At 45.3% G+C, this 67,752-nt stretch overlaps 1 protein-coding gene across 2 annotated transcripts; it reads right to left on the bottom strand.

Moving 5' to 3' along the window:
- Positions 1–2,885: 2,885 nt before the first annotated feature.
- tmpoa (thymopoietin a) lies at positions 2,886–43,097 on the bottom strand. Of its 2 annotated transcripts, XM_068059674.1 has the most exons (7): positions 42,779–43,097; positions 27,168–27,294; positions 25,672–25,791; positions 23,922–24,004; positions 19,699–19,786; positions 19,465–19,543; positions 2,886–4,082 (listed from the first exon to the last, which is right to left on the bottom strand). In XM_068059674.1, exons 1-7 carry the CDS (start codon positions 42,995–42,997, stop codon positions 3,794–3,796), a joined length of 1,005 nt encoding a protein of 334 aa, XP_067915775.1. In that variant the 5' UTR covers positions 42,998–43,097; the 3' UTR covers positions 2,886–3,793. The 2 variants fall into 2 exon arrangements, with proteins under 2 accessions (XP_067915775.1, XP_067915777.1); XM_068059676.1 differs by lacking the exon at positions 19,699–19,786 and having other exon boundaries at positions 19,465–19,544.
- Positions 43,098–67,752: the final 24,655 nt, after the last annotated feature.

Genomic DNA, 67,752 nt, shown 5'->3' on the forward strand with positions numbered 1-67,752 from the left:
AACAAGAGGAGCAGATGCGTGGGATCACCTGCAGGTTCCCCTCCAAGTCTTACACCATGATAACTTAGAAATATATCACCATTCCTTCACTGTCAGAGTCAAAATCTAGGAAACTCCTTCCCTCACAGCACTGTGGGTGTACCTACACCATATGGGAGGGTTTTAGTTTCCTGGGACATTGGGACAGATTCTGGGGGAGGTGGGACCAGTACAAACTGGACAAGTTACACCTGAGCAGGAACGGGACTAATGTCCTAGGGGGAGTATTTACTAGAGTGGTTGGGGAGGGTTTAAACTAAAATGGCAGGAGAGTGGGAACCTTTTCAAGGAGTCAGAGAAAGGGGAATCAAAGACAGGAACAAAAGACAGTAAGGTGAATAAGGAAAGTGATAGGCAGAGAAATCAAGGGCCAGAATCAAACAGGGCCACAGTGAAAAATAGTGGGAAGGGGACAAGTAATGTTAAAAAGACAAGCCTTAAGGCTCTGTGCGTTAACAGGTGGAGCATTCACAATAAAGTGGATGAATTAAGGGCGGCACAGTGGCGCAGTGGTTAGCACTACAGTCTCACAGCTGCAGGGACCCGGGTTCGATTCTGGGTACTGCCTGTGTGGAGTTTGCAAGTTCTCCCTGTGTCTGCGTGGGTTTTCTCCGGGTGCTCCGGTTTCCTCCCACAAGCCAAAAGACTTGCAGGTTGGTAGGTAAATTGGCCATTATAAATTGTCACTAGTATAGGTAGGTGGTAGGGAAATATAGGGACAGGTGGGGATGTTTGGTAGGAATATGGGATTAGTGTAGGATTAGTATAAATGGGTGGTTGATGGTCGGCACAGACTCGGTGGGCCGAAGGGCCTGTTTCAGTGCTGTATCTCTAATCTAATCTAATCTAATTAATCTTTCAAATAGATGTAAACGGGTATGATAGATATAGTCGGGATTACGGAGAAATGGCTGCAAGGTGACCAGGGACGGGAAATGAACATCCAGGGGTATTCAGTATTTAGGAAGGACAGACAAAAAGCAAAAGGCGGTGGAGTTGCATTGCTGATTAAAGAGGAAATTAACGTAATAGTGAGGAAAGATATTAGCTCTGACGATGTGGAATCTGTATAAACAGAATATGCAGCGAGACCTGGGTGTTTTCGTACGCCAGTTGCTGAAGGTAAGCATGCAGGTCCAACAGGCGGTAAAAAAGGCAAATGGTATGTTGGCCTTCATAGCGAGAGGATTAGAGTACAGGAGCAGGGATGTCCTGCTGCAATTATACAGGGCCTTGGTGAGGCCACACCTGGAATATTGTGTGCAGGTTTGGTCTCCTTATCTGAGGAAGGATGTTCTGGCTATAGAAGGAGTGCAGCGAAGGTTTACCAGACTGATTCCTGGGAGGGCGGGACTGTCGTAAGGAGAGATTGAGTCGGTTCGGATTATATTCACTGGAGTTCAGAAGAGTGAGGGGGGATCTCATAGAAACCTATAAAATTCTAACAGGACTTGACAGGGTAGATGCAGGAAGGATGTTCCTGATGGTGGGGGAGTCCAGAACCAGGGGTCATAGTCCAAGGATACGGGGTAAACCTTTCAGGACTGAGTTGCGGAGAAATTTCTTCACCCAGAGAGTGGTGAGCCTGTGGAATTCGCTACCACAGATAGCAGTTGAGGCCAAAACATTCCATGTTTTCAAGAAGGAGTTAGTTATAGCTTGTGGGTCTAAACGGATGAAAGGGTATGGGGCAAAAGTGGGAACAGATTATTGAGTTGGATGATCAGCCATGATCATAATGAATGGCAGAGCAAGTTCGAAGGGCCAAATGGCCTACTCCTGCTCCTATTTTCTATGTTTCTGTTACTGCAGCTCACCACCACATTCTCAAGGGAAATTAGGGATGAGCAATAAATGTTAACTTTGCCAGCAACACCCACATCCCATGAACGGATAATAAAAAAACCCTCGAGTATCTCCCTGCAAGACAGTAGCAGTGCAGAACAAATTGGGGCAATGACCCTGCTGCTGATGCTTTAGATAGTGTTAGGACAAGAGACAACATTTAGGACATGACATTGTGTGCATGCTCAGCACACAGCACTCTCGAAGCTCTGAGTCCTATGGTGTGCAAAAGATAGCTTGGAAGGAAGATGTCGCAAAGTAACTACATCCCACCCCACTGCCTTTGGAAACTTCTCCAATGCAGCTGCTCTTTTGCACTTCCTTCACAATACTAGATATGTGGCTAAATTTACAGGTAAAGCTGCTCTGAGACTAGTTATTGAAATTCTCCCAGTTATATTCAGGGTTTTCAGTTGGGCTGTCATCCAGCTTTACATGTACCCCTTTCATAGGATTCATGGCAGTTTGATACAACTGAGTGGATTGCTTGGGCATTTAAGAGTCAACCACATTGCAGAAGGTCCTCAAACCATCGTACCACTCACATAATCCATATTAAGTACAGCTTTGTTTAGGAATGAAGACAGGAGTACTTAAATTGATAACTATCACAATATAATGCTCATATATATTGTGACAAATGTACAAAAACTGGCCAAATTTAGTGCAACAAAAAGTTCCAATGTAACAATATATACCAATGGTATCTGTTTCTAAACACATTACAAATAGGTTAAAGCAAAGACGAATGTCAAAGCATGCAGCTCAAAACAAAGACAACAGCCGACAAGAATTCCCTTGTGGGTTCTCCGGATTGGCCACTGTAACCTTGGCAGAAACAGAGTATCCACACAAACTGAGTTCCAGCGAAGATATGGCAGCCAATGAGGAGAATCCCCAAGGATTGCATTGGAATGCTGTGGCAGGTAATGTCCAGTTGGTCACTAGTTAGCAAGAAAGAAAAATGCTGTTAGCAAGACGTATTAAAGCTCAATAGTCATCATTATTTTAGTCATTTTATTTCAATATGAACATTTAATATTGCTAATAAATAGGTCTTCTAAAAAGACATGGTTCTAGACAATTAAAATACACAAGTCTATGTTATGACTGTAAGTACACTCCTGTAAATAACTATGATCTAACACTAAACAAGGAAACTGTCACAGTAAAAAGATATTAACGAACAGTGGAAAATATCTGATGCCGCAGAACGGTATATACCAAGGCTCACGATGCAATTTGTAGTTCTATCCAATTAATTTCTTTACTGAAAGACGCAATGCTTTTCAAACATATTCTGCTAGAAGTAGATGTAATTCTTGCTATAAGCAGTAATGCAAATAACTTTTATTCTATTTTAATCCTCATTTTACCAGTCCAACACAATTCAACTAACATTACCTGAATCACATTACTTTTAGAACACTGATCTTTAACCTTATGCTGAAAGAACATTCTAACCATGCCTCAAGAGGTATAAAAAAATTCAACATTCCTACTGACGTCATATGCAATCCTTATTGATCACTACTTAAAATGGTTACAAACACATATTGTAGCGTCTCACTGTACCTTTGTCAACCTTATTCTGCCAATTGTACTCTGATCAATTGTTTTTAAAAAGGTGAAGAAAATCTAAATTTAGAAAAATAGTTTACAAAAAAGTTTGAGGCTGCAATTTTTCAATGAATTGATCCTTATATGGCACAGAGACCTGATATAGTCCATCTCGAAAGCAGAAGTCAGATGTCCATTTTCCTTTTCTGCCATATTAAATGTTTCCACATGATCACTTTCCTCCCACCAATCCCCCCAACCCCAGTCTGTTCCGATACAAAAACAAAACTGTTCATTCAGATCTGAACTCGAGGATGTACCCGTGATTAAGCTTGCCACACTGCCCTGTTCACTGGTGACCGCCAGCCGCTGACTTGGCAGAACCTTCAGGGATGAGGGGGAATGGATTCCCTTTGTTTGTTTCCATGGCTTGATAAACCAAGAACAGGAAGAATGCCACGATGAGAAGCACCACTATCTGAATCCAGATGGACACAGAGCGCTGATTTCTATTCTTCTCCAGTTTGACCTGCGTCACTGGTTGGACTTTGGGTAAAGGCCTCCTTGGAAGTGCATCCTTGAATGTGAACTCAACTGGTCTCCCAGCGGCCCCTCTGATTGGTCTACGGCAAGTGGCACTATGAAGAATCAGGCAGAATGGAGCGAATAAAGCAACATTAGGATATTTCAAACTTACAACAGATCTTAAAACTTTAAGCTGCACTTTGGGTAGAAAATATTTAACAGCAATAGGCCCATGAAAAAAACCTCTACATAACTGTACATAACGTTGGTTAGGCCGCATTTGGAGTACTGTGTGCAGTTCTGGTCGCCGCACTACAGGAAAGATGTGATTAAGCTAGAGAGGGTGCAGAAAAGATTCACAAGGATGTTGCCTGGTTTGGAGGGCTTGAGTTATAAAGAGAGATTGTACAGAACTTTAGTTAGGCCACACTTAGAATATTCCATGCAATCCTGATCGCCACACTACCAGAAGGATGTGGAGGCTTTGGAGAGGGTACAGAAGAGATTTACCAGGATGTTGCCTGGTCTGGAGGGTATTAGCTATGAGGAGAGGTTGGATAAACTCGGATTGTTTTCACTGGAACGGGGGCGACATGATAGAGGTTTACAAAGTTATGAGTGGCATGGACAGAGTGGACAGTCAGAAGCTTTTTCCCAGGGTGGAAGAGTCAGTTACTAGGGGACATAGGTTTATGGTGCGAGGGGCAAAGTTTAGAGGGGATGTGCGAGGCAAGTTCTTTACACAGAGGGTGGTGAGTGCCTGGAACTTGCTGCCGGGGGAGATGGCGGAAGCAGGTATGATAGCGACGTTTAAGAGGCATCTTGACAAATACATGAATAGGATGGGAATAGAGGGATACGGTCCCCGGAAGTGCAGAGGGTTTTAGTTTAGGCAGGCATCAAGATTGGCACAGGCTTGGAGGGCCGAATGGCCTGTTTCTGTGCTGTACTGTTCTTTGTCCTTTGGATAGGCTGGGTCTGTTTTTCCTGGAGCGAAGGAGGCTGAGAGGGGACATGATAGAGGTATATAAAATTATGAGAGGCATAGATAGGGTAGATAGCCAGAGTCTGCTTCCCATGGTAGGGGTGACTAAAACTAGAGGGCATAGATTTAAGGTGAGAGGGAGGAGGTTTAAAGGGGATCAAAGGGGTAAATTTTTCACAGAAAGAATAATGGGTATCTGGAATGAGCTGCCAGAGGAGGTGGTGGAGGCAGGAACAGTAGTGACATTTAAGAGGCATCTGGACAGGTACTTGAATGAGCAAAGCATAGAGGGATATGGAATTAATGCAAGCAGGTGGGATTAGTATAGATAAGCATTATGGTCGGCATAGATGCAGTGGGCCGAAGGGCCTGTTTCTATGCTGTACGACTCTATAGTTGCTTCATCCGATGGCCCAATATTCCCAATGGGCAGCTATCCAACCCAGGAAGGCCCAGGTTCAATCCTTAGCACGTCCCTGAATTATGGAGGAGATTAGCAATCTGAGCTCTAGTTCTTGATCCCTATCCACAGACTCCTGCTGGAAACGTGTGTATGGATTTTGGACAAGGACAGAATTGGGCTTGGTTAGGATGATTCCCACAATAGAGGCTTACAGCCACTTCTGCAAGACACCAGAGGATGATGGGTGCCCATGGAACTGTAACTCAAGGAGCAAGGAAACCCACAGGCACCTGTTTTATGCATGTATTTCAATGTTAAGTTATTTATTTTTAAAAGGAGAACAGTCCCTGGAATCTTCGGAAAATGGAGTTGGATAAAAGTTATCATCCTAATCAATGAAGGTGACGAGGATTTTTTTTTTAATACAGACACCAACTGTTGTGATCTGGAATACATTGCCTGAAATGGTGGTGGAAGCAGATTCCATAGTAACTTTCAAGAGAATTGGATAAATACTTGAATGGAAACAAATTACAGGACTATGGAGAAGAGCAGGTGAATGGGACTAACTGGATAAGAGCTGGCACAGACACGATAATCCAACTGGCCTGCTTCTAAGCTGTAATATTTTATGAATGAATGTCATTCTGCAGTAAACATACCCATAACTACATGGCTGATTTGAAGGCAATAACTTCATACAAACATCAGTGCTACAGTCAAGACAATTAGTTCAATGATAATAAATGGAGAGAAGAGGAAAGGTTAAAAAAAAAGTCAAAAAGGACTCGTTGAGAAAGGTGAACCACCCATGGTTAACAAAGGCAGTCAAGAAGAGTATCCAACCAAAATTAAGGCATACAAAGCAGCGAAAACTAGTGGTAGGCCAGAGGATTGGGAATTGTTTTTTTTTTTTAGGAACCGGCAGCGGATGACAAAAAAGCTAATAAAGAGGGAGAAAATTGATTATGAAAGTAAATTGGCAAGAAATATAAAAAACAAGCAAGAGTTTCTACGGGTATATAAAAAGAGAGTAGCTAAAGTGAGCGTGGGACCCTTGGAGGATGCGACTGGAGAATTGATAATGGGAACAAGGAAATGGCAGATAATTTAAACCAATATTTTGCATTGGTCTTCACGCTGGATGACATTATAAACATCCCACAGATATCAGATAAGCATGGAGCTAATAGGAGGAAAGACCTTGTAACAGTCTCGATCATGACGGACAAAGTATTTGACAAACTAATGGGACTAAAGGCAGACAAGTCGCCAGGACCTGATGACCTGCATCCAAGGATTTTAAAGGAAGTGGCTGCAGAGATAGTGGAGGCATTGGTCGAAATATTCCAGAACTCACTGGATTCCGGAAGGGTCCCAGCGGATTGGAAAACTGCTAATGTGACTCCCCTGTTCAAGAAGGGAGGGAGACAAAAAGCAGGAAACTATAGGCCAGTCAGCCTAACATCGATTTTTGGGAAAATGCTAGAGCCCATTATTAAGGAAAAATAGCAGGGCATTTAGAAAAGCTTAACGCAATCAAACAGCGTTAACATGGTTTTGTGAAAGGGAAATAATGTTTGACAAATTTGCTAGAGTTCTTTGAGGATATAACAAGCAGAGTTGATAAAGGGGAACCGGTAGATGTGGTATATTTAGATTTCCAGGAGGTATTCGATAAGGTGCCACATGAAAGATTATTGCACAAGATAGGAGCTCACGGTATTGGGGGTAATGTATTAGTATAGATTTCCACAGATGCTGCCAGACCTGCTGAGTATTTCCAGCATCTGCAGTATTTTGCTTTAATTTAGCATAAATTGAGGATTGCTTAACTCACAGGAGAGAGAGAGTCGGGATTAATGAGTCTTGGTTTCAGGTTGGAAAGACGTAACTAGGGAGTGCCACAAGGATTAGTCCTAGGGCCTCAATTATTTACTATCTATACTGATGACTCGGAGGGGGGGCAGAATGCAATATATCTCAAATTTGATGACAATACAAAAATAGGTGGGAGAGCAGGTTGTGATGAGGACACAAGGAATCTGCAAGGGGATATAGATAAGTTGAGTGAGTGGGCAAAATCTTGGCAGATGGAGTTTAATATAGGAAAGTGTGAGATCATGCACTTTGGTAGGAAGAAGCAAAAAGCAGACTATTATTTAAATGGAGAGAGATTCCAAAAAGTGCAGCACAGAGGGATCTGGGTGCTCTTGTGCATGAAACACAAAAAGTTAGTATGCGGGTGCAGCAAGTAATTAAGAAGGCAAATGGAATTTTGGCCTTTATTGCTAGGGGGTTGGAGTTTAAAAAAGAGAAGTCTTGTTACAACCGTACAGGGTGTTGGTGAGGCTGCACCTGGAGTACAGTTTTGGTCCCCGTATTTAAGAAAGGATATACTGGCATTGGAGGCAGTTCAAAAGAGATTCACTAGGCTGATTCCTGGGATGAAGGGGATGACTTATCAAGAACAGATAAACAGGTAAGCCCTTTATTCATTCGAGTTTAGAAGAATGAGGGATGATTTTATTGAAACGTACAAGATTCTGAGGGAGCTTGACAGGGTAGATGTTGAGATGTTTCCACTAGTGGGGGGATCTCAAACTAGGGGACATAGTTACAGAATAAGGAGCCACTCAGAGGGTAGTGAATATCTGGAATTCTCTACCCCAGAGAGTTGTGGAGGCTAGATCACTGAAAGTATTTAAAGAGGTGGTAGATAAATTTTTGAAATATCGGCGTGTTGAGGGCTATGAGGAGCTGGCACAAAAGAAGAGTTGGGGTCTGGGACAGATCAGCCATGATCTTATTGAATGGCGGGGCAGGCTTAAGGGGCCGAACGGCCTACTCCTGCTCCTATTTCTTATGTTATGTTCTTGCGTAAGGAGTGGGCGCAAAAGGAGATGGGTGAGGGGGAAATGAGAGTGTACTTTGTATCACAGAAAAGGAAAGGCGCTGTACAAGTGAAAAACTTTATTTGAAAGGCTATTCCCACAGGCTGGTGTCAGTTGCTTGAATTACTTCAGTTGCACATGGCAATCAATGCATAGGCAAGAAGGGGAGGCTCCAAAAGGGAAGATGAAATCCCCGATCTGACACAAATTATAAAGTTGGAAGAACAGGGAAAGAGCGGAGAAAATGTACAGCAGCATGCCAAAACACAATTACAATTAATTTATTCTTAAAACACAAACTTTACACTAAAACATGAATGAAAATTTAACCAAAGAAGAAAAACTAGATGGCAGCACAAGGCCCTGAACTTTATTAGAGGGTCTGTGAATCTATTAAATCTGGGCAGAACATCAAGTGGCTGCACTATGTAATTACAGTGTGACAAGTTTAGAGGCAAAAGCCATAATAAATGTGGACACAAAAGAGTGACAACAGAAAGTGTGCGCAGACCTAAGATTTTTAAATGTATTAGAGCTATAGATGCAAGTAATTTAAAATATAGATGTTAAATGCAGTTACAAATGTGTCAGGGAACCATGACATGAGAATGTGGTGCCATCTGTACTGAAATGCAAGTTTAAAAAATGTTAGACAACGCGGAGCTTAGAATCATAGAAGTTTACAGTACAGAAGGAGGCTGACATGCCTGTGCTGGCTCTTTGAAAGAACAGTCATGCATAGTCCCACATTCCCACTTTTTGTGCGTAACCCTCAAGTACCTGTCCAACTCAATTATTTATGGAATCAGAGCGTTCTAGATTCCAACAAGTCAGTGAAAAAAATTTCTCCTCAACTCTCCTCTAGTCTTTTTGCCAAAGATTTTGAATCTATGACCTCTGCTTATTGACCCACTCGCCAGAAAGAATAATTTTTTTCTATTATCTGGAAAACCTCTATTAGGACACACCTCAAACTTATCTGTTCCAAGGAGAAGTAAATTTCAGTCTCCGAATACTGCTACTCTGTTTTTGTTACACACCGTTGAAATTTGCCCATCTATCTCATCATCAGAGTTTGGAGCTCCATAAAAAACTCTCAATGTAAAAGCTCACCCTCTGTTCCTAAACTCAAGCCAAAGGAACCCAAGAATACTAGAGAACCAAGGGACTAGAAAGAATGAGGAACTGAAAGAAATTAGTATTAGTAAAAAAGTGGTAGGGGAGACGTTAATGGGACTGAAAGTTGATAAATCCCCTAGACTTGATGACCAACATCCCAGAATGTTGAAAGAGATGACAGTAGTGATTGCGGATGTGTTGGCGGTTATCTTCCAAAATTCTATCGTTTCTGTTGCGGTTCCTGATGATTATTAAAGGTAGCAAATGTAACCCCACTCTAAGAAAGGAGGGAGTGAGAAAATGGGGAACTGCAGGCCTGTTAGCCAGACATCAGCAGTAGGGAAAATGCTAGAAACTATTTTAAAGGATGTGATAGCTGGACATTTAGAAAATAATGCTGGGATTGGGTAGAGTCAACATGGATTTATGAAAGGGAAATCATGTTTGACAAACCCGTTAGAGTTTAAAGGCTGCAACAAGCAGAATAGGTAAGGGGGAAACCAGTGGATGTGGTGTATTTGGGTTTTCAGAAGGCTTTCGATAAGGTACCCGTTACGACCAGTTGAGAAAGAGGTTTAGGGTTCCCTTTCAGCCTTCGCCTGGTCTTGCTTTAGCAGGGTTTAATTTTTAACACACCATGTTTTCAGCTCCCCCTTGGTGAATCCTCGTTCACCGCTTTCCAATTATAAGTCAATGAAACCAGCACAAACAGGCTTTCTTAGGTTTAAGGTAGAAAAGTTTAAATTTATTAAACTTAAACTCTAATTTGGTTAACGCCTATGGATACACAACTCGCCCACGCTAGCATGCATACGCGATACACACAGATAGGGACAGAAAAGAGAAGAAATAAAGTGGAAAAGTTTGAGGCAATATCTGAAGAGTTTTTGTTACGGATCTTCGAGCTCACTGTAGAGTCCTTGCTTGCAGGTAGATCTTGCTTTTCATTGGGGCCCAGTATTCTTCTTAAACCTTGTTCACTGCAGGAGACTTTTCTCTCTTGGGGTTCATGTGGCTTCAGTGGGTTTTGGAGTTCCATGAGAAAGTGATGGGAGTAAGTAGGTGAGGCTGTGGCGAGCCAACCAGGAGAGGTCTTTTCAATCCAGGAGTAAACAGCTTTCTTCAGGCTCTCAGTTCAAACAGCAACAGCCAGTTAGTCATGTGACTAACTGGTCTGACCATGTCTGTTTGTGGATTAAATTGGAGCAGGGAATAGCTCCTTTCTCTACAAGCACTGATGGTTAATATGTAAATATGTCTTTCTAGCCAGGGGCCTGGCAACCCCTTGTCACAGGCCTTCTCTTCTTCCCAGCAACAATTTGAAATTTAATGTCCATGTGGCAAAATTAATGCGCCTCATTCTTGGCAGGTGGGGGCCTGCATGACTGTCCCACACAGGAGGCTAGTAAGCAAAATTAGAGCACACGGGATTGGGGGTAATATACTAGCATGGATTGAGAATTGGTTAATCGGTTAAAGGACAGAAAACAGAGTAGGAATAAATGGGTCATTTTCAGGTTGGCAGGCTGTTACTGATGGGGTACCACAAGGATCAGTGCTTGGGCCCCAGCTACTCACAATGTAGATCAACGATTTGGATGTGGGGACCAAATGTAATATTTCCAAGTTTGCTGATGACACAAAACTAGGTGGAAATGTGAGTTATGAGGAGGATGCAGAGAGGCTTCAAGGGGATTTAGACAGGCTAGGTGAGTGGGCAAGGACATGGCAGATGGAAAAGAATGTGGAAAAATGCGACGTTATCCACTTTGGTAGGAAAAACAGAAATGCAGAGTATTTCTTAAATGGTGAGAGATTGGGAAGTGTTGATATACAAAGGGACCTGGGTGTCCTTGTTCACAAGTCACTGAAAAGTAACATGCAGGTGCAGCAAGCATTTAGGAAGGCAAATGGTAAGTTGGCCTTTATTGAAAGAGGATTTGAGTACAGCAGTAAAATCGTCTTGCTGCGATTGTATAGAGCCTTGGTGGGACTGCACCTGGAGTATTGTGAAACAAAAACAAGAAATGCTGGAATCACTCAGCAGGTCTGGCAGCATCTGTGGAAAGAGAAGCAGAGTTAACGTTTCGGGTCAGTGACCCTTCTTCGGAACTGACAAATATTAGAAAAGTCACAGATTATAAACAAGTGAGGTGGGGGTGGGGCAAGAGATAACGAAGGAGAAGGTGCAGATTGGACCAGGCCACATAGCTGACCAAAAGGTCACGGAGAAAAGGCAAACAATATGTTAATGGTGTGTTGAAAGACAAAGCATTAGTACAGATTAGGTGTGAATACACTGAATAGGTCAGCTATGTGGCCTGGTCCAATCTGCACCTTCTCCTTTGTTATCTCTTGCCCCACCCCCACCTCACTTGTTTATAATCTGTGACTTCTCTAATATTTGTCAGTTCCGAAGAACGGTCACTGACCCGAAACGTTAACTCTGCTTCTCTTTCCACAGATGCTGCCAGACCTGCTGAGTGATTCCAGCATTTCTTGTTTTTGTTTCAGATTTCCAGCATCCGCAGTATTTTGCTTTTATTTACCTGGAGTATTGTGTACAGTTTTGGTCTCCTTACCTAAGGAAGGGCATATTTACCATAAAGGGAGTGCAACCAGGTTCGCCAGACTGATCCCTGGGATGGCAGGGTTGGCCTGTGAGGAGCCTTCGTAATTCTATAGTGTTATGAAGAATGAGATGTGATCTCATTGAAGCATGCAAAATTCTTACAGGGCTCGACAGGGTAGATGCAGGAAGGATGTTTCCCTTAGTCGTCTAGAATCAGGGGACACAATCTCAAAATAAGAGGTAGGCCATTTTGGACCAAGATGAAGAGGAATTTCTTCACTCAGAGGGTGGTGAATCTTTGGAATTCTCTACCCGAGGACTGTGGAGGCTTAGTTATCAATATATTTCTAGAAATCAAGGGATATGGTTTGGTCACAGAAGACAGAGGGTAGCAGTGGAATGGTGCTTTTCTGAATGGAGAGCTGTGACTAGTGGTGTTCTGCTGGGATCTTTGCTGTTTGTAGTAAAAATAAATGATTTGGAGGAAAATGTAGCTGGTCTGATTAGTAAGTTTGCGGACGACACAAAGGTTGATGGAGTTGCGGATAGTGATGAGCATTGTCAGAGGATACAGCAGGATATGGATCTGTTGGAGACTCGGGTGGAGAAATGGCAGATGGAGTTTCATTTGGACAAATGTGAGGTAATGCATTTTGGAAGGTCTAATACAGTATACAGTAAATGGCAGAACCCTTAGGAGTATTGACAGGCAGAGAGATCTGGGCGCACACGTCCACAGGTCACTGAAAGTGGCAACACATGTGGATAAGGTAGTCAAGAAGGCATACGGCATGCTTGCCTTCATCGGTCGGGGCATAGAGTATAAAAATTGGCAAGTCATGCTGCGGCTGTACAGAACTTTAGTTAGGCCACACTTGGAATATTGCGTGCAATTCTGGTCGCCACACTACCAGAAGGATGTGGAGGCTTTGGAGAGGATACAGAGGAGGTTTACTAGGATGTTGCCTGGTCTGGAGGGTATTAGCTATGAGGAGAGGTTGGATAAACTCGGATTGTTTTCACTGGAACAACGGAGGTGGAGGGGCGACATGATAGAGGTTTACAAAGTTATGAGTGACATGGACAGAGTGGATAGTCAGAAGCTTTTTCCCAGGGTGTAAGAGTCAGTTACTAGGGGACATAGGTTTAAGGTGCGAGGGGCAAAGTTTAGAGGGGATGTGCGAGGCAAGTTTTTCTTTTTACACAGAGGGTGGTGAGTGCCTGGAACTTGCTGCCGGGTTAGGTGGTGGAAGCAGGTACAATAGCGACATTTAAGAGGCATCTTGACAAATACATGAATAGGATGGGAATAGAGGGACCCCAGAAGTGCAGAAGGTTTTAGTCTAGACAGACATCAAGATCGGCGCAGGTTTGGAGGGCCGAATGGCCTGTTCCTGTGCTGTACTCTTCTTTGTTCCATATGAATCACAAATAGTTAGTATGCAGGTTACAGCAAGTGATTAGGAAGGCAAACGGAATGCTGTCGTTTATTGCAAGTGGAATAGAATATAAAATTAGGGAAGTATTGCTACAGCTGTACAGGACCTTTGAGACCACACATCTGGAGTACTGTGTACAGTTTTAGTCCTTATTTAAGAAAGGATAAAATTGCATTAGAAGCAACTCAGAGAAGGTTCAGCAGCACAGTGGTTAGCACTGCAGCCTCACGGCTCCAGTGACCCAGGTTCAGTTCTGGGTACTGCCTGTGTGGAGTTTGCAAGTTCTCCCTGTGACCGCGTGGGTTTCCGCCAGGTGCTCAGGTTTCATCCCACAGCCAAAGACTTGCAGGTTGATAGGTAAATTGGCCATGGTAAATTGCCCCTAGTGTAGGTAGGTGGTAGGAGAATTGAGGGAAAGTGGGGATGTGGTAGGGAATATGGGATTAATGTAGGATTAGTATAAAATGGAATGGGTGGTTGTTGGTTGGCACAGACTCGGTGGGCCAAAGGGCCTGTTTCAGTGCTGTATTTCTCAATGACTATGACTTGACTGATTCTTGGGATGAAGGGGTTATCTTATGAAGAAAGGTTGCACAGATTGGGCCTATACCCATTGGAGTTTAGAAGAATGAGAGGTGATCTTAATGAAACACAAGATCCTGAGGGGACTGGACAGGGTGAATGCTGGGAGGATGCTTCCACTTATGGACGAGAATAGAACTCGGGGACACAGTTTAAAAATAAGGGGTGTCCCATTTAAGACAGATGAGGAGAAATCTTTTCTCTGACAGTTGCTAGTCTGTGGAATTTGCTTCCTCAGAGAGCAGTATAGGCTGGGTCACTGAATATATTCAAGGCTGAGTTAAATAGATTCTTGACCGACAAGGGAGTCAAGCGTAAAGGGGGGGGGGGGTCTGACATGAAAGTGGAGTTGAGCCCACATTCAGATCTTAGCAAATGGTGAAGCAGGTTTGAGGGGCCGAATAGCCTACTCCTAATTCATATGTTTGTAACTGTAGCTAAATGCAGATTCAAACATCCACTGGCATCATTTCAAATAAAAGTTGTTGACAGCAAATATATCTATATGACAGCAGTCATATTTGACCAAGGAATTTATCTCAATGAACCCATTAATCATATTAGAACAGCAACAGTCGTCACAAAGAAACCTAGTTGACAATATGTGTATTACATGAAAGCAATGTTCCACGAGATACTTTGGACACACTCTCCAAATTAAACATAGAATATTTGCATATGAAGCAGGAAAAAACAATCTTTTGTACTAAATTGAATATTTACAGTAGAATACGTAACTATAATTCAGTACTTGGATATGAAGGATTGCTTTAAAGAGTAATAAATAGGATTGGGAGTAGTCCAGTCATTCGATCCTATCCCCTTTCAATTATTATTTTTATTTTATTTAGAGATACAGCACTGAAACAGGCCCTTTGGCCCACCGAGTCTGTGCCGACCATTAACAGCCCATTTATACTAATCCTACATTAATCCCCTATTCCTACCACATCCCCACCTTCCCCCTATCACCTACCTATACTAGGGGCAATTTATAATGGCCAATTTACCTATCAAGCTGCAAGTCTTTGGCTGTGGGAGGAAACCAGAGCACCCGGCGAAAACCCACGCAGTCACGGAGAACTTGCAAACTCCGCACAGGCAGTACCCAGAATTGAACCCAGGTCGCTGGAGTTGTGAGGCTGCGGTGCTAACCACTGCGCTGCCCGACAGTTCTAGACTATCCAGCCAGGAATCCACATCTACTCGGTCAAGCCCTCTCAGAAGGTTATATATTTCAAGGAGATCGCTTCTCTTTCCTCTAAACTCTAGAGAATTATAGGCACATTCCACTCAATTTCTCCTCAGCCCAGGAATCAATTCAGTGAACCTTCATTGCAGCCGTAAGGGGTAAGGGATAAGGAGATCATAGCTGTACACAGTACTCCAAGTGTGGTCTCACTAAAGCCCTATATAAGTGCAGCAAGACTTGTTAACTCTCATACTACAACTCCTTTGCAATAAAGGCCAACATATCATTTGCCTCCAGAATTGATTGCTGTCCCTGCATGTTAATTTTCTGTACCAGGACAGCCAAATCCCTCTGAATCCCAGCATTTGTTAGTCTCTCACCTTTCAAAAAATAATCTGAACAAAGAACAGTACAGCACAGGGACAGGTCATTCGGCCTTCCAGGCCTGCGCTGATCTTGATGCCTATCTAAACTAAAACCTTCTGCACTTCTGGGGACCATATCCCTCTATTCCCATCCTATTCATGTATTTGTCAAGATGCCTCTTAAAGTTCCAGGCACTCACCATCCTCTGTGTAAAGAACTTGCCTTGCACATCCCATTCTTCCTACCTGAGTGGATAGCTTCACAACTCTCCACATTAAAATGCCATCTACTACTTGCTTCTTCAACCACTTAACCTATCGACATCTCTTTGTGGCGTCTCTGTGCTCCTCATACTTTAGTTTCCCACCTAGCTTTGTGTCGTCAGTAAATTGGATATTCTGTCCTTTCATCAGCAAATAGCTAAGGCCTAAGCACTCCACTAGTTACAACCTGCAATCCCAAACAAGACCCATTTTATTCCTACTGTCTGCTTTCTGTCTGTCAACAAATCCTCACTCCATGCTAATATAGTACCCCTAATCTCATGAGCCTAAATCTTGTGTAACAATCTCTTGTGTCACACCTCACTGGAAGCCCTCTGAAAATCAAAATATAGTACACTTATGAATTCCCCTTATCTACCCTGCTAGTTACACCTACACTGTTTGGGATCTCCTTCTCCCTGCTGCTCTCACATGCGTTCAAGTCTTCAGAAGAAGGAATTTTCCTCTGCACAAGATCAGGGGGCAGGTTGTTCAACCTTGCCCATCTAAGAGCAAAGACCAAAGTACGGAAAATCCTCATCAGGGAACTCCACTTTGCTGACTATGCTGCATTAACATCTCACACTGAAGAGTGTCTGCAGAGACTCATTGACAGGTTTGCGGCTGCCTACACCGAATTTGGCCTAACCATCAGCCTCAAGAAAACGAACATCATGGGACAGGACGTCAGAAATGCCCCATCCATAAATATTGGCAACTACACTCTGGAAGTGGTTCAAGAGTTCACCGACCTAGGCTCAACTATCACCAGTAACCTGTTTCTCGATGCAGAATTCAACAAGTGCATGGGAAAGGCTTCCTCTGCTATGTCCAGACTGGCCAAGAGAGTGTGGGAAAATGGCACACTGACACAGAACACAAAAGTCCAAGCGTATCAAGCCTGTGTCCTTAGTACCTTGCTCTACGGCAGTGAGGCCTGGACAACGTACGTCAGCCAAGAGCGACGTCTCAATTCATTCCATCTTCGCTGCCTCTGGAGAATCCTTGGCATCAGGTGGCAGGACCGTATCTCCAACACAGAAGTTCGAGGCGGCCAACATCCCCAGCATATACACCCTACTAAGCCAGCGGCGCCCGAGATGGCTTGGCCACGTGAGCCGCATGGAAGATGGCAGGATCCCCAAGGACACATTGTACGGTGAGCTCGTCACTGGTATCAGACCCACCAGCCGTCCTTGTCCCCGCTTTAAAGACGTCTGCAAACGCGACATGAAGTCCTGTGACATTGATCACAGGTCGTGGGAGTCAGTTGCCAGTGATCGCCAAAGCTGGCGGGCAACCATAAAGGCGGGGCTAAAGTGTGGCGAGTCGAAGAGACTTAGCAGTTGGCAGGAAAAAAGACAGAAGTGCAAGGAGAGAGCTAACTGTGTAACAGCCTCGACAACCAATTTTATCTGCAGCACCTGTGGAAGAGTCTGTCACTCTAGAATTGGCCTTTATAGCCACTCCAGGTGCTGCTTCACAAACCACTGACCACCTCCAGGCGCTTACCCATTGTCTGTCGAGACAAGGAGGCCAAAGATAAGATAAGATAAGCTACACCTTCAAAAAACTCTGTCAAATACAATTTTCCTTTCATAAAACCATGTTGACTCTACTTAGTGATTTTCTAAGTACCCTGTTACCATGTCCTTAATAGGAGATGACAGACTAATTGGTCTATAGTTCCCTGTTTTCTCTCTCCCTCTTTTCATGACGGCAGGGTTACATTTGCTACCTTCCAATCCACGGGATCTAGGGAACTCTGGAAGAACAAAACCAACTCATTCACTACCTCCGCATCTACCTCTTTCAAAAATGTATGGTATGGGCCATCAGGTGTAAGGCATTTGTCAGCTTTTAGTCCCATTAATTTCGTCAGTATGTTTTTGTTACTAATTACTTTAAGTTTCTCACCCTCATTAGACCCTTGGTTCCCCACAATTTCCACTATGTTCTGTTTGTCTTCTACTGTGAAGACAGACACAAAACATTTAATGTTCCTGCCACTTCCTTATTCCCTATAATAATTTCTGCTGTCTCTACCTCTAAGGGAGCCACTTTCACTAATCTCTTCCTTTTTAAACATTTGTAATAGTTCTTAAAATCAGTTTTTATTTCAACTCCTAGTTTTCTCATTCTATTTTCTCTTTTTATTACTTTCTTACTCATCCTTTAGTGATTTTTAAAACCCTCCCAATCTGCAGGTTTACTATTCTTTATGGCAGCATTGTAAGCTTCTTCTTTTAACCTAATACTAGCCTTAACTTCTCTAGGAGGCAATCGTACTACCACTTCTCTAGTGGAGATAGGGAATGTCTATTTGTTGAGAATTATGAAATGATTTCTTTAAATGTTTGCCATTGCCTATCTACGGTCATATCTTTAACCTAATTATCCAGTCTACCTTGGCCAATTCACCCCTCATACCTCAATAATTGGCTATGTTTAAATTTAAAATCTAGGTCCAGAGTTAGCATCACTCTCAAACTTCATATGAAATTCTATCATATCATGATCACTCTTCCCCAGAAAGTCCTTTGGTGTAAAATTACTAATTAACCCTGTATCAGCACATAACATTAGTGCTAAAATAACTTGTTCCCAAGTTGATTCTTCAATGTCTTGTTCTAGAAAACGGTCTTGAATGCATTCCATTAACTCGTCCTCCAAGCTAATTGTGTCAATTTGGCTTGCCCAGTCTATGAAGAGCAAAGTTCCTCAGGATTATTATATTACCCATGTTACCCTCTATTTCCTAACTTATACTCTGCCCAACACTATATTTAGGGGGTGTGGGGGGGGGCACATATAGACTACTCCACCAGTCGGTTTTGCTCTTGTATTTATTTCTTAGCTCCAGCCATACTGATATTCTATGTTAAGGTTCTTTCTCGCTACTGCCTTTATCTCAGCCTTTATTAACAGGGCAACCCCGTGTCCTTTTTCATTTTGTGTATCTTTTCTAAATGTCAAGTACCCTGAAATATTTAGTTCCCAACTTTGGTCATCCTACAACCATGTCTCAGCAATGGCTACTAGATCAAACCCATTTTTCTCTATTTGTGCAATTAATTCATCTATTTTGTTACAATTTCTTTGTGCATTCATACACGACACCTTTAATTTTAACTTTTTACTATTTTTTTCCCTGATGCACCCTTAGCCCAGTTCTGAAGGAGGGTCACTGACTTGAAACGTTAAGTCTGCTTCTCTGTCCACAGATGCTGCCAGATCTGCTGAGTATTTCCAGCATTTCGTGTCTTTTATTACCTTAGGTCACTAATGTTCTATTACCATTATTAAACTCTGTCCCTTCCTGACAAGCTGCTCGATTTTAACCAAATCGCTACTCTGCTCTACAAACGTGACTTTTCTCTTCAGATTTATAGATTTACCCTTACCTGAATCCTCCCTCCCTATTAGTTTAAAACCGTACCTAGCACCCAGGTTATTTGATTCGCCAGGACACTGGTTCCCAGCCCTGTTTAAGTACAGTTCGTCTCAATGGAACAGTTTTCTCTTTCCCCAGTACTGGTGCCAATGCCCCATGAATTGAAACCCCTGTAAAACATTCCATTTTGGGTAGAGTGGACTTTGAAATTTTTGTGATGTGACTGAGTACGCACCACACCAACAAGCTACTGAAGGATATAAAATGACAGTGGCTCCTAGCCTACCTGATCCCTGTAGGTGTCGGTGTCTGATTGGGGAACATTTCTTCCAGCAAACTGTCCTTCACTCTTTCTTTCTGTTCCACCTATGAAATGAAAAATCAATATAAAGCTTTTGCTGCAAATCTGGTTATAGCGAGTGACTTTAAAACAATAGAAACAAAAAGACCCACAACTCCACGGGGAGGTGCAATTAAAGAAGGAGAAAGTACACTCTGAGGTACAGGAGTTGGCAACTTCCCTGTTTTTCGCTCTGCATTCTCATTTGTTGGGATGGCTGGTATTGTGGTGTACAGCAATTCAGCAGCTCTTCTGCTCCTTGTTTCTCCTGTATAAAACATTTATTTAGATTTGCAGAAGTTACACCACTCGTGCATTCTGGTGCAAGGAAGAAAACAAAATTAAATCACTATTTCTAACAAGGCAGTGTTCAACAGCTGTCTGCTGACAAGTACAGTATTAATCATGGCAATTGCAAAAAAGATTGAAACTCTTCCATTTTTCTGCAGTGAAACATACACACACACACAAACACATATTTCAAAAAAATCTCCATGCAAACATCTTTTCAACACTTCTGAAAGATATCACATATCACAGAACCTTTAGTTAAGTGAGGTGATCACCAATGGTTTCCAAAGACCATACACTGCTTTCGCTAAATTCCAATGTACACTTACAGCATTCTATACTCAATAGGGTCTCAGTATCTTTTTCACCTCAGTAGTAGTGACTCTGTAATTATCTCCAATTCCAATGAAAGACTAAACAAATTTATACAGAATTGTATTCAAAATAAAAGGCAAACAACAAAACAGCACACACACCTGAGCAAGGTTAAAAAAAAATTAAAATAAGCCAATCCAAGCTTAAGAATGATGAAAGATAAAGGAAACAATGATTGCATGCAGTTAATTTTTCAACACCGAAATTAGAACTTTGAACAAAAAATTAAAGGGGTACTTATTAAAAAACAATTTCAAGGTTACAAAGTGATCCTGAAATTGGAATCTTTGACAGGTTTCCCTAAATGTTTTACCTGTCAATCGTAGTTAAGCATTTAAGTCCTCAAAGTTGAAAGTGTTTACTGAAAACTCTCAAACATCATAGCCTATTTTTCCCCCAAGTACAGCAAAAATAAACTGTGAAGCTGTTCACAAACAAATAATAAATGGTACAGGCTAGAAACAAACATTTCACCAACAACATCTTATACTTGAAAAACAAGGAGACAGGAGGGAAGAGAAAAGAAAGCATATCTAAAAAATTATATTTAAGGGGAAGTTAGGTCAATACACAAGGGAGAAAGGAATAGAAGGATATGCTAATAGAGTAAGATGAAGTAGGGTGGGAGGAGACTGATATTGAGCATCAAAACCGACAATGACCAGTTGGGCCAAATGATCCGTTTCTCTGCTGTACATTCGATGTAAAAGGCTCAGGTTACCACATCAGAATGCCATTGAACATTCATGATAATCCTCTCTTCTATTTTAGTAGAAGCTAACTCAACTAAAACAAATGAATGAACACCTGCAAATAGAAGGTCCACACAAGTGCATTCACTGCTTAACGTCACCTCAAGTCATTTCTAAATTCTGATGCCATATCACACCAGCAATATTTATATTTGTATGTTGTAGAAGTCAAATCCCAAGTGTTAAAAACTGCTCAACTCTGTGAAAGCATCCAGATACAATAACCAAACTATACCCTAGAGAATATACCTAGAGAAACTATACCCTAGAGAGTGGATTTTCACAAACTGCTGCAAGTAGTAAAATGAGAGCTTATTTCAGACTTTCAGACATATCACAAGATGTACACAAAATTTAAAAATAAACACACTATACATTCCTCTCAATTCAAATTATCTGAAAGAACCGTAGAAACATTACGGCACAAAAGGAGGCCATTCAGCCCCTCATGTCCATGCCAGCTGAATAAAAAAAACTAGTCGCCCAATCTAATCCCACCTTCCAGCACCTGGTCCATAGTCTTGTAGGTTACAGCACTTCAGGTGCAGGTCCAGGTACCTTTGAAAAGAAATGAGGGTTTCTGCCCCCAACATCATTCCTGGCAGTGAATTCCAGACACCCACCACCCTCTGGGTGAAAAAGCTTTGCCTCGTGTCCCCTCTAATCTTTCTACCAATCACCTTAAATCTGTGCCCCCTAGTAATTGACCTCTACACTGGGGAAACAGGTCCTTCCTGTCTACTCTACCTAGGCCCCTCATAATTTTGAACACCTCTAGTAAATCACCCCTCAGCCTCCTCTGTTTGAAGGAAAACAACCCTAGCCTATCCAACCTTTCCTCATAGCTGCAACTTGAGAGCCCTGGCAACATTCTTGTAAATCTCCTCTGTATTCTCTCCAGAGCAATTATGTCCTTTCTGTAATATGGTGACCAGAACTGTACACAATACTCCAGCTGTGGCCAAACCAGTGTTTTATACAGTTCCAGCATCACATCCCTGCTTTCGAATTCTATACCACGGCCAATAAAGGAAAGCATTCCATATGCCTTCTTCACCACTCTATCTACCTGTCCTGCCACCGTCAGGGACCAGTGGTCATGCACTTCAAGCTCTCTCACTCCTTCTACCCCTCTCAATATCCTCCTGTTTATTGCCTATTCCCTCGCTTTATTTGTCCTCCCTAAACGCATTACCTCCCACGTTTCTGGATTGAATTCCAAAAGCCACTTTTCCACCCACTCACCCAAACCATTGATATCATTCTGGAGTTTACGGCTATCCTTTTCACTATCAACTACATGGCCAATTTTTGTGTCATCAGCAAATTTCCCAATCATGCCTCCCACATTTAAGTCCAAATCATTAATATGCACCACAAACAGCAAGGGACCCAACACTGAACCTTGTGGAACACAACTGGAAACAGCTTTCCATTTGCAAAAACATCCGTCGACTACTACCCTTTGTTTTCTGTCCCTGAGCCAATTCTGGATCCAACCTGCCACATTCCCCTGCATCCCATGGGCTTTCATTTTACTGACCAGTCTGCCATGTGGGACCTTGTCAAATGTCTTACTAAAATGTAGACCACATCTACTGCACTACCCGCATAATCCTTGTTACTTCCTCAAAAAACTCAATTAAGTTAGTAAGACATGACCGTCCCTTAACAAATCCATGCTGACTAACCCTGATTAATCCTTGCCTTTCTAAGTGGTAGTTTATCCTGTCCCTCAGAACAGATTCTAACAATTTACCACCACCGAGGGCAGACTGACCGGCCTATAATTATTTGGTTCAACTCTCGCACCCTTTTTAAACAAGAGTACAACATTCCCATGCCTCCAATCGTCTGGTACCTCATCTGTATCTAGTGAGGATTTGAAGATGATCCTGAGTGCATCCACTATTTCCTCCCTGGCTTCCTTTAACAACCTGGGATGCAATGCATCCGGCCCTGGTGTTTATCCACCTTCAAGGATGTCAGACCCTCTAGTACTTCCTCTCTCATTATGCTTATCGTATCTAATATTTCACACTCCTCTTTAACTACAATGTCTACATCAAGCCTCTCCTTTGTGAAGACAGAAATAAAAAAAATTCATTAAGAACCCTGCCCACATCTTCTGCATCCACACACAAGTTCCCTTGTACATCTCTAACAGCCCTACCCTTTCCTTAGTTATCCTCTTGCTCTGACTGTACTGATAAAACATCTTTAGGTTTCCCTCGAGTTTACCTGCCAATAATTTTTCAAGTCTTCTCTTTGCTTTTCTAATTTCCTTTTTTACTTCGCCCCTGCACTTTCTACACTCCTCTAGGCTTTCTAAAGTATAAAAGATTTTTGTGATCGTCATAAGCTTTCTTTTTCTACTTTAACTTACCCTGTAAGCTTCTAGATAAGCAGAGGGCTCTAGATTTGGCAATACCACCGTTTATCTTAGTGAGATCATGCCTACACTGCCTGTAGTATCTCGCTTTTGAATACCTCCCACTGATTTTCCTTCAAGTAGCTGTATCCAGTCCACTTTCACCAGGTCACCTCTCAGTTTCTTAAAATTTGCCTTCCCCCAATTTAGAACTTTTATTCCTGTTTGATCTTTAAGTTTTAGCATAATACAGTGTCCTTTTCCATGATTATGGTCATTACCTCCAAAATGGTCACCCACTGTTACTTCCTCCACTTGCCCAGCTTCAGCACTAAAGACCAAATCTAGAATTGCACCCTCTCTCATCGGGCTTGTTATGAAAGATCAGCCATGATCTTATTGAATGGCGGGGCAGGCTTGAGGGGCTGAGTGGCCTACTCCTGCTTCTATTTCTTATGTTATGAAAGATCAATTTTTTCAGTACTAAATTCCCAGTTATTTATGCTGCTCAATTCAACTTATTAGTATATAATTGTTTAAATATATATTTGGATTTTGACAGCGAAAGCATCAAGACTGAAAATGTTACGGGATAATCCATCTAAATCACTTACCCAATTGTACTCTGTTTTTCTCTGCCTGGTCATTACAGGACTCTTGGTCTTGCTTGCAAACAGCTCCTTTTCGTTTATGATCTCTGAATAATCAAAAGGTGATTACAAAGGTATGCAATTCACTAATTTCAAGAGCTGCACTTTGATCACAAAAACAGTCCAATGTACAGTTTGCCGAGATTCCAACACACATGGTGCCACCAATTCTTAATCCTGACCTTGGTTTAACAAGCAGAATCTTAGAGACCAGTTGCAGAGCATAGAACCAGTCCAACCCAGGAACTAACAGAGAATTTGAAAAATATTTGATTGACATTGAACATAAAATTGGTAATGCTAATGTAAACTGGGGAAATGGGAAAGCTTGTAGTAGTACAGTACTATATACAATTAAAACTCAGTTGGTTTGGCAAAAGGTCATTGACCTGAAATTTTAACTATTGTTTCTCTCTCCAAAGATGCTGTCTGACTATCTGAGAACTTCCAGCATTTTCTGTTTTTATTTGAGGTAATGATAAACACATACAAATCATTGGTTAGGCTGCAGTTAAGATACTGTGCTGGCATCTTACTTTAGGAATGATCATGGGGGCAGTGCAGGAGAGATTCACTAAAGACAATGTCAGGGGTGACAGGCTTTAGTTATAAAGAGAGATTAAAGAAACTTGCCCTTTTTTGCCTTTGTGAAGAGTGCAAGAGGTGCATGAACCCATCACTGCCCTTAATGACTGCATCATTCAATATTGGGGTACTTGAAGTCTCTCATTATCACTACTCATAGTTTGTGCACCACTCAGTAATTTCCCTTCAAATCTGCTCCTCTATCTTCTGAATAAATGTAAAGATTTTCATGAAAAGAGTGGAGTGGTTCAGAAACTGTCCTGATGCAGAGGATTGTTAACACACAGAACACTCCATCAGAAACAGTGGTGCCAGAATAGTAAGGAATAGCTTTTAAAAGGGAATTGGATACATATTTGAAAGAGAAATATGTAAAAAGGATATGGGGAAACAAAGTAGAGAAATGGGACAAAATGGAAGGTTTGGTCAGAGTCAGCACATTGCAATGTGCCAAAAAAGCTCAAAATTCGGTGGAGTTGAGATAAATGGATAATTTACATTTCAACCAGCAGCTGAACTAAAGACCAGCCTATTGTTCCACTGCTAATCCATTGATTTAGACGAGTTCTATTAGAAGTTACATCTCGCTAAAATTAAACTTCAGAAATATTCTAACAACGCTAACAGAAAGGCAAGATGTAACTGAAAAGGTCTTGCCCTGCACACCAAGATCAGTCGCCCAAGCGTGTTACACCACAGCTATGAGTCACAAAGCACTACAACTGAGCTTGATCTCTGCTGATCACCTGATCCACACTGAAGATTCAGTTCCCTTTGGTCTGATTCAGATAGTTACAAACTCAGATTAACAGGAGGACAGAGAACTGGAGAGAAGAGTTTCAAGAATACTGGGGGTGGAAGCAGGTTTTTTTTTTTATGGTGGCCATCCATCAGAAGCGGTTGGAGCCAATGGCTTTTTTGTTTCCAAGAGCTTTTGTTAAGCATTTGAATTCATATTTCAAACTACAGAACTCGAACTAAAACTCATGCTAAATATTTTCATTTTGAATGAAAATCCATCAATCTGGAGCTTTAAATTCAGTGTTAGTTGTGTGATAGCAAAGCAATACAGCACCTCTTGTTTTCTTCCTATACAGGAAAGAATCTCCAGTTAGCTGCGCATATTCACCTTCTTCCGTATCACTGTACTGATCAGTATCTGTGCTCCCGTTCGGCTGGTTTTCCTCAGTTACTGAACCGTGGTCCATCAGCTGCTCCAGCTTCTTTTCGTAAACTTTCCTAGTGGTGGCTGCACATCAGTGAGGGACAGAATTAGAACATGTTACTCATCTCACCTGCAGCTTTCAATCTTAATACTCCAAAAAGAAAAAGAAAATGTGAAAATTAGAAAGTAGTGAAAAGTCCTATAACAAAAGGGTTCTGATTCATACAACATTGATCAGCATATTTAGAAAAGACAGCACTGATCAGCAAATAGAAGATAAATCTGGAAGTACAAAATGCAACTTGATTTCAGCTCGGTAACAGGGAGCTGCGTGGGAAGAAAAACTGCACAACAATCAGAAATGGGAACTCTGGTTGTTTTTCCCCTTTACTCAGCCCAGGTTAATAGACTTTTGTATCTCCACATTAGGTTTTTTCAATCACCGAGCCATCAGAAACTCTTGGTAAGCGCTTCTTTAAAAATGAATACACCCTGATCTGTCTGCACTATTCTCATATTCAGAGGCTAATTTTTAAAAAAATTTTTATTTAGAGATACAGCACTGAAACAGGCCCTTCAGCCCACCAAATCTGTGCCGACCAACAACCACCCATTTATACTAATCCTACATTCCTACCACGTCCCCACCTTCCCCTACCACCTACCTATACTAGGGGCAATTTATAATGGCCAATTTACCTATCAACCTACAAGTCTTTGGCTGTGGGAGGAAACCGGAGCACCCGGCGAAAACCCACACGGTCACAGGGAGAACTTGCAAACTCCGCACAGGCAGTACCCAGAATTGATCCCGGGTCGCTGGAGCTGTGAGGCTGCGGTGCTAACCACTGCACCGCCCCCAATCTTGAAGCGTAGCACTGTGCTTTGGAGCACCAATGTACAGCATGAAGAAGTACTGAGTTCCCAATCTCTGGTTGACAGACAGGAAACAGAGATTAGGAATAAACAGGTCTTTTTCCGTGTAGCAGGCAGTGACTAGTGGGGTACCGCAGAGATCAGTGCTTGGGCCCCAGCTATTCACAATATATATTAATGACTTGGGTGAGTGAGCTAAATGTAACATTTCCAAGTTTGAAAGTAACACAAAGATAGTCAAGAGAATGGAAGAGACACAAATTCCCAGTATTGTAGTAAATCAAATTGCAATAGGAGGGTGGAGGAGTCACAGATTCAAACTAGTAAAAGAAATTCAGGTTTTATAGCATGAAACGGCTCCTGGATGTAGTGGGAGTGAAACCTCTGGAATAATTTAAAATACAGTTGGATGGGCAACTTTCTGGATGAGGAACGGAGTTTAGTTGAATGGCTTTACTCACCATAATTACAGTGAGCCAAAGGTATTTGCTGCCAATTATCTGTTGTCAAAGTACTCAACAATTTGAAGGGAGAAAGACGGCATTTTCATGCAATGCAGTGCATAATTCAGTATCGATACTCACCCACAATAGGACCCGCAGAAAACCCGTATTTTATAAGCTGTTCTTTTAAATCTTCATCTGACAACTCAGTCACATGTATGAAATCTTTCTCTTCCACAATAGTTTTATCCGACTTCCTTGTGGCTTTCTATACAAGAAAGGCAATATTAAAGCCAAGAAACTGATATCAATGGAAAATTATAGAGTCGTAGAGTGTGAGTCATTCACGGGACAGGAGCAGGCCATTTGGTCCATAGAGTCCATGCCGGCTCTCCACGGAGCTATGCTGTCAGTCCCACTCCCTGGCTCGATCCCCATAGCCCTGCAAGTCTACTGCTCTCAGGTGGCTATCCAACATCCTCTTGAAGTCACTGATCATCTCCACTTCCACCACCCTTGTGGGCAGCGAGTTCCAGGTCATTGCCACCTGCTGTGTAACAAAAGTGCTTCCTCATATTCCCTCTGCATCTTTTTCCCTAAACTTTCAATCTGTGTCCCCTAGTCCTTGTACCATTTCTTAACTGGAACAGCTTTTCCTTATCAAGCTTATCTAAGCCTGTCAGAATCTTGTACACAGTGCAGTGACCAGAACTGGACGCAACACTTCAGTTGGGGCCTAACCAGAGCTTTAGAGAGAGTCAGCATAACTTCCCTGTTTTTGTACTCAATGCCTCTATTTATGATGCCAAAGATCCCATATGCTTTATTAACCATTCTCACAATATGTCCTGCCACCTTCAAAGAACTACACACAAGCACCCTCAGCCAGGTCCCTCTGTTCCTGCACACTCTTTAGAACGGTGCCATTAAATATATATTGCCTCTCCCTATTCCTTCGGCTAAAATGCATCACCTCACACTTGTTAGTATTAAATTCCATCAGCTAGCTCGCTGTCCATTCTGCTAACCTATCTATGTCCTGTTGAAGAAGGTTCATATCATTCTCAATGTTTGCAGCACCTCCAAATTTGGTGCCATCAGGAAATTTTACATAAAGCAAAAAAAGCAATGGTTCCAGCATTGACCGTTGGGGAACACCACTGACAACCATCCTCCAGTCTGAAAAGCAACCAAACTACGACTTGCTGTTTTCTGTCCCCAAGCCAATTTTTTTTATCCAATTGGACACTGACCCTCCTATTCCATTAGCTTTAATTTTCTTAACCAAACTTTTATTTGGTACCTTATCAAATGCTTTCTTAAAATCCAAATAAACAACATCCACCTCATTCCCTTCATTAACCTTCTCTATTACTTCATCAAAAAATTCAATTGGATTAGTCAAGCATGATCTGCCTGTTAACAAATCCATGCTGGCTATCCTTAATTAAGTCAAACCTCTCCAAGTGTCAGTTGATATTTTCCCTGATTATTGTTACTAAAACCTTACCCATCACTGATGTTAAATTAACCGGCCTGTCGTTGCTAGGACTGTCCTTACATCATTTCTTGAATAAGGGTGTCACATTTGCCACTCTTCAATCCTCTGGCACCTCCCCTGTATCCAGGAAAGATTGGAAGATTATGGCAAGCCCTTTGCTATCTCCATCGTCACTTCCTTTGGCAACCTGGGATGCAAGCCATCTGGATCAGGTGACATATTTACTCTAATCATAGCCAGCAATTTTAGTACCTCTCCCTCAATTTTTATCCTGTCCATTTCCCCTACTCTCTCTGCTTCTACTCATCTTTTGTCGGCCTCTATTTCCTTAGCGAGCACTGAAACAAGATACTCATTAACTATATTAAAGTTGCTCTGCACTTCTAAGCATATATTACCCAATCTGTCCCTAATAGGCCCCACACCTACTCTTACTACTTACTCATTTAACTACATGCCGGATGATGATTTTTGGGTTCCCTTTTATGTTGACTGCCATTCTATTCTCATATTCTCTCTTTGCCAGTCTTATTTTCCTCTTCACCTCCCCTCTCAACTTATTGTATTTGGTCTGGTTCTCATTTGAGGAATTCACCTGACATGCATATTGCACCCTCTTTTATTGTTTCATCATCTTTATCTCCCTCAGCAACCAAGGAGCCCTATTCTTGGTGACCCCATCTTTCACACTTGTTAGAATGTACCTAGCCTATACCTGAAGCATCTCTTCTTTAAATATAAACCATTATTCCGATACAACTCTTGCTGCCAGTCTTTGATTCCATTATACGCTGGCTAGATCCCTTCTCATCGTGTTGAAATTAGTCCTCTTCCAAACTAGCCATTTTAATCTTATTCTGTTCCTTGCTTTTCTGCATTACTAGTCTAAAACTTTTACCCAAGTGCTCCCCCACAGACACTTGGTCCACCTGGCCCACCTCATTTCCCAGCATCAAATCCAGAAATTCCTTCCCCTCCTTACCTTTTACTCTAAAATTATCCTAATTGACATTTGTAATTAAAGTCCCACAATATCATCACTCTATAATAAAAGCAAAATATTGTGAATGCTGGAAATCTGAAATAAAAACAAGAAATGCTGGAAATACTCAGCAGGTCTGGCAGCATCTGTGGAGAGAGAAGCAGAGTTAACGTTTCAGGTCAGTGACCCTTCATCAGGACTGGCAAATATTAGAAATGTAAAAGGTTATAAGCAACTAAAGTGGGGATGGGGCAAGAGATAGCAAAGGAGAAGGTGTAAATAGGACAAGGTCACAGAATAGCTGATCAGAAGGTCGTGGAGCAAAGGCAAACAATGTGTTAATGGTGTGTTTAAAGACAAAGCATTAGTACAGATAGGGTGTTAGCGGACTGAAACGGATTTCCCTTTCCAGCACTGCAATGCCTTCCCTAATCAGGACTGCCACCCCACCTCCCTTTTCTCCTTCTCTATCTTTTCTGAACACTTTATATTCATGTATATTAAGTGTCCAGTCTTTGCCATTTTAAGCCACATTTCCATTATTGCAACTATATAATATTTCCATATTGCTACTTGTGCTTGCAGCTCACCAACCTTATTCATAACACTGTGTCTGTTTACACACATGCATTGTAATCCTGTCTTTGCATTCCTCGTAGTCCTTCTCAGTCCATTCCCATCTAACATGGAACTCCCTTCTCTAGTACGGTCTGATACTCTAACTCTGACTCCACCTAATACCTTGCTATTCCCTACTCTAGTGCTATCTGTCTCTTCCAAATCACTGTTCACCTTGGTGTTCCTCTTGTTTTATCCCTTGGTTCCCACACCCCTGCAAAGTTAGTTTAAGCCCTCCCCAATAGCACTAGCAAATTGACCTGCAAGGAAGTTTGTCCCAGCTCTGCTCAGCTGCAACCCATCCGGGCTGTACAGGTCCCACCTTCTCCAGAATTGATCCCAATGCCCCAGAAATCTAAAGCCCTCCCATCTGCATCATCTTTCCAGCCACGGATTCATCTGCACTATCCTCCTATTTTATAGTCACTTGTATGTGGGACGGGAGTAATCCGGAGATTGCAACTTTTGAGGTCCTGCTTACTAATTTCTTACCTTGTTCACGAAACTCTTTCTGCAGGACTATATCCCTCTTCCTACCCATGTCGTTGGTACCAATGTGGACCACGGCTGCTGGCTGTTCACCCTCCCCCCACAGCGTGCTCTGCAGCCGTTCAGTGACATCCTTGACCATGGCACCAGGGAGGCAACACATCATCCTAGATTCACGTCTGTGGCCACAGTAATGCCTGTCTGTTCCCCTAACTATCGAATCTCCTGACACTACTGCTCTTCCAGTCTTCTTTGTACCCACCTGTACAGCTGAGCCACCTGTGATGGCATGGCCTTGGCTCTGGCAGCATGATGAACTGATGAACCATCAGTTTCCTCAGCATTGAGAAGTGAATACTGGTTGGAGAGTGAGAGCACTCAGGGGTCTCCTGCACTACCTGCCTGTTTCTTCTTGATTTTCTGGTGGTTATCCATTTCCTCTCTGCATACTCTTATGCTGCAGGTTGACCACATCTATAAACATGCTATCCACAAAACTCTCAACCTCATGGATGCACTGCAGTGATGCCAGCTGCTGCTCAAGTTCACTTATCCGGTGAGGTGAGTCCCGAGGGCCTCTTGAAGGCAGAGGTAGACAGATTCTTGATAAGCAAAGGGGTGGAAGGTTATCAGGGGTAGGTGGAAATGTGGAGTAATCAGTTCAGCCATGAACTTATTGAATGGCGGAGCAGGCTTGAAGGACCGAGTGGCCTACTCCTGCTCCTAATTCATATGCTCGTATGTCCGTAAAATCCAGAGCATGAGCTGTTGCAACTGATAACACTTCCTGCACTAATACTAATAACCCCACCAACAGCAATAAACCCTACCAATAGTAATAACCACCATACTACTGCTAATAATAAACTTAATACTAATTGACCTACCACCATTAGGACATCTTATCAATACTAAAATGTTACCAATAGTATTAAATAACCACGTTAATAGTAATAAACCTTAGTAATAGTAATAACCACCTCCAGGCGCGTATCCATTGTCTCTCGCGATAAGGAGGCCCAAAAGAATAGTAATAACTAGGAAATATTCCCAGCCAATCTAGTAAGCTTTACTACTATTAGTAATCCTTACTACTGCAAATAAAATCTTACAATTACTAAAATTATCCAAGATTTGAAAGATAAATGAGAGAAATATTCACCAGCCACTGTTTTCCTGTGATGCCACACTGATTTTTCTCAGAATGCGGTCAGTCTGCTCTGGAGCCACAGACTGGATTGGAATGGACTGGTTAGCTCTTCTAAGCTCCTTCCCACCACTCTCAAACTTCTTGTTGGTCTCACTCCTGCCTGCGTTCTTCTAAACTTCTTGTTGGTCTCACTCCTTCCTGCGCTCTTTTAAACTCCCCGCTTGTCTTGCTCTCCAAGTTATATATTCTTTTAACGGCTAACTATGGTGCTGAGTTCCACAGCCTTGATGTACTGCCTGACCCTGAGCTGCATTTCAGTCCCCACATATCAAGCCTCTATTGCTGGCTTACTCACTAATCCCTCCACTTCACCTGTAGCTGCATTTATACCCGCTCAGCTGAACACTCTCTCTAAACCCTCTCCTCAGTCTGTTATCTACATCTCACATTTGGAGCTGCCTAAAACCCTTCGCTTTAACAATGCTCTTCTTGATCTTTCCTTTCCCTCTTGTCTGGTATCCAATGTTTTTACTCCACTCAAAGTTCTCATCCACGAGAAGGGCTATAGAAATTAAACCTGGTGCAAACAGTGGTAAAAAATTAAACTGTACCACTGGGAGACTGCAGACAGAGAGCAACACACCAATACCCTTACTAGGTCTGACAGTGCGATCTTCCCATTAGATGACAATTCCTGTATTTTTGACAAAAATTTGAAAAATATTGGAAACACACATCATCTTTGAATCTCTCCAATCATGTTTCAACCTCTGCCACAGCACCAAAACAGATCTGATCAAAGTCACAAATGACATCCTATGTGACTATGACAAAGATAAACTATCCCTTCTCATACTCAACCTGTCTGAAGACTGTAACATGGTTGACGGCACCATCCTCCTCCAATGCCTCGCCACTGTTTTCCAGCTGTGTGGTACTGCTCCCATTCTTATCTATCTAATCATAGTCATAGAATCACTTGCAAGGGCTTCTCTTCTTGCTCCCGCACTATTACCTCTGGTGACCCCCAAAGATCCATCCTCCTATTTCTCATGTACGTGCTGCTCCTTGGTGACATAATCCAAAAGCAGAGTCTTAGTTTTCACATATACATTGACGACACCCAACTCTACCTCACGACCACCTCTCTCGACACTGCCAATGTTGTTAAATTAATCAGACTGCTTATCCAACAGCCATTACTGGATGAGCAGAAATTTTCTCTAATACTGGGGAGACTGAAATCGGTGTTTTTGGTCCCCGTTCCCTAGCTACCAATTCTATCCCTCCCCCTAGCAACAGTCTGAGACTAAACCAGTCTATCTGCAAACATGATGTGTCATATTTTACCCCAGTTTAGCTGCCGACCACTTATTTTGCACCAACATGGAGACCACCCGTAACATCGCTTGACTTCACCCCTCAGCTCAACTGCTGCTGAAACACAGTCAGTCATTCACGCCTTTGCTACCTTTAGACTTGACTATTCCAACATACTGGTTTCCCACATTCTACCCTCCGTAAACTTGAGATCATCCAAAACTCTGCTGCCCACATCTTAACGTGTGCCAAGTCCTATTCACCTATTACCCCCGTGCTCACTGACCTACATCAGCTCCCGGCCAAGCAACATCTTGATTTTGAAATTCTCATCCTTGTTTTCAAATCCTGCCATGGCCTCACTCCTCCCTATCTCAGTTATCTCCCCTAGTCCCACAACCCTCCAAGATACCTGCACCCATCTAAATCTGGCCTCTTGAGCATCCCCAATTTTAATCGCTCCACCATTGGTAACCTTGCATTCAATGCCTAGGACCTGAGCTCTGCAATTCCCTCCCTACATCTCTCCATCTCATTTTCCTCCTTTAAGACACTCTGTAAAACCTACCTCTTCCCCAAGCCTTTGGTCGTCTGACCTACCATCTCATGCGGCTTGGTGTCATATTTTATTTTATAATGTTCCTGTGAAGCACCTTGGGAAATTGGGAATTATGTTAAAGGCACTATATAAATATAAGTCGTTGTCAGTCAGCATCGGTGGCAACAGCAGTCACAGAATCACAGCACAGAAGGCAGGCTTTCCGCCCACCTCTTTGAAAGGACTATCTATTGAATCCCGCTCCCTGCTCCTTCCCCAAAGCTTAGCAAAATAATACTTGAAAAGAAAAATATCAAATTTCCTTTTGAAAGTTACCATTGAATCATCTTCCACCACCCTTTCAGGCAATGCATTCCTGAGAACAACTGCATTAAAAACATTTTTCATCTCCCCTCTGGTCCTTTTACCAATGATCTTAAACCTGTGTCTTCTGGTTATTGACCCTCCTGCCAATGGAAACAGTTGCTTCCTACCTACTCTATCAAAACATTTCATAGTTTTGAACACCTCTATTAAATTTCTCCTCAACTTTCTCTACACTGAGAACAACCCCAGTACCTCCCGTCTCTACAAGTAGCTGAAGTCACTCAACCCTGGTACTATCCGAGTAAACCTCTTCTGCATTCTCTTCAAGGTCTTGACAACCTTCCTAATGTGTGGTGTCCAGAATTGAACATAATACTCCAGCTGAGATTTAAACAGTGATTTATAAAGGTTTAGCACATTTTGTTGCTTTTGTACTCAATTCCTTTAGAAATAAAGCTAGGATCCTGTGTACTTTTTAAAGTGTCATATTTGGGTGTGGACTATTCTGGAATTTCTGAAACACGAGCTTGACTGTTCTCCCCCAAAGATCCTGACTAACCTGTTGTATATTTCTAGTGTTTCCTGTTTTTCTTTGAGCTTTACAAAAACTGCAGCTTTGTACTTCTGCAACAAGTTATTTTCCTTAAGTGAGCCTCCAAAGTCCCAGTCTGCCTTTCACAGAATGATATAGCACTGAAGGATGTCATTTGGCCCAATTCTCCTTTGAAAGTTGCAATTGAATCTGCTTCCATCACTCTATCAGCAGTGCATTCCACAGCATAACCACTTGTTGTGTAAAAAAAGATTCCTCATTATCTCCTGTTTCTTTTCCCAATCACCTGAAAGCCTCTGGTTACTAACCCTTCTGCCACTGGAAATGATTTCTCTTTATTTACTCTGTCAAAACCATTCATAATTTTGAAAAACCTCTTAAATCTCCCCTGAACCTTCTTGGTTCCAAGGACAACCACCCCAGCTTCTTTAGTCTTTACAAATAACTGAAGTCCCTCAACCATGGTACAATTCACTTCTGCACCCTCTCCAAGGCTTTGACATTCTTAAAGTTCTAAAGAATTGGGCACAGTAACCCAGTCTATCCAGTGACTTAAAGATTTAGCATAGCTTCCTCACCTTTGTACTATTTGTCTTTGTTTATAACACAAAGGCTTTTTTGAAAAAAATTAGCCTTCGCAACTTGGCCTAGCATCTTCAAATATTCACGCACATACACCCACAGCTATACCTGTTCCAAATGCCAATTAATTTTGTCCTGGATTATTGTCTGTAAAAGTTTCCCTAACAGTGATGTTAGGCTGACTGACCTGTAGTAGTCTGGTTTAATCCCCCTCCCCTTTTGTAATAAAAAAAGAAATGCTGGAAATACTCAGCAGGTCTGGCAGCATCTGTGGAGACAGAAGCAGACTTAACGTTTCAGGTCAGTGACCCTTCATCAGGACTCATTTGCGACATTTGTAACCCTCCAGTCCTCTGGCACCATTCCCATATATAAACAGGATTGGACAATTGTAGTTAGAGCCTTCACAATTCCAGTCCTTACGCCCCTCAGTTACCTAGGATGCATCTCATCCAGAATAGGTGATTTTTCTACTTGGAGGACTGTCAACTTTTGAAAGTGCCTCATTATCAACTTTAATCCTATCCAATATTGTGACTGCCTACTCCTTTACTACTACATGATCATCCTCTTCTTCAGTGAAGACAGATGCAAAGTATTCATTGAGAACCTCAGCCATAGCCTCAGCCGCACAAGGTCATCTTATTACTATCGGTAGGGTTTATTTGTACTAGTAGTAGCAGGGTTTATTAGTCGTATCATAGTTTATTACCTAATAGAGGAATGGCAAGGCTATTCCAAACTCTGGAATGCACATACTGTGCTATGGGGGAACTCCAGGACCTATTTAGTGTTCTGGATAACCATTTGTGCAGGAAGTGTCGTCAGTTGTAGCAGCTTGAGCTCCGGGTTTCGGAACTTGAGCAGTAGCGGACATCACTGCGGAGCATCTTTGAGGTTGAGAGCTTCGTGGATAGCACGTTTATAGAGGTGGTCACTCGCACTTTAAGAGCATGCAGGTAGAGAGGAAATGGATGACCACCAGACAATCAAGAACAGGCAGGTAGTGCAGAAGACCCTTGAATGTGTCTCATTCCCCAATCAGTATTCAGTTCTGAATACTGTGGAAAGTGATGGCTCAACTGGGAAGTGTAACTGGAGCCAAGGCCATGGCACCACAGCTGGCTCAGCTGATGGAGGAGTAAAAGGAATACTGGAGGAGTGATAAAAGACACGAATCCAGGATAGAGTTGCTGCCCTAGTGTTAAGGCCAAGGATGTCACTGAACGGCTGCAGAGCACCCTGAGGGGGGAGGATGAACAGCCAGCAGCCGTGGTTCACATTGGTACCAACGACATGGGTGGGAAGAGGGAAGTGGTCCTGCAGAAAAAGAGTTTAGTGAGCATGTAAGAAATTAACAAGCAGGACCTCAAAAGTTGTAATCTCTCCCTGTCCCACACACAAGTGAGTATAGAAATAGGATAGTGCAAATGACTGCGTGACTGGAAAGAGGGTGCAGGAGGGAGGGCTTTAGGATTGGTTCTGGAGAAGGTAGGATCTGTACAGGCCAGACAGGTTGCACCTGAACAGAGCTGGACAAATTTCCTTGCAGGTTAATTTGCTAGTGCTATTGGGGAGGGCTTAAACTAACTTTGCAGGGGCGTGGGAACCGAGGGAGGTTGACAGTTTTATGGATAGCACGTTTATAGTCAAGCTGCCTGGTTTAAATTTAAAACAAAACTTAGTAGTTAACTGTCTGTCAACATAAGCTGGTGCATTCTCCATGACAATGCCTCTACCAGAGTCCACTTGCCAACCAATCAGTATTCTCTTCTCATACTGTCAAAATCTGTTGCTTTCCCTTACAATTCTTGTGATTTGTCCTGATGAGTGCAAGACGACAAGCTTCGACAAAATGTCTCTATTTTCAGCAAATACATTCCTTCAGGGCACAAAAACCCCAAAAGTAAAGGCAGTAAACCATGGTTAACAAAGGAGGTTAAAGATTGTATAAGATTAAAAGAAAAGGCCTATAAAGTTGCCAGAATTATTTGTAAACCTGAGGATTGAGAGGATTTTAGAATACAGCAAAGGAGGACCAAGAAACTGATAAAGAAAAAGGGAGAATAGAATATGAATGCCAACTAGCAAAAAAACATAAAAACGGACTGCAATAGCTTCTTTGGTACGTGAAAAGGAAACGTTTAGCTAAGACAAATATGGGTCCATTACATGCAGAGTCAGGAGAATTTACAATGGGGAAATAGAGAAATGGCAGAGAAGCTAAATGATTACTTTGTGTCTGTCTTCACTAAGGAAGATACAAGAAATTTCCCAGAATTAGAGATCCAAGGGATTGGGGGAAATGAGGAATTGAAGGAAATTGGTATTAGTAAGAATGTTGTATTGGAGAAATTAATGGGGCTGAAGGTTGATAAACTCCCGGGACCTCATATGCCACATCCCAGAGTGTTGAAAGTGATAGCTATGGAGATAGTGGATGCATTGGTGATCATCTTCCAAAATTCTACAGATTCTGGAATGGTTCCTGCAGATCGGAAGGTAGCAAATGTCACCCAACTATTTAAGAAGGGAGAGAGAGAGAGAGAGAAAACAGGGAACTACTGACCTGTTAGCCTAACATCAGTAATAGGGAAAATGCTAGAATCTATTCTAAATGATGTGATAAATGAACACTTGGATAATAATAATCTAATTGGGCATCGTCAATATGGATTTGAGGATGTCACTAACAGAATTGATAAAGAGTCAGTGGATGTAGTATACTTGGATTTTCAGATGGCCTTTGAAAACGTCCCCCACAGGAGGTTGGTTAGCAAAATTAAAACACATGGGATAGGAGGTAATATACTGGATTAAGGATTGGTTAACAGGCAGAAAACAGAAAGTTGGAATAAACGGGTCATTTTCACGTCGACGGGCTGTGACTAATGGGGTACCACGAGGATCAGTGCTTGGGCCCCAGCTGTTCACAATATATATCAATAATTTGGCTGTGGGGGACCAAATGTAATATTTCCAAGTGTGCAGATGACACAAAACTGGGTGGGAATGTGCTGTGAGGTAGATACAAATCGGCTTCAAGGGGATTTGGACAGGCTGAATGAGTGGACAGGAACATGGCAGATGGAATATAATGTGGAAAAATGTGAGGCTATCTCTTTGGTAGGAGGAATAGATGTGCAGAGTATTTCTTAAATGGTAAGAGATTAGAAAGTGTAGATGTACAAAAAGACCAGACTGTCCTCGTCGATAAGTCACTGAAAGCTGACATGCAGGTGCAGCAAGCAATTAAGACTAATGGTATGTTAGCCTTTATCACTAAGAGGATTTGAGTACAGAAATAGTGAAGTATTGCTTCAATTGTATAGAACCTTGGTTAGATTGCACATGGAGAACTGTGTGTACTTTTGGTCCCCTTACCTTAGGAAGGACAATATTGTCATAGAGGGAGTGCAACGAAAGTTCACCAGACTTGTTGCCGGGATGGCGGAGCTATGAAGAGAGATTGGGGAAACTGGGCCTGTATTCTCTAGAATCTCGAAGAATGAGAGGTGATCTCATTTAAACCTACAAAATACTTAAAAGGGATAGACAGGGTGGATGCAGGCAAGATGTTTCCCCTGGTTGGGGATTCTGGAACTAGGGGACACAATTTCAAAATAAGGGTGAAGCCACTTAGGACTGAGATGAGGAGAAATTTCTTTACTCAGAGGGCTGTAAATCTTTGGAATTCTCTACCCCAGAGGGCTGTGGAAGCTCCGTCATTGAGTATGTTTAAAGCAGAGATTGACAGATTTCTAAATACCAATGACAAAGGGCTATGGGGATAGCGTGGGAAAAAGGCATTGAAATGGATGATTAGCCATGTTTGCATTGAATGGTGGAGCAGGCTCAATGGGCTGAATGGCCTACTCCTGCTCCTGTGTTCCTAGGATTACAATGCATGCATGCATGTATTATTTATTTAGAGATACAGCACTGAAACAGTCCCTTCGGCCCACCGAGTCTGTGTCGACCAACAACCACCCATTTGTACTAACCCTACAGTAACCCCATATTCGCTACCACCTACCTACACTAGGGGCAATTTACAATGGCCAATTTACCTATCAACCTGCAAGTCTTTGGCTGTGGGAGGAAACCGGAGCACCCGGCGGAAACCCACGCGGTCACAGGGCGAACTTGCAAACTCCGCACAGGCAGTACCCACAATCGAATCCGGGTCCCTAGAGCTGTGAGGCTGCGGTGCTAACCACTGCGTCGCCCAAATGCACAAAGTGTGATGAATAAGGTTGGTGAGCTACTAGTACAAATAGCCATATGGAACGTTGGATGGCACCTGAGAGAAATAGATGTGCAGGGCTACGGGCATCGAGCCGTTGAGTGGGATTGACTGCATAGCTCCTTGGAGAGCCGGCATGGACTCGATGGGTTGATAGATCTTCTTCTGTGCCATAAATGACACTGACTTCTTCTTGATCCCTAATCGGTCCCACTCTTCCTTTGACTACCATTTTACTCTTTAAAAAAATTGGGTTCCCTTTTATAATACTGCTAATCTATTTGCATACTCTGCACTGTTAATGCAACAAAGGGTAGGAGAGCAATGCAAGCATCAGTTGAATCGTTGGTTGCTTCTGCCATAGTGATAGTAATTCAGCTCTTATTGAATTCGGAAACTCCTCCAAAACCTATTTTCAGCAAACACACCACCAGCATTTGAACCAAGATAAAACTGATGTTAAAAATGATTGCAATTCTTAATTGCTTGATGATTGGATAGAGCTTTCCTCTTCGAAAAATAGCGCTTTTGACTAGGATTTTGCTGCCTATCTTTACTATTTGAGTCACTTGCTCATCAATCAGCCAAGGGAAAGGGATGGGGCAGCTGAATAATCTATTAGCTGGATGGGGTATTGTGGAAACGCATGAAAAGGTACAAGGGATAATGGTAGATGTTTAGCACTAGGACAATCATTAAATTTAAAACCCTTCAATGCTTTGACACCCTTAGGCTAGGAGAGTTACAGATGTTATTTCCTCAACTATCATCGGAAAGACTAGAAGATTACTGTCAAGGCATTTGACAAGAAATCCATACAATTTTCAGACTACAAACAGCAGTGTTGCTGTGCTGTTTTCACTGATAATTTATAATTTTTAATTCAACGTAGCTTCTAGCTAAGCCATCCTTGCAATGAATTTGTTGGTAATATTTATCAACACAGGTTGTGGGGGGACTTTGAGGAAGCACACATCAGTTAAGCAACAACAAACAAAATTCCAGCAATAATTCACAGCAAAACTTCAAACTAGAAAATGAGAGAAGCAGGAGCTGACTACAGTACAAAACCAGCTGCATTATTACAACATCTGGCCTTGGGCCACATTTCACCACACACAGGTTCCGACCAGAGATACATTGGAGAACATCCAGCAACAGCCACACCCCCTGGAAAGAGTTGCACTCTCCACCTCAACTCACTGCTCAGTGTACACAAGTTGGCTATGAAGAGGAGGAACCTGGTTTATCTTTGCCCGGCCTAACTAGGGGCAATGAGGCCAATTGTAGTGCTCAGCAGGGTGGAGCCTCGGTCAAAGTTCAGAATTTGGCGAACTGGGACAGCCAATCCCATCAATGGCCTCCAGTGTCCCATTACCAACGGTGTCAGATTCAAAACAACAATGCTAATCAGGAATGTAAAAGTTAAACTAGTGCTGAAAACCTGAACACACATTAGCCACTCACTAGCAGTGTTTGGTTTCAGTGACACTTCGGGGGCTCCGAGTGTCGATCTTTTAAAATTTAATCTACTAGAGAAAAAAGTGCAAGAAAGTGCAGTTGCGGTCTCAGATCAGCCAAGATTTTACTGAATACCGAAGCAGGCTCGAGAGGTTATATGGCTTGCTCCTGCTCCTATTTACCTAATGAAATTCTCAAAGCTGCAGCTTAATATTCATCATCTGTGTAAGTTGGTACAAGCTAAAAAATGTTACTAAAATGTTTATTGTTAAAATATTTTGTAAATGCATAGTTTTGATCAGTTTTCTTACTTTTTGGTTTACTAGAAAACACCCTACACACACAATAAATGTATTTCACACGTCTACTTACTGGAAAAACGTTTACCACCATTCAGTAATCCAAGGAAATACTCAATCAAAACATTCACACCATTTTACCAACAAATGCACAAAAAGGTTAAAATTCGCATGCGAATAGGAGTACAGAGATCACAGGCCCCAAGGCAGTGTCTGACATTTTTATTTGCTCATCAGAAACACAATTAGCTAAAACTGGATTCTGAACTAGCCAACACAGATAATATATTGAACAACACAGATTCAAACTATCTTCATTTCTAACAACATGCACCTTGAACATAGTAATACATCCCAAGGCCAAGATGTAGCTTGGCAGGTGGTGAGAAGAGCCCTCCCCATCAGATCCTTCCTGCACGCCCGAAGTCTCGCCCCCTCTCCACAATGCCGCCGCGGTGGCTGTGGTGGGGAAGAGACGGTTGTCCACCTCCTCCTGGAATGTGTCTTTGCAAAGCAGGTGTGGAAAGAGATGCAGTGGTTTTTGTCGAGGTTCATCCAAAGCAGCTCTGTAACACAGGAGTCTGTGCTCTACGGGCTGTTCCCAGGGACACCGAGACAAACATCAACTGCTGCTGGAGGACTATCAATTCGGTGAAAGACGCCCTTTGGTCTGCCCGAAACTTGCTGGTCTTCCAGCGCAAAGAGTTGTCCACGACCAAATGTTGCAGACTGACACATTCCAAGGTCGAGGACTACGTGCTGAGGGACGCACTAAAGCTTGGGGCAGCCGCAGCAAAGGCTCAATGGGGAAAGACCACAGTGTAAGGTCCCCCCACCAAGCTGAACTGAGGGGCTGGAACCATGGGAAACCCCTCGAACTATATGGGGAAAATTTTCATTTGCTGTAAATGTAAAAATGTAATTGGCATGACAAATGTGAAATGGAAGGGTTGTGAAGCAACTCACGATTGTATTGAAGGAAACTGATCACCTTCGCACTGTTTGTATTTTTTGACTTGATGCTGTTTTCAACTGTTTGGGAATGTATTTTTTTTTTTACAGATTTTTATGAATAAAGTATATTTTGGAAATTAAAAAAAATACATCCCAAGGCATTTAACAGAAGTATTAGCAGTCACAAATAAGAGCTATTAGGGCAGGTGAACAAACGTTTTAAAGGCAGGTTTCAAATAGAGTCTTAAAGGAAGAGAGAGAGACAAAAAGGTGTGGAAATTCCAGTGGTTAGGGCCTAGACACCTGAAGGCGTGTCTGCCAATGGCAGGATGAAGGGAGTGGAGGGGGGGGGGGGGGGGGAACAAGAGGCCAGAAGTAGATCGTGGATTTGATGAAAAGCCAGAAGGATGGAGGAAGTTAGAGACAGAAATGGAGAAAAGCCATAAGATATTTGAAGACAAGAATAAGAATTTTAAAATCAAAGCATTGATGGACCAAAGCCAACGGAGGCCAGAAGCACATGGGTGATGGGCGTGTACCCTTGGTGCGAGTCAGTAAATGGGCACAGTGTTGGATGTGCAGCGAGTCGGGCGGGATAGACCCTGAGCAGAGACGGCAGACCAGAAAGGGAGACAGGCACGGTGAGGGCGAGGAGAGCGGGGATGGGAGTGCCGGGCGGGGGTCAATGGAGACCGGGAGATGCGAGTGAGGAAAGGGGCAGCGGCACCTCACCTTGCCGCCTCGGGCCGCCGCCGCCGGCACACTCTCCTCCTCATCGCTGGAGAAGTCGGGGCTGCGGCCGCTGTTCCGAGGTGTCAGGTGCTTGAGGTAAAGCTGCACGTACACATCCTTCCGCTGCTCACCAAGAGGCAGCCGCACACTGTGGGCGATCAGCTCACTCTTCAGCCGCTCCTTGGTCAGCACGGACGGGTCTTGCAAATACTCGGGCATCGCTGCTGCACTGTTCTAGGCCAGACTGTTGTCAGCTTGTCCGCCCCTGCCTGCTCACAAACCCAGCATCCCCAACAGCTCCCGCGCTCACACCGTTCAATAACACAGTCCGCCATTGGCTCCCGCCGCAAAAGAAAATACACACCCATTGGACACTTAAAGGAATAGTCGGCGACGTAACCAACAGCAACGACACCAACCCAGACTGGGGGACAATAGAGAGAGAGAGAGAGAACAGACTGGGGGACAATAGAGAGAGAGAGAGAACAGACTGGGGGACAATAGAGAGAGAGAGAGAACAGACTGGGGGACAATAGAGAGAGAGAGAGAGAACAGACTGGGGGACAATAGAGAGAGAGAGAGAGAACAGACTGGGGGACAATAGAGAGAGAGAGAGAGAACAGACTGGGGGACAATAGAGAGAGAGAGAGAGAACAGACTGGGGGACAATAGAGAGAGAGAGAGAGAACAGACTGGGGGACAATAGAGAGAGAGAGAGAACAGACTGGGGGACAATAGAGAGAGAGAGAGAACAGACTGGGGGACAATAGAGAGAGAGAGAGAGAACAGACTGGGGGACAATAGAGAGAGAGAGAGAGAACAGACTGGGGGACAATAGAGAGAGAGAGAGAGAACAGACTGGGGGACAATAGAGAGAGAGAGAGAGAACAGACTGGGGGACAATAGAGAGAGAGAGAGAACAGACTGGGGGACAATAGAGAGAGAGAGAGAGAACAGACTGGGGGACAATAGAGAGAGAGAGAGAACAGACTGGGGGACAATAGAGAGAGAGAGAGAACAGACTGGGGGACAATAGAGAGAGAGAGAGAACAGACTGGGGGACAATAGAGAGAGAGAGAGAGAACAGACTGGGGGACAATAGAGAGAGAGAGAGAACAGACTGGGGGACAATAGAGAGAGAGAGAGAGAACAGACTGGGGGACAATAGAGAGAGAGAGAGAACAGACTGGGGGACAATAGAGAGAGAGAGAGAGAACAGACTGGGGGACAATAGAGAGAGAGAGAGAGAACAGACTGGGGGACAATAGAGAGAGAGAGAGAGAGAACAGACTGGGGGACAATAGAGAGAGAGAGAGAACAGACTGGGGGACAATAGAGAGAGAGAGAGAGAACAGACTGGGGGACAATAGAGAGAGAGAGAGAACAGACTGGGGGACAATAGAGAGAGAGAGAGAGAACATACTGGGGGACAATAGAGAGAGAGAGAGAGAGAACAGACTGGGGGACAATAGAGAGAGAGAGAGAGAGAACAGACTGGGGGACAATAGAGAGAGAGAGAACAGACTGGGGGACAATAGAGAGAGAGAGAGAGAACAGACTGGGGGACAATAGAGAGAGAGAGAGAGAGAACAGACTGGGGGACAATAGAGAGAGAGAGAGAGAACAGACTGGGGGACAATAGAGAGAGAGAGAGAGAGAACAGACTGGGGGACAATAGAGAGAGAGAGAACAGACTGGGGGACAATAGAGAGAGAGAGAACAGACTGGGGGACAATAGAGAGAGAGAGAACAGACTGGGGGACAATAGAGAGAGAGAGAGAGAACAGACTGGGGGACAATAGAGAGAGAGAGAGAGAGAACAGACTGGGGGACAATAGAGAGAGAGAGAACAGACTGGGGGACAATAGAGAGAGAGAGAACAGACTGGGGGACAATAGAGAGAGAGAGAGAGAACAGACTGGGGGACAATAGAGAGAGAGAGAGAGAACAACTGGGGGACAATAGAGAGAGAGAGAGAGAGAACAGACTGGGGGACAATAGAGAGAGAGAGAGAGAGAACAGACTGGGGGACAATAGAGAGAGAGAGAACAGACTGGGGGACAATAGAGAGAGAGAGAGAGAACAGACTGGGGGACAATAGAGAGAGAGAGAGAGAGAACAGACTGGGGGACAATAGAGAGAGAGAGAGAGAGAACAGACTGGGGGACAATAGAGAGAGAGAGAACAGACTGGGGGACAATAGAGAGAGAGGGAACAGACTGGGGGACAATAGAGAGAGAGAGAACAGACTGGGGGACAATAGAGAGAGAGAGAGAGAACAGACTGGGGGACAATAGAGAGAGAGAGAGAGAGAACAGACTGGGGGACAATAGAGAGAGAGAGAACAGACTGGGGGACAATAGAGAGAGAGAGAACAGACTGGGGGACAATAGAGAGAGAGAGAGAGAACAGACTGGGGGACAATAGAGAGAGAGAGAGAGAGAACAGACTGGGGGACAATAGAGAGAGAGAGAGAGAGAACAGACTGGGGGACAATAGAGAGAGAGAGAGAGAGAACAGACTGGGGGACAATAGAGAGAGAGAGAACAGACTGGGGGACAATAGAGAGAGAGAGAGAGAACAGACTGGGGGACAATAGAGAGAGAGAGAGAGAGAACAGACTGGGGGACAATAGAGAGAGAGAGAGAGAGAACAGACTGGGGGACAATAGAGAGAGAGAGAGAGAGAGAACAGACTGGGGGACAATAGTGAGAGAGAGAGAGAACAGACTGGGGGACAATAGAGAGAGAGAGAGAGAGAACAGACTGGGGGACAATAGAGAGAGAGAGAGAGAGAACAGACTGGGGGACAATAGAGAGAGAGAGAGAGAGAGAGAACAGACTGGGGGACAATAGAGAGAGAGAGAGAGAGAACAGACTGGGGGACAATAGAGAGAGAGAGAGAGAGAACAGACTGGGGGACAATAGAGAGAGAGAGAGAGAGAACAGACTGGGGGACAATAGAGAGAGAGAGAGAGAGAGAGAGAACAGACTGGGGGACAATAGAGAGAGAGAGAGAGAGAGAACAGACTGGGGGACAATAGAGAGAGAGAGAGAGAGAGAACAGACTGGGGGACAATAGAGAGAGAGAGAGAACAGAACAGACTGGGGGACAATAGAGAGAGAGAGAGAACAGACTGGGGGACAATAGAGAGAGAGAGAGAACAGAACAGACTGGGGGACAACAGAGAGAGAGAGAGAGAGAGAACAGACTGGGGGACAATAGAGAGAGAGAGAGAGAGAGAACAGACTGGGGGACAATAGAGAGAGAGAGAGAGAGAACAGACTGGGGGACAATAGAGAGAGAGAGAGAGAGAACAGACTGGGGGACAATAGAGAGAGAGAGAGAGAGAGAACAGACTGGGGGACAATAGAGAGAGAGAGAGAACAGAACAGACTGGGGGACAACAGAGAGAGAGAGAGAGAGAGAGAACAGACTGGGGGACAATAGAGAGAGAGAGAGAGAGAACAGACTGGGGGACAATAGAGAGAGAGAGAGAGAGAACAGACTGGGGGACAACAGAGAGAGAGATAGAGAGAACAGACTGGGGGACAACAGAGAGAGAGAGAGAACAGAACAGACTGGGGGACAACAGAGAGAGAGAGAGAGAGAACAGACTGGGGGACAATAGAGAGAGAGAGAGAGAACAGACTGGGGGACAATAGAGAGAGAGAGAGAGAGAACAGACTGGGGGACAATAGAGAGAGAGAGAGAGAGAGAACAGACTGGGGGACAATAGAGAGAGAGAGAGAACAGAACAGACTGGGGGACAACAGAGAGAGAGAGAGAGAGAGAACAGACTGGGGGACAATAGAGAGAGAGAGAGAGAGAACAGACTGGGGGACAATAGAGAGAGAGAGAGAGAGAACAGACTGGGGGACAACAGAGAGAGAGAGAGAGAGAGAACAGACTGGGGGACAATAGAGAGAGAGAGAGAGAGAACAGACTGGGGGACAATAGAGAGAGAGAGAGAGAGAACAGACTGGGGGACAATAGAGAGAGAGAGAGAGAGAACAGACTGGGGGACAATAGAGAGAGAGAGAGAACAGAACAGAACAGTGGGGGACAATAGAGAGAGAGAGAGAGAGAGAACAGACTGGGGGACAATAGAGAGAGAGAGAGAGAGAACAGACTGGGGGACAATAGAGAGAGAGAGAGAGAGAACAGACTGGGGGACAACAGAGAGAGAGGGAGAGAGAGAGAGAACAGACTGGGGGACAATAGAGAGAGAGAGAGAGAGAGAACAGACTGGGGGACAATAGAGAGAGAGAGAGAGAACAGACTGGGAGACAATAGAGAGAGAGAGAGAGAGAGAACAGACTGGGGGACAATAGAGAGAGAGAGAGAGAGAGAGAGAACAGACTGGGGGACAATAGAGAGAGAGAGAGAGAACAGACTGGGGGACAATAGAGAGAGAGAGAGAGAGAACAGACTGGGGGACAATAGAGAGAGAGAGAGAGAGAACAGACTGGGGGACAATAGAGAGAGAGAGAGAGAACAGACTGGGGGACAATAGAGAGAGAGAGAGAGAGAGAACAGACTGGGGGACAATAGAGAGAGAGAGAGAACAGAACAGACTGGGGGACAATAGAGAGAGAGAGAGAACAGAGTGGGGGACAATAGAGAGAGAGAGAGAACAGAACAGACTGGGGGACAACAGAGAGAGAGAGAGAGAGAGAACAGACTGGGGGACAATAGAGAGAGAGAGAGAGAGAGAACAGACTGGGGGACAATAGAGAGAGAGAGAGAGAGAACAGACTGGGGGACAATAGAGAGAGAGAGAGAGAGAGAGAACAGACTGGGGGACAATAGAGAGAGAGAGAGAACAGAACAGACTGGGGGACAACAGAGAGAGAGAGAGAGAGAACAGACTGGGGGACAATAGAGAGAGAGAGAGAGAGAACAGACTGGGGGACAATAGAGAGAGAGAGAGAGAGAACAGACTGGGGGACAACAGAGAGAGATAGAGAGAACAGACTGGGGGACAACAGAGAGAGAGAGAGAACAGAACAGACTGGGGGACAACAGAGAGAGAGAGAGAGAGAACAGACTGGGGGACAATAGAGAGAGAGAGAGAGAACAGACTGGGGGACAATAGAGAGAGAGAGAGAGAGAACAGACTGGGGGACAATAGAGAGAGAGAGAGAGAGAGAACAGACTGGGGGACAATAGAGAGAGAGAGAGAACAGAACAGACTGGGGGACAACAGAGAGAGAGAGAGAGAGAGAGAACAGACTGGGGGACAATAGAGAGAGAGAGAGAGAGAACAGACTGGGGGACAATAGAGAGAGAGAGAGAGAGAACAGACTGGGGGACAACAGAGAGAGAGAGAGAGAGAGAACAGACTGGGGGACAATAGAGAGAGAGAGAGAGAGAACAGACTGGGGGACAATAGAGAGAGAGAGAGAGAGAACAGACTGGGGGACAATAGAGAGAGAGAGAGAACAGAACAGAACAGTGGGGGACAATAGAGAGAGAGAGAGAGAGAGAACAGACTGGGGGACAATAGAGAGAGAGAGAGAGAGAGAACAGACTGGGGGACAATAGAGAGAGAGAGAGAGAGAACAGACTGGGGGACAATAGAGAGAGAGAGAGAACAGACTGGGGGACAATAGAGAGAGAGAGAGAACAGACTGGGGGACAACAGAGAGAGAGGGAGAGAGAGAGAGAACAGACTGGGGGACAATAGAGAGAGAGAGAGAGAGAGAACAGACTGGGGGACAATAGAGAGAGAGAGAGAGAACAGACTGGGAGACAATAGAGAGAGAGAGAGAGAACAGACTGGGGGACAATAGAGAGAGAGAGAGAGAGAACAGACTGGGGGACAATAGAGAGAGAGAGAGAGAGAGAACAGACTGGGGGACAATAGAGAGAGAGAGAGAACAGACTGGGGGACAATAGAGAGAGAGAGAGAACAGAACAGAACAGACTGGGGGACAATAGAGAGATAGAGAGAGAGAGAGAGAGAGAGAACAGACTGGGGGACAATAGAGAGAGAGAGAGAGAGAGAGAGAGAACAGACTGGGGGACAATAGAGAGAGAGAGAACAGACTGGGGGACAATAGAGAGAGAGAGAGAGAACAGACTGGGGGACAATAGAGAGAGAGAGAGAACAGACTGGGGGACAATAGAGAGAGAGAGAGAGAGAGAACAGACTGGGGGACAATAGAGAGAGAGAGAGAGAACAGACTGGGGGACAATAGAGAGAGAGAGAACAGACTGGGGGACAATAGAGAGAGAGAGAGAGAACAGACTGGGGGACAATAGAGAGAGAGAGAGAACAGACTGGGGGACAATAGAGAGAGAGAGAGAGAGAGAACAGACTGGGGGACAATAGAGAGAGAGAGAGAGAGAACAGACTGGGGGACAATAGAGAGAGAGAGAGAGAGAACAGACTGGGGGACAATAGAGAGAGAGAGAGAGAGAGAACAGACTGGGGGACAATAGAGAGAGAGAGAGAGAGAACAGACTGGGGGACAATAGAGAGAGAGAGAGAGAACAGACTGGGGGACAATAGAGAGAGAGAGAGAGAGAGAGAGAGAGAACAGACTGGGGGACAACAGAGAGAGAGAGAGAGAGAGAGAACAGACTGGGGGACAATAGAGAGAGAGAGAGAGAGAGAACAGACTGGGGGACAATAGAGAGAGAGAGAGAGAGAACAGACTGGGGGACAATAGAGAGAGAGAGAGAGAACAGACTGGGGGACAATAGAGAGAGAGAGAGAGAGAGAACAGACTGGGGGACAATAGAGAGAGAGAGAGAACAGAACAGACTGGGGGACAACAGAGAGAGAGAGAGAGAGAGAACAGACTGGGGGACAATAGAGAGAGAGAGAGAGAGAACAGACTGGGGGACAATAGAGAGAGAGAGAGAGAGAGAACAGACTGGGGGACACTAGAGAGAGAGATAGAGAGAACAGACTGGGGGACAACAGAGAGAGAGAGAGGACAGAACAGACTGGGGGACAACAGAGAGAGAGAGAGAGAGAACAGACTGGGGGACAATACAGAGAGAGAGAGAGAACAGACTGGGGGACAATAGAGAGAGAGAGAGAGAGAACAGACTGGGGGACAATGGAGAGAGAGAGAGAGAGAGAACAGACTGGGGGACAATAGAGAGAGAGAGAGAACAGAACAGACTGGGGGACAACAGAGAGAGAGAGAACAGACTGGGGGACAATAGAGAGAGAGAGAGAACAGACTGGGGGACAATAGAGAGAGAGAGAGAGAGAACAGACTGGGGGACAACAGAGAGAGAGAGAGAGAGAGAACAGACTGGTGGACAATAGAGAGAGAGAGAGAGAGAACAGACTGGGGGACAATAGAGAGAGAGAGAGAGAGAACAGACTGGGGGATAATAGAGAGAGAGAGAGAGAGAACAGACTGGGGGACAATAGAGAGAGAGAGAGAACAGAACAGAACAGTGGGGGACAATAGAGAGAGAGAGAGAGAGAGAGAGAGAACAGACTGGGGGACAATAGAGAGAGAGAGAGAGAGAGAGAACAGACTGGGGGACAATAGAGAGAGAGAGAGAACAGACTGGGGGACAATAGAGAGAGAGAGAGAACAGACTGGGGGACAATAGAGAGAGAGAGAGAACAGACTGGGGGACAACAGAGAGAGAGAGAGAGAGAGAGAGAGAACAGACTGGGGGACAATAGAGAGAGAGAGAGAGAGAACAGACTGGGGGACAATAGAGAGAGAGAGAGAGAACAGACTGGGGGACAATAGAGAGAGAGAGAGAGAGAACAGACTGGGGGACAATAGAGAGAGAGAGAGAGAGAACAGACTGGGGGACAATAGAGAGAGAGAGAACAGACTGGGGGACAATAGACAGAGAGAGAACAGACTGGGGGACAATAGAGAGAGAGAGAACAGACTGGGGGACAATAGAGAGAGAGAGAGAGAACAGACTGGGGGACAATAGAGAGAGAGAGAGAGAGAACAGACTGGGGGACAATAGAGAGAGAGAGAACAGACTGGGGGACAATAGAGAGAGAGAGAACAGACTGGGGGACAATAGAGAGAGAGAGAGAGAACAGACTGGGGGACAATAGAGAGAGAGAGAGAACAGACTGGGGGACAATAGAGAGAGAGAGAGAGAGAGAACAGACTGGGGGACAATAGAGAGAGAGAGAGAGAACAGACTGGGGGACAATAGAGAGAGAGAGAGAACAGACTGGGGGACAATAGAGAGAGAGAGAGAGAGAACAGACTGGGGGACAATAGAGAGAGAGAGAGAACAGACTGGGGGACAATAGAGAGAGAGAGAGAGAGAGAACAGACTGGGGGACAATAGAGAGAGAGAGAGAGAACAGACTGGGGGACAATAGAGAGAGAGAGAGAGAGAACAGACTGGGGGACAATAGAGAGAGAGAGAGAGAGAGAACAGACTGGGGGACAATAGAGAGAGAGAGAGAGAGAGAGAGAACAGACTGGGGGACAATAGAGAGAGAGAGAGAGAACAGACTGGGGGACAATAGAGAGAGAGAGAGAGAGAACAGACTGGGGGACAATAGAGAGAGAGAGAGAGAGAGAGAACAGACTGGGGGACAATAGAGAGAGAGAGAGAGAGAACAGACTGGGGGACAATAGAGAGAGAGAGAGAGAGAGAACAGACTGGGGGACAATAGAGAGAGAGAGAGAACAGAACAGACTGGGGGACAATAGAGAGAGAGAGAGAACAGACTGGGGGACAATAGAGAGAGAGAGAGAACAGAACAGACTGGGGGACAACAGAGAGAGAGAGAGAGAGAGAACAGACTGGGGGACAATAGAGAGAGAGAGAGAGAGAGAACAGACTGGGGGACAATAGAGAGAGAGAGAGAGAGAACAGACTGGGGGACAATAGAGAGAGAGAGAGAGAGAACAGACTGGGGGACAATAGAGAGAGAGAGAGAGAGAGAACAGACTGGGGGACAATAGAGAGAGAGAGAGAACAGAACAGACTGGGGGACAACAGAGAGAGAGAGAGAGAGAGAGAACAGACTGGGGGACAATAGAGAGAGAGAGAACAGACTGGGGGACAATAGAGAGAGAGAGAGAGAGAGAACAGACTGGGGGACAACAGAGAGAGAGATAGAGAGAACAGACTGGGGGACAACAGAGAGAGAGAGAGAACAGAACAGACTGGGGGACAATAGAGAGAGAGAGAGAGAGAGAACAGACTGGGGGACAATAGAGAGAGAGAGAGAACAGAACAGACTGGGGGACAACAGAGAGAGAGAGAGAGAGAGAACAGACTGGGGGACAATAGAGAGAGAGAGAGGGAGAACAGACTGGGGGACAATAGAGAGAGAGAGAGAGAGAACAGACTGGGGGACAACAGAGAGAGAGATAGAGAGAACAGACTGGGGGACAACAGAGAGAGAGAGAGAACAGAACAGACTGGGGGACAACAGAGAGAGAGAGAGAGAGAACAGACTGGGGGACAATAGAGAGAGAGAGAGAGAACAGACTGGGGGACAATAGAGAGAGAGAGAGAGAGAACAGACTGGGGGACAATAGAGAGAGAGAGAGAGAGAGAACAGACTGGGGGACAATAGAGAGAGAGAGAGAACAGAACAGACTGGGGGACAACAGAGAGAGAGAGAGAGAGAGAACAGACTGGGGGACAATAGAGAGAGAGAGAGAGAGAACAGACTGGGGGACAATAGAGAGAGAGAGAGAGAGAACAGACTGGGGGACAACAGAGAGAGAGAGAGAGAGAGAACAGACTGGGGGACAATAGAGAGAGAGAGAGAGAGAACAGACTGGGGGACAATAGAGAGAGAGAGAGAGAGAACAGACTGGGGGACAATAGAGAGAGAGAGAGAGAGAACAGACTGGGGGACAATAGAGAGAGAGAGAGAACAGAACAGAACAGTGGGGGACAATAGAGAGAGAGAGAGAGAGAGAACAGACTGGGGGACAATAGAGAGAGAGAGAGAGAGAACAGACTGGGGGACAATAGAGAGAGAGAGAGAACAGACTGGGGGACAATAGAGAGAGAGAGAGAACAGACTGGGGGACAACAGAGAGAGAGGGAGAGAGAGAGAGAACAGACTGGGGGACAATAGAGAGAGAGAGAGAGAGAGAACAGACTGGGGGACAATAGAGAGAGAGAGAGAGAACAGACTGGGAGACAATAGAGAGAGAGAGAGAGAGAGAACAGACTGGGGGACAATAGAGAGAGAGAGAGAGAGAGAGAGAACAGACTGGGGGACAATAGAGAGAGAGAGAGAGAACAGACTGGGGGACAATAGAGAGAGAGAGAGAGAGAGAGAGAGAGAACAGACTGGGGGACAATAGAGAGAGAGAGAGAGAGAACAGACTGGGGGACAATAGAGAGAGAGAGAGAGAGAGAACAGACTGGGGGACAATAGAGAGAGAGAGAGAACAGAACAGACTGGGGGACAATAGAGAGAGAGAGAGAACAGACTGGGGGACAATAGAGAGAGAGAGAGAACAGAACAGACTGGGGGACAACAGAGAGAGAGAGAGAGAGAGAACAGACTGGGGGACAATAGAGAGAGAGAGTGAGAGAGAACAGACTGGGGGACAAGAGAGAGAGAGAGAGAACAGACTGGGGGACAATAGAAAGAGAGAGAGAGAGAGAACAGACTGGGGGACAATCGAGAGAGAGAGAGAGAGAGAGAACAGACTGGGGGACAATAGAGAGAGAGAGAGAACAGAACAGACTGGGGGACAACAGAGAGAGAGAGAGAGAGAGAACAGACTGGGGGACAATAGAGAGAGAGAGAGAGAGAACAGACTGGGGGACAATAGAGAGAGAGAGAGAGAGAACAGACTGGGGGACAACAGAGAGAGAGATAGAGAGAACAGACTGGGGGACAACAGAGAGAGAGAGAACAGAACAGACTGGGGGACAACAGAGAGAGAGAGAGAGAGAACAGACTGGGGGACAATAGAGAGAGAGAGAGAGAACAGACTGGGGGACAATAGAGAGAGAGAGAGAGAGAGAACAGACTGGGGGACAATAGAGAGAGAGAGAGAGAGAGAACAGACTGGGGGACAATAGAGAGAGAGAGAGAACAGAACAGACTGGGGGACAACAGAGAGAGAGAGAGAGAGAGAACAGACTGGGGGACAATAGAGAGAGAGAGAGAGAGAACAGACTGGGGGACAATAGAGAGAGAGAGAGAGAGAACAGACTGGGGGACAACAGAGAGAGAGAGAGAGAGAGAACAGACTGGGGGACAATAGAGAGAGAGAGAGAGAGAACAGACTGGGGGACAATAGAGAGAGAGAGAGAGAGAACAGACTGGGGGACAATAGAGAGAGAGAGAGAGAGAACAGACTGGGGGACAATAGAGAGAGAGAGAGAACAGAACAGAACAGTGGGGGACAATAGAGAGAGAGAGAGAGAGAGAACAGACTGGGGGACAATCGAGAGAGAGAGAGAGAGAGAGAACAGACTGGGGGACAATAGAGAGAGAGAGAGAGAGAACAGACTGGGGGACAATAGAGAGAGAGAGAGAACAGACTGGGGGACAACAGAGAGAGAGGGAGAGAGAGAGAGAACAGACTGGGGGACAATAGAGAGAGAGAGAGAGAGAGAACAGACTGGGGGACAATAGAGAGAGAGAGAGAGAACAGACTGGGAGACAATAGAGAGAGAGAGAGAGAACAGACTGGGGGACAATAGAGAGAGAGAGAGAGAGAACAGACTGGGGGACAATAGAGAGAGAGAGAGAGAACAGACTGGGGGACAATAGAGAGAGAGAGAGAGAGAACAGACTGGGGGACAATAGAGAGAGAGAGAGAGAGAACAGACTGGGGGACAATAGAGAGAGAGAGAACAGACTGGGGGACAATAGAGAGAGAGAGAACAGACTGGGGGACAATAGAGAGAGAGAGAACAGACTGGGGGACAATAGAGAGAGAGAGAGAGAACAGACTGGGGGACAATAGAGAGAGAGAGAGAGAGAACAGACTGGGGGACAATAGAGAGAGAGAGAACAGACTGGGGGACAATAGAGAGAGAGAGAACAGACTGGGGGACAATAGAGAGAGAGAGAGAGAACAGACTGGGGGACAATAGAGAGAGAGAGAGAACAGACTGGGGGACAATAGAGAGAGAGAGAGAGAGAGAACAGACTGGGGGACAATAGAGAGAGAGAGAGAGAACAGACTGGGGGACAATAGAGAGAGAGAGAGAACAGACTGGGGGACAATAGAGAGAGAGAGAGAGAGAACAGACTGGGGGACAATAGAGAGAGAGAGAGAACAGACTGGGGGACAATAGAGAGAGAGAGAGAGAGAGAACAGACTGGGGGACAATAGAGAGAGAGAGAGAGAACAGACTGGGGGACAATAGAGAGAGAGAGAGAGAGAACAGACTGGGGGACAATAGAGAGAGAGAGAGAGAGAGAACAGACTGGGGGACAATAGAGAGAGAGAGAGAGAGAGAGAGAACAGACTGGGGGACAATAGAGAGAGAGAGAGAGAACAGACTGGGGGACAATAGAGAGAGAGAGAGAGAGAACAGACTGGGGGACAATAGAGAGAGAGAGAGAGAGAGAGAACAGACTGGGGGACAATAGAGAGAGAGAGAGAGAGAACAGACTGGGGGACAATAGAGAGAGAGAGAGAGAGAGAGAACAGACTGGGGGACAATAGAGAGAGAGAGAGAACAGAACAGACTGGGGGACAATAGAGAGAGAGAGAGAACAGACTGGGGGACAATAGAGAGAGAGAGAGAACAGAACAGACTGGGGGACAACAGAGAGAGAGAGAGAGAGAGAACAGACTGGGGGACAATAGAGAGAGAGAGAGAGAGAGAACAGACTGGGGGACAATAGAGAGAGAGAGAGAGAGAACAGACTGGGGGACAATAGAGAGAGAGAGAGAGAGAACAGACTGGGGGACAATAGAGAGAGAGAGAGAGAGAGAACAGACTGGGGGACAATAGAGAGAGAGAGAGAACAGAACAGACTGGGGGACAACAGAGAGAGAGAGAGAGAGAGAACAGACTGGGGGACAATAGAGAGAGAGAGAGAGAGAACAGACTGGGGGACAATAGAGAGAGAGAGAGAGAGAACAGACTGGGGGACAACAGAGAGAGAGATAGAGAGAACAGACTGGGGGACAACAGAGAGAGAGAGCGAACAGAACAGACTGGGGGACAATAGAGAGAGAGAGAGAGAGAGAACAGACTGGGGGACAATAGAGAGAGAGAGAGAACAGAACAGACTGGGGGACAACAGAGAGAGAGAGAGAGAGAGAACAGACTGGGGGACAATAGAGAGAGAGAGAGAGAGAACAGACTGGGGGACAATAGAGAGAGAGAGAGAGAGAACAGACTGGGGGACAACAGAGAGAGAGATAGAGAGAACAGACTGGGGGACAACAGAGAGAGAGAGAGAACAGAACAGACTGGGGGACAACAGAGAGAGAGAGAGAGAGAACAGACTGGGGGACAATAGAGAGAGAGAGAGAGAGAACAGACTGGGGGACAATAGAGAGCGAGAGAGAGAGAACAGACTGGGGGACAATAGAGAGAGAGAGAGAGAGAGAACAGACTGGGGGACAATAGAGAGAGAGAGAGAACAGAACAGACTGGGGGACAACAGAGAGAGAGAGAGAGAGAGAACAGACTGGGGGACAATAGAGAGAGAGAGAGAGAGAACAGACTGGGGGACAATAGAGAGAGAGAGAGAGAGAACAGACTGGGGGACAACAGAGAGAGAGAGAGAGAGAGAACAGACTGGGGGACAATAGAGAGAGAGAGAGAGAGAACAGACTGGGGGACAATAGAGAGAGAGAGAGAGAGAACAGACTGGGGGACAATAGAGAGAGAGAGAGAGAGAACAGACTGGGGGACAATAGAGAGAGAGAGAGAACAGAACAGAACAGTGGGGGACAATAGAGAGAGAGAGAGAGAGAGAACAGACTGGGGGACAATAGAGAGAGAGAGAGAGAGAGAGAACAGACTGGGGGACAATAGAGAGAGAGAGAGAGAGAACAGACTGGGGGACAATAGAGAGAGAGAGAGAACAGACTGGGGGACAATAGAGAGAGAGAGAGAACAGACTGGGGGACAACAGAGAGAGAGGGAGAGAGAGAGAGAACAGACTGGGGGACAATAGAGAGAGAGAGAGAGAGAGAACAGACTGGGGGACAATAGAGAGAGAGAGAGAGAACAGACTGGGAGACAATAGAGAGAGAGAGAGAGAGAGAACAGACTGGGGGACAATAGAGAGAGAGAGAGAGAGAGAGAGAACAGACTGGGGGACAATAGAGAGAGAGAGAGAGAACAGACTGGGGGACAATAGAGAGAGAGAGAGAGAGAACAGACTGGGGGACAATAGAGAGAGAGAGAGAGAGAGAACAGACTGGGGGACAATAGAGAGAGAGAGAGAGAGAACAGACTGGGGGACAATAGAGAGAGAGAGAGAGAGAGAACAGACTGGGGGACAATAGAGAGAGAGAGAGAACAGAACAGACTGGGGGACAATAGAGAGAGAGAGAGAACAGACTGGGGGACAATAGAGAGAGAGAGAGAACAGAACAGACTGGGGGACAACAGAGAGAGAGAGAGAGAGAGAACAGACTGGGGGACAATAGAGAGAGAGAGAGAGAGAGAACAGACTGGGGGACAAGAGAGAGAGAGAGAGAACAGACTGGGGGACAATAGAGAGAGAGAGAGAGAGAGAACAGACTGGGGGACAATCGAGAGAGAGAGAGAGAGAGAGAACAGACTGGGGGACAATAGAGAGAGAGAGAGAACAGAACAGACTGGGGGACAACAGAGAGAGAGAGAACAGACTGGGGGACAATAGAGAGAGAGAGAGAGAGAACAGACTGGGGGACAATAGAGAGAGAGAGAGAGAGAACAGACTGGGGGACAACAGAGAGAGAGATAGAGAGAACAGACTGGGGGACAACAGAGAGAGAGAGAGAACAGAACAGACTGGGGGACAACAGAGAGAGAGAGAGAGAGAACAGACTGGGGGACAATAGAGAGAGAGAGAGAGAACAGACTGGGGGACAATAGAGAGAGAGAGAGAGAGAGAACAGACTGGGGGACAATAGAGAGAGAGAGAGAGAGAGAACAGACTGGGGGACAATAGAGAGAGAGAGAGAACAGAACAGACTGGGGGACAACAGAGAGAGAGAGAGAGAGAGAACAGACTGGGGGACAATAGAGAGAGAGAGAGAGAGAACAGACTGGGGGACAATAGAGAGAGAGAGAGAGAGAACAGACTGGGGGACAACAGAGAGAGAGAGAGAGAGAGAACAGACTGGGGGACAATAGAGAGAGAGAGAGAGAGAACAGACTGGGGGACAATAGAGAGAGAGAGAGAGAGAACAGACTGGGGGACAATAGAGAGAGAGAGAGAGAGAACAGACTGGGGGACAATAGAGAGAGAGAGAGAACAGAACAGAACAGTGGGGGACAATAGAGAGAGAGAGAGAGAGAGAACAGACTGGGGGACAATCGAGAGAGAGAGAGAGAGAGAGAACAGACTGGGGGACAATAGAGAGAGAGAGAGAGAGAACAGACTGGGGGACAATAGAGAGAGAGAGAGAACAGACTGGGGGACAATAGAGAGAGAGAGAGAACAGACTGGGGGACAACAGAGAGAGAGGGAGAGAGAGAGAGAACAGACTGGGGGACAATAGAGAGAGAGAGAGAGAGAGAACAGACTGGGGGACAATAGAGAGAGAGAGAGAGAACAGACTGGGAGACAATAGAGAGAGAGAGAGAGAACAGACTGGGGGACAATAGAGAGAGAGAGAGAGAGAACAGACTGGGGGACAATAGAGAGAGAGAGAGAGAGAGAGAGAACAGACTGGGGGACAATAGAGAGAGAGAGAGAACAGACTGGGGGACAATAGAGAGAGAGAGAGAACAGAACAGAACAGACTGGGGGACAATAGAGAGATAGAGAGAGAGAGAGAGAGAGAGAACAGACTGGGGGACAATAGAGAGAGAGAGAGAGAGAGAGAGAACAGACTGGGGGACAATAGAGAGAGAGAGAACAGACTGGGGGACAATAGAGAGAGAGAGAGAGAACAGACTGGGGGACAATAGAGAGAGAGAGAGAACAGACTGGGGGACAATAGAGAGAGAGAGAGAGAGAGAACAGACTGGGGGACAATAGAGAGAGAGAGAGAGAACAGACTGGGGGACAATAGAGAGAGAGAGAACAGACTGGGGGACAATTGAGAGAGAGAGAGAGAACAGACTGGGGGACAATAGAGAGAGAGAGAGAACAGACTGGGGGACAATAGAGAGAGAGAGAGAGAGAGAACAGACTGGGGGACAATAGAGAGAGAGAGAGAGAACAGACTGGGGGACAATAGAGAGAGAGAGAGAGAGAACAGACTGGGGGACAATAGAGAGAGAGAGAGAGAGAGAACAGACTGGGGGACAATAGAGAGAGAGAGAGAGAGAACAGACTGGGGGACAATAGAGAGAGAACAGACTGGGGGACAATAGAGAGAGAGAGAGAGAGAGAGAACAGACTGGGGGACAATAGAGAGAGAGAGAGAGAGAGAACAGACTGGGGGACAATAGAGAGAGAGAGAGAGAGAACAGACTGGGGGACAATAGAGAGAGAGAGAGAGAACAGACTGGGGGACAATAGAGAGAGAGAGAGAGAACAGACTGGGGGACAATAGAGAGAGAGAGAGAGAGAGAACAGACTGGGGGACAATAGAGAGAGAGAGAGAGAGAACAGACTGGGGGACAATAGAGAGAGAGAGAGAGAGAGAACAGACTGGGGGACAATAGAGAGAGAGAGAGAACAGAACAGACTGGGGGACAATAGAGAGAGAGAGAGAGAGAGAACAGACTGGGGGACAATAGAGAGAGAGAGAGAACAGAACAGACTGGGGGACAACAGAGAGAGAGAGAGAGAGAGAGAACAGACTGGGGGACAATAGAGAGAGAGAGAGAGAGAGAACAGACTGGGGGACAATAGAGAGAGAGAGAGAGAGAACAGACTGGGGGACAATAGAGAGAGAGAGAGAGAGAACAGACTGGGGGACAATAGAGAGAGAGAGAGAGAGAGAACAGACTGGGGGACAATAGAGAGAGAGAGAGAACAGAACAGACTGGGGGACAACAGAGAGAGAGAGAGAGAGAGAACAGACTGGGGGACAATAGAGAGAGAGAGAGAGAGAACAGACTGGGGGACAATAGAGAGAGAGAGAGAGAGAGAACAGACTGGGGGACAATAGAGAGAGAGATAGAGAGAACAGACTGGGGGACAACAGAGAGAGAGAGAGAACAGAACAGACTGGGGGACAACAGAGAGAGAGAGAGAGAGAACAGACTGGGGGACAATACAGAGAGAGAGAGAGAACAGACTGGGGGACAATAGAGAGAGAGAGAGAGAGAGAACAGACTGGGGGACAATAGAGAGAGAGAGAGAACAGAACAGACTGGGGGACAACAGAGAGAGAGAGAGAGAGAGAACAGACTGGTGGACAATAGAGAGAGAGAGAGAGAGAACAGACTGGGGGACAATAGAGAGAGAGAGAGAGAGAACAGACTGGGGGACAACAGAGAGAGAGAGAGAGAGAGAGAGAACAGACTGGGGGACAATAGAGAGAGAGAGAGAGAGAACAGACTGGGGGACAATAGAGAGAGAGAGAGAGAGAACAGACTGGGGGACAATAGAGAGAGAGAGAGAGAGAACAGACTGGGGGACAATAGAGAGAGAGAGAGAACAGAACAGAACAGTGGGGGACAATAGAGAGAGAGAGAGAGAGAGAGAGAGAACAGACTGGGGGACAATAGAGAGAGAGAGAGAGAGAGAGAGAACAGACTGGGGGACAATAGAGAGAGAGAGAGAACAGACTGGGGGACAATAGAGAGAGAGAGAGAACAGACTGGGGGACAATAGAGAGAGAGAGAGAACAGACTGGGGGACAACAGAGAGAGAGAGAGAGAGAGAGAGAACAGACTGGGGGACAATAGAGAGAGAGAGAGAGAGAACAGACTGGGGGACAATAGAGAGAGAGAGAGAGAACAGACTGGGAGACAATAGAGAGAGAGAGAGAGAACAGACTGGGGGACAATAGAGAGAGAGAGAGAGAGAACAGACTGGGGGACAATAGAGAGAGAGAGAGAGAGAACAGACTGGGGGACAATAGAGAGAGAGAGAGAACAGACTGGGGGACAATAGAGAGAGAGAGAGAACAGAACAGAACAGACTGGGGGACAATAGAGAGATAGAGAGAGAGAGAGAACAGACTGGGGGACAATAGAGAGAGAGAGAGAGAGAGAGAGAACAGACTGGGGGACAATAGAGAGAGAGAGAGAACAGACTGGGGGACAATAGAGAGAGAGAGAGAACAGAACAGAACAGACTGGGGGACAATAGAGAGATAGAGAGAGAGAGAGAACAGACTGGGGGACAATAGAGAGAGAGAGAGAGAGAGAGAGAACAGACTGGGGGACAATAGAGAGAGAGAGAGAGAGAACAGACTGGGGGACAATAGAGAGAGAGAGAGAACAGACTGCGGGACAATAGAGAGAGAGAGAGAACAGAACAGACTGGGGGACAATAGAGAGAGAGAGAGAGAGAGAACAGACTGGGGGACAATAGAGAGAGAGAGAGAACAGACTGGGGGACAATAGAGAGAGAGAGAGAGAGAACAGACTGGGGGACAATAGAGAGAGAGAGAGAACAGACTGGGGGACAATAGAGAGAGAGAGAGAACAGACTGGGGGACAATAGAGAGAGAGAGAGAGAGAACAGACTGGGGGACAATAGAGAAAGAGAGAGAACAGACTGGGGGACAATAGAGAGAGAGAGAGAGAGAGAACAGACTGGGGGACAATAGAGAGAGAGAGTGAGAGAACAGACTGGGGGACAATAGAGAGAGAGAGAGAGAGAACAGACTGGGGGACAATAGAGAGAGAGAGAGAACAGACTGGGGGACAATAGAGAGAGAGAGAGAAAGAACAGACTGGGGGACAATAGAGAGAGAGAGAGAACAGACTGGGGGACAATAGAGAGAGAGAGAGAGAGACCAGACTGGGGGACAATAGAGAGAGAGAGAGAGAGAACAGACTGGGGGACAATAGAGAGAGAGAGAGAGAGAGAACAGACTGGGGGACAATAGAGAGAGAGAGAGAGAGAACAGACTGGGGGACAATAGAGAGAGAGAGAGAGAGAACAGACTGGGGGACAATAGAGAGAGAGAGAGAGAGAACAGACTGGGGGACAATGGAGAGAGAGAGAGAGAACAGACTGGGGGACAATAGAGAGAGAGAGAGAACAGACTGGGGGACAATAGAGAGAGAGAGAGAACAGACTGGGGGACAATAGAGAGAGAGAGAGAACAGACTGGGGGACAATAGAGAGAGAGAGAGAGAGAGAACAGACTGGGGGACAATAGAGAGAGAGAGAGAGAGAGAGAGAACAGACTGGGGAACAATAGAGAGAGAGAGAACAGACTGGGGGACAATAGAGAGAGAGAGAGAGAGAACAGACTGGGGGACAATAGAGAGAGAGAGAGAACAGACTGGGGGACAATAGAGAGAGAGAGAGAACAGACTGGGGGACAATAGAGAGAGAGAGAGAGAGAACAGACTGGGGGACAATAGAGAGAGAGAGAGAGAGAACAGACTGGGGGACAATAGAGAGAGAGAGAGAGAGAGAACAGACTGGGGGACAATAGAGAGAGAGAGAGAACAGACTGGGGGACAATAGAGAGAGAGAGAGAACAGACTGGGGGACAATAGAGAGAGAGAGAGAGAGAGAGAACAGACTGGGGGACAATAGAGAGAGAGAGAGAACAGAACAGACTGGGGGACAACAGAGAGAGAGAGAGAGAGAGAACAGACTGGTGGACAATAGAGAGAGAGAGAGAGAGAACAGACTGGGGGACAATAGAGAGAGAGAGAGAGAGAACAGACTGGGGGACAACAGAGAGAGAGAGAGAGAGAGAACAGACTGGGGGACAATAGAGAGAGAGAGAGAGAGAACAGACTGGGGGACAATAGAGAGAGAGAGAGAGAGAACAGACTGGGGGACAATAGAGAGAGAGAGAGAGAGAACAGACTGGGGGACAATAGAGAGAGAGAGAGAACAGAACAGAACAGTGGGGGACAATAGAGAGAGAGAGAGAGAGAGAGAGAGAGAACAGACTGGGGGACAATAGAGAGAGAGAGAGAGAGAGAGAACAGACTGGGGGACAATAGAGAGAGAGAGAGAACAGACTGGGGGACAATAGAGAGAGAGAGAGAACAGACTGGGGGACAATAGAGAGAGAGAGAGAACATACTGGGGGACAACAGAGAGAGAGAGAGAGAGAGAGAGAGAACAGACTGGGGGACAATAGAGAGAGAGAGAGAGAGAACAGACTGGGGGACAATAGAGAGAGAGAGAGAGAACAGACTGGGAGACAATAGAGAGAGAGAGAGAGAACAGACTGGGGGACAATAGAGAGAGAGAGAGAGAGAACAGACTGGGGGACAATAGAGAGAGAGAGAGAGAGAACAGACTGGGGGACAATAGAGAGAGAGAGAGAACAGACTGGGGGACAATAGAGAGAGAGAGAGAACAGAACAGAACAGACTGGGGGACAATAGAGAGATAGAGAGAGAGAGAGAACAGACTGGGGGACAATAGAGAGAGAGAGAGAGAGAGAACAGACTGGGGGACAATAGAGAGAGAGAGAGAACAGAACAGACTGGGGGACAACAGAGAGAGAGAGAGAGAGAGAACAGACTGGTGGACAATAGAGAGAGAGAGAGAGAGAACAGACTGGGGGACAATAGAGAGAGAGAGAGAGAGAACAGACTGGGGGACAACAGAGAGAGAGAGAGAGAGAGAACAGACTGGGGGACAATAGAGAGAGAGAGAGAGAGAACAGACTGGGGGACAATAGAGAGAGAGAGAGAGAGAACAGACTGGGGGACAATAGAGAGAGAGAGAGAGAGAACAGACTGGGGGACAATAGAGAGAGAGAGAGAACAGAACAGAACAGTGGGGGACAATAGAGAGAGAGAGAGAGAGAGAGAGAGAACAGTCTGGGGGACAATAGAGAGAGAGAGAGAGAGAGAGAACAGACTGGGGGACAATAGAGAGAGAGAGAGAACAGACTGGGGGACAATAGAGAGAGAGAGAGAACAGACTGGGGGACAATAGAGAGAGAGAGAGAACAGACTGGGGGACAACAGAGAGAGAGAGAGAGAGAGAGAGAGAGAGAGAACAGACTGGGGGACAATAGAGAGAGAGAGAGAGAGAACAGACTGGGGGACAATAGAGAGAGAGAGAGAGAACAGACTGGGAGACAATAGAGAGAGAGAGAGAGAACAGACTGGGGGACAATAGAGAGAGAGAGAGAGAGAACAGACTGGGGGACAATAGAGAGAGAGAGAGAGAGAACAGACTGGGGGACAATAGAGAGAGAGAGAGAACAGACTGGGGGACAATAGAGAGAGAGAGAGAACAGAACAGAACAGACTGGGGGACAATAGAGAGATAGAGAGAGAGAGAGAACAGACTGGGGGACAATAGAGAGAGAGAGAGAGAGAGAGAGAACAGACTGGGGGACAATAGAGAGAGAGAGAGAGAGAACAGACTGGGGGACAATAGAGAGAGAGAGAGAACAGACTGCGGGACAATAGAGAGAGAGAGAGAACAGAACAGACTGGGGGACAATAGAGAGAGAGAGAGAGAGAGAGAACAGACTGGGGGACAATAGAGAGAGAGAGAGAACAGACTGGGGGACAATAGAGAGAGAGAGAGAGAGAGAACAGACTGGGGGACAATAGAGAGAGAGAGAGAACAGACTGGGGGACAATAGAGAGAGAGAGAGAACAGACTGGGGGACAATAGAGAGAGAGAGAGAGAGAACAGACTGGGGGACAATAGAGAAAGAGAGAGAACAGACTGGGGGACAATAGAGAGAGAGAGAGAGAGAGAACAGACTGGGGGACAATAGAGAGAGAGAGTGAGAGAACAGACTGGGGGACAATAGAGAGAGAGAGAGAGAGAACAGACTGGGGGACAATAGAGAGAGAGAGAGAACAGACTGGGGGACAATAGAGAGAGAGAGAGAAAGAACAGACTGGGGGACAATAGAGAGAGAGAGAGAACAGACTGGGGGACAATAGAGAGAGAGAGAGAGAGACCAGACTGGGGGACAATAGAGAGAGAGAGAGAGAGAACAGACTGGGGGACAATAGAGAGAGAGAGAGAGAGAACAGACTGGGGGACAATAGAGAGAGAGAGAGAGAGAACAGACTGGGGGACAATAGAGAGAGAGAGAGAGAGAACAGACTGGGGGACAATAGAGAGAGAGAGAGAGAGAACAGACTGGGGGACAATGGAGAGAGAGAGAGAGAACAGACTGGGGGACAATAGAGAGAGAGAGAGAACAGACTGGGGGACAATAGAGAGAGAGAGAGAACAGACTGGGGGACAATAGAGAGAGAGAGAGAACAGACTGGGGGACAATAGAGAGAGAGAGAGAGAGAGAACAGACTGGGGGACAATAGAGAGAGAGAGAGAGAGAGAGAGAACAGACTGGGGAACAATAGAGAGAGAGAGAACAGACTGGGGGACAATAGAGAGAGAGAGAGAGAGAACAGACTGGGGGACAATAGAGAGAGAGAGAGAACAGACTGGGGGACAATAGAGAGAGAGAGAGAACAGACTGGGGGACAATAGAGAGAGAGAGAGAGAGAACAGACTGGGGGACAATAGAGAGAGAGAGAGAGAGAACAGACTGGGGGACAATAGAGAGAGAGAGAGAGAGAGAACAGACTGGGGGACAATAGAGAGAGAGAGAGAACAGACTGGGGGACAATAGAGAGAGAGAGAGAACAGACTGGGGGACAATAGAGAGAGAGAGAGAACAGACTGGGGGACAATAGAGAGAGAGAGAGAGAGAACAGACTGGGGGACAATAGAGAGAGAGAGAGAGAACAGAACAGAACAGACTGGGGGACAATAGAGAGAGAGAGAGAGAGAGAACAGACTGGGGGACAATAGAGAGAGAGAGAGAGAGAACAGACTGGGGGACAATAGAGAGAGAGAGAGAGAGAACAGAACAGAACAGACTGGGGGACAATAGAGAGAGAGAGAGAACAGACTGGGGGACAATAGAGAGAGAGAGAACAGACTGGGGGACAATAGAGAGAGAGAGAGAACAGACTGGGGGACAATAGAGAGAGAGAGAGAGTCCAGACTGGGGGACAATAGAGAGAGAGAGAGAGAGAGAACAGACTGGGGGACAATAGAGAGAGAGAGAGAACAGACTGGGGGACAATAGGGAGAGAGAGAGAGAGAACAGACTGGGGGACAATAGGGAGAGAGAGAGAGAGAACAGACTGGGGGACAATAGAGAGAGAGAGAGAACAGACTGGGGGACAATAGAGAGAGAGAGAGAGTCCAGACTGGGGGACAATAGAGAGAGAGAGAGAGAGAGAGAGAACAGACTGGGGGACAATAGAGAGAGAGAGAGAGAGAACAGACTGGGGGACAATAGAGAAAGAGAGAGAACAGACTGGGGGACAATAGAGAGTGAGAGAGAGAACAGACTGGGGGACAATAGAGAGAGAGAGTGAGAGAACAGACTGGGGGACAATAGAGAGAGAGAGAGAGAGAACAGACTGGGGGACAATAGAGAGAGAGAGAGAACAGACTGGGGGACAATAGAGAGAGAGAGAGAAAGAACAGACTGGGGGACAATAGAGAGAGAGAGAGAACAGACTGGGGGACAATAGAGAGAGAGAGAGAGAGACCAGACTGGGGGACAATAGAGAGAGAGAGAGAGAGAACAGACTGGGGGACAATAGAGAGAGAGAGAGAGAGAACAGACTGGGGGACAATAGAGAGAGAGAGAGAGAGAACAGACTGGGGGACAATAGAGAGAGAGAGAGAGAGAACAGACTGGGGGACAATAGAGAGAGAGAGAGAGAGAACAGAACAGAACAGACTGGGGGACAATAGAGAGATAGAGAGAGAGAGAGAACAGACTGGGGGACAATAGAGAGAGAGAGAGAACAGACTGGGGGACAATAGAGAGAGAGAGAGAACAGACTGGGGGACAATAGAGAGAGAGAGAGAACAGACTGGGGGACAATAGAGAGAGAGAGAGAGAGAGAACAGACTGGGGGACAATAGAGAGAGAGAGAGAGAGAGAGAGAACAGACTGGGGAACAATAGAGAGAGAGAGAACAGACTGGGGGACAATAGAGAGAGAGAGAGAGAGAACAGACTGGGGGACAATAGAGAGAGAGAGAGAACAGACTGGGGGACAATAGAGAGAGAGAGAGAACAGACTGGGGGACAATAGAGAGAGAGAGAGAGAGAACAGACTGGGGGACAATAGAGAGAGAGAGAGAGAGAACAGACTGGGGGACAATAGAGAGAGAGAGAGAGAGAGAACAGACTGGGGGACAATAGAGAGAGAGAGAGAACAGACTGGGGGACAATAGAGAGAGAGAGAGAACAGACTGGGGGACAATAGAGAGAGAGAGAGAACAGACTGGGGGACAATAGAGAGAGAGAGAGAGAGAACAGACTGGGGGACAATAGAGAGAGAGAGAGAGAACAGAACAGAACAGACTGGGGGACAATAGAGAGAGAGAGAGAGAGAGAACAGACTGGGGGACAATAGAGAGAGAGAGAGAGAGAACAGACTGGGGGACAATAGAGAGAGAGAGAGAGAGAACAGAACAGAACAGACTGGGGGACAATAGAGAGAGAGAGAGAACAGACTGGGGGACAATAGAGAGAGAGAGAACAGACTGGGGGACAATAGAGAGAGAGAGAGAACAGACTGGGGGACAATAGAGAGAGAGAGAGAGTCCAGACTGGGGGACAATAGAGAGAGAGAGAGAGAGAGAACAGACTGGGGGACAATAGAGAGAGAGAGAGAACAGACTGGGGGACAATAGGGAGAGAGAGAGAGAGAACAGACTGGGGGACAATAGGGAGAGAGAGAGAGAGAACAGACTGGGGGACAATAGAGAGAGAGAGAGAACAGACTGGGGGACAA

Source organism: Heterodontus francisci, chromosome 27, assembly GCF_036365525.1.
Source record: "Heterodontus francisci isolate sHetFra1 chromosome 27, sHetFra1.hap1, whole genome shotgun sequence".
NCBI lineage: Eukaryota > Metazoa > Chordata > Chondrichthyes > Heterodontiformes > Heterodontidae > Heterodontus > Heterodontus francisci.

Excerpts from the sequence above, each read along its gene's own strand:
- tmpoa (XM_068059674.1), bottom strand. The coding sequence starts at position 42,997 with ATGCCCGAGTATTTGCAAGACCCGTCCGTGCTGACCAAGGAGCGGCTG. Across the intron at positions 27,295-42,778 it reads CGGCGGCCCGAGGCGGCAAG|AAAGCCACAAGGAAGTCGGA; the intron begins GTGAGGTGCCGC and ends TTTCTTGTATAG. Across the intron at positions 24,005-25,671 it reads GTACAGTGATACGGAAGAAG|AGATCATAAACGAAAAGGAG; the intron begins GTGAATATGCGC and ends TTGATTATTCAG.